Source organism: the organism of the source record quoted next, unplaced genomic scaffold (genome assembly GCF_019419815.1).
Source record: "Pyrus x bretschneideri cultivar Hongxiangsu unplaced genomic scaffold, Pyrus_bretschneideri_v1 Contig20, whole genome shotgun sequence".
NCBI classification, from domain to species: Eukaryota; Viridiplantae; Streptophyta; class Magnoliopsida; order Rosales; family Rosaceae; genus Pyrus; species Pyrus x bretschneideri.
Genome location: NW_025999502.1, coordinates 1624273 through 1685220, shown reverse-complemented (window position 1 = coordinate 1685220; position 60948 = coordinate 1624273). Strand labels below are relative to the sequence as shown.

The 60948-nt window shown below is 37.6% G+C and overlaps 7 protein-coding genes, 1 long non-coding RNA gene and 1 other non-coding gene across 11 annotated transcripts; 5 read left to right on the top strand and 4 right to left on the bottom strand.

Annotated features, from left to right (window-relative positions):
- Window positions 1-2486: 2486 nt before the first annotated feature.
- LOC125477011 lies at window positions 2487-4752 on the top strand. The gene is made up of 3 exons (XM_048583749.1): window positions 2487-3403; window positions 3584-3769; window positions 4135-4752. The coding sequence occupies exons 1-3, from the start codon at window positions 2933-2935 to the stop codon at window positions 4417-4419; spliced, it is 942 nt and encodes a 313-aa protein (XP_048439706.1). The 5' UTR covers window positions 2487-2932; the 3' UTR covers window positions 4420-4752.
- Window positions 4753-8846: 4094 nt separating this feature from the next.
- Window positions 8847-9856, bottom strand: LOC125477168. The gene is made up of 2 exons (XR_007258340.1): window positions 9777-9856; window positions 8847-9273 (listed from the first exon to the last, which is right to left on the bottom strand). It is a non-coding gene; the product is annotated as an uncharacterized LOC125477168 (long non-coding RNA).
- Window positions 9857-10630: 774 nt separating this feature from the next.
- On the top strand, window positions 10631-17485 carry LOC103930424 (protein disulfide isomerase-like 1-6). Its single transcript, XM_009339760.3, has 12 exons — window positions 10631-11269; window positions 11593-11722; window positions 11879-12044; window positions 12302-12420; window positions 12584-12664; window positions 12750-12839; window positions 12944-13015; window positions 13097-13165; window positions 13448-13528; window positions 16464-16598; window positions 16978-17031; window positions 17119-17485. Exons 1-12 carry the CDS (start codon window positions 10746-10748, stop codon window positions 17212-17214), a joined length of 1617 nt encoding a protein of 538 aa, XP_009338035.2. The 5' UTR covers window positions 10631-10745; the 3' UTR covers window positions 17215-17485.
- On the bottom strand, window positions 13540-16457 carry LOC125477150 (beta-glucosidase 24-like). The gene has a single exon (XM_048584092.1). The coding sequence runs from the start codon at window positions 15727-15729 to the stop codon at window positions 14164-14166; it is 1566 nt and encodes a 521-aa protein (XP_048440049.1). The 5' UTR covers window positions 15730-16457; the 3' UTR covers window positions 13540-14163.
- Window positions 17486-17919: 434 nt separating the features above from the next.
- On the bottom strand, window positions 17920-20467 carry LOC103930449 (glyoxylate/hydroxypyruvate/pyruvate reductase 2KGR-like). Its single transcript, XM_009339797.3, has 2 exons — window positions 19805-20467; window positions 17920-18643 (listed from the first exon to the last, which is right to left on the bottom strand). Exons 1-2 carry the CDS (start codon window positions 20225-20227, stop codon window positions 18125-18127), a joined length of 942 nt encoding a protein of 313 aa, XP_009338072.2. The 5' UTR covers window positions 20228-20467; the 3' UTR covers window positions 17920-18124.
- Window positions 20468-22916: 2449 nt separating this feature from the next.
- On the top strand, window positions 22917-25117 carry LOC103930448 (probable E3 ubiquitin-protein ligase RHC1A). 3 transcript variants are annotated; one of them, XM_009339792.3, is made up of 2 exons: window positions 22917-23046; window positions 23835-25117. In XM_009339792.3, exon 2 carries the CDS (start codon window positions 23951-23953, stop codon window positions 24902-24904), a length of 954 nt encoding a protein of 317 aa, XP_009338067.2. In that variant the 5' UTR covers window positions 22917-23046; window positions 23835-23950; the 3' UTR covers window positions 24905-25117. The 3 variants fall into 3 exon arrangements, with proteins under 3 accessions (XP_009338067.2, XP_048439768.1, XP_048439767.1); XM_048583811.1 differs by having other exon boundaries at window positions 23006-23025; XM_048583810.1 differs by lacking the exon at window positions 22917-23046 and adding an exon at window positions 23049-23164.
- A 151-nt stretch (window positions 25118-25268) lies between these two features.
- LOC103930428 (rop guanine nucleotide exchange factor 12-like) lies at window positions 25269-29046 on the top strand. The gene is made up of 7 exons (XM_009339768.3): window positions 25269-26809; window positions 26919-27035; window positions 27145-27299; window positions 27389-27463; window positions 27548-27820; window positions 27905-28225; window positions 28367-29046. Exons 1-7 carry the CDS (start codon window positions 26563-26565, stop codon window positions 28781-28783), a joined length of 1605 nt encoding a protein of 534 aa, XP_009338043.2. The 5' UTR covers window positions 25269-26562; the 3' UTR covers window positions 28784-29046.
- Window positions 29047-29252: 206 nt separating this feature from the next.
- LOC103930446 (photosystem I reaction center subunit VI-2, chloroplastic) lies at window positions 29253-30741 on the bottom strand. The gene is made up of 3 exons (XM_009339790.2): window positions 30515-30741; window positions 30278-30404; window positions 29253-29578 (listed from the first exon to the last, which is right to left on the bottom strand). The coding sequence occupies exons 1-3, from the start codon at window positions 30640-30642 to the stop codon at window positions 29399-29401; spliced, it is 435 nt and encodes a 144-aa protein (XP_009338065.1). The 5' UTR covers window positions 30643-30741; the 3' UTR covers window positions 29253-29398.
- TRNAT-AGU lies at window positions 30132-30205 on the top strand. The gene has a single exon. It is a non-coding gene; the product is annotated as a tRNA-Thr (tRNA).
- Window positions 30742-60948: the final 30207 nt, after the last annotated feature.

Here is a 60948-nt window from a genome sequence, read left to right as displayed (position 1 = left end):
AATCCGGGCCCTTGACTGCCAAAAGCATAGGCCCACTTTAAAAGTTATGATAACTTTAACCGTTAGATCAAATTTTAAGGGTCCGGATTGTTTGATGAAGAGGATTAGGTGGAAGGGATCCGAAGAGGATCCCTTTCAATTTTCTCTCTCCCATTCCACGTGACAAAGAAACTTTTTCTCTTCTTAATTAGTAAAGGTATCCAATGAGGTTCCGCCACCTATCATCTTAATAAAGGCTTCTGAATTAGGAAGTGGTACTTTTGATAAAAAAAATAATAAAAAATTAGGAAGTGGTACTACGTATTGGGAGATGTGTTGCCTCCATAAGTCTAGGTGACTTTTCATATATCTCCATCACCACTCATCCAAAAATTCTACATTTTTAACACTATTACTTTCAAAAAATATTATATAAATTCATAAAAAATATTTTGTAAGTAATCACTCAATTTTTTTATCTTACACCATAAAATCACTAAGATACTAAAGGAAAATTTCTTATATTTTATAAATATATATGTTGTATGTTGAATGATAAACTTAATTAAAATAATAAACTTATATTAGGCCACTAGTTTGAAAACATCTTCACCACAGAGATTCCTAGCTGGAACATTTATTAACCCTATCCTTCTTCCCTTTAAAGCTTATGGCTCGGACCCCCCCTGTACCACCAAGGTAGACAAATACGTACGAGAATTGGTAGAGACCGTTCCTTTACTTATGTCAAAAATGCAAGTTGCACCATTGAATAGCAACCCTAATTCCACCTCCTGGTCAAATACAGGTTCGTGCTGCATAGCTCAAAAGGAACTTTAATCACATGTCGATGCTCTCACTTAGTGGAATTTCATTGAGGTAGTTTTGACCCCTGATGAGGTAACATTTTTAGGTGCCATAGTTTGTTGCAATTGAACCCTTGACCTGGTTGCTAATGAAAAAAAAATAATAGTTGGAGATATTATTTGCGCGATAGCTGAGATCTCACCAAGCATAGCCTATTTAGTTCTAGCATTGGAAGAGCAAGGAAGACTCAAAATATGATGAAAGATATATTCAAGGAGAATAGAGCACTCATGTTAGTTGAAGGAGTAGGAAGCGCCTTTTAACTGTAAATAGACACTTATTTATATAATATATAATATTTTTTTCTTAAATCCGTCTAGTCTGCCTAGGCGCTAGGCCCTTGCACGCCACCCGACTAGCGCCTAGCGTTTTTTAGAATCTTGTGTCAAGGCATGCAGGGTGATCTGGGTAATGGGCTTGGCAGGAGCATGTGCGGTCGCGACAAGAAAGGCATAGGCACTGTGTTAGGTTGATTTTAAGCTTTATAGGAGAGGAACCATGAGCGAAGATCCAGTAACTCCAAAATAAGAAGAAACTTAAGAAAACTATCACAAACATAAAATATTCACTCCCAAGACCTTTGAGCACAGATGTAACTAAATCAAAATTAGAGACAAGTTGGTTAATAACAAAACGAGAATCAATAATTGACTTAGCATGTTAAAGATAATCAGAGATGGGACGAGTCCCTTTGGTGAGAGCAAGCAACTGAAAGCAGAGATTGGTGGCATTGGCAAGAGAAGCTTGAGAAAAGTGCTCATAAAGGCAGTCCCATAGAGCCTTGGAAGATGATTTGCCGATGATAAGAGACAAAGTAGCTTCAAGAGAGTGGAGGCAAGGTAACTCACAACTAGTTGATCGACTTGAAACCAGGTAACAAACTCCGGATTAGGCTTATCGAGTTTGTCAGCAATAGTAGGGATGGTATCGGTAGTGGCCTTAGCAAAACCATCAACATAGCGAAAAAGATTGTGCCCAAGAAGTAAGAGCTTCATTTGACTGAGCCATATGATTAATTGGAATTGGTCTACTTCAGAAAATGAGTGATGTTAAGGCTAGAGATAGAAGCACCAATTGTTGAAAAGGTAGCAACAAGAGCGGTAGCCATGATAGAAGAGAGAGGGAGATCAACAAGAAAGTTTGGGAAGAAGCGGGCTAGGGTTTCACGATCATGAAAACAAAAAACCTTAACTCGTTGATATCACGTAGAATTATGTAAGTTGTGTAGTACTATTGTTATCACAAGGTGCATATATATACAATTCTTTGACTTGGGTCTCAAGAAATACAAAGTTCACAGGGATTCCAAAACTTAGACTAATAGAATCTTAACCCAATTCTCCTACACTGAATAAATAAATAAAAATAAATAAACACAAGCACTAGCCTCCAAATCAAAATTAGGTAGTTTGTAAAATACGAAAAACCCATCAAACGAATAATGTTATTAGCTTGAGGAGCATCGTTATCGCATGCCAACATATAATATTGTAATATTTACAATTAAGATTAAATAATTACACAATTATATGTAAATAATATAGAGCAATAATAATGGTACGTGTATTGCCGACACTTTTTTTGGTCAATTTACAACTAGTTTTGGCAAAAGAACAAGGTGTGGTACAAAATCATTGGCTCTGCAAATCAAGTGGGGGCACTGCTTCTCGTTGGTCCTTAACAAAAGCTTCACTTACACTCTGCATTCCTTACATACACACAGAGAAACACACTGCTTTGTGGCAGCTTTCGAAATTTTATCAGCATCTCATCTGTTTAACTAGTTTTTTGGTGAAATTTTCTGAAAGGATTTTTCATTCTGTTCCTCTTTTCTCTCTCTAGAACTGAATTCTAGTGGTCAATTTGTTCAGTTCCTCACTCTAGTATAGAAACCAGTTCATATCTATCAAAACCCTTTTCTGGGTACCCAAGAATTTGCTAGAAGTTTCAATCTTTGGTAAATTTCCACTCAAATTGTGTGTGTTTCACTTGGGTGATTTCCAAATTTGTGGAGGAAGTTCCTGGCAGAACGCCTTGACTTGTAAGTTCGTAATTCAAAACCTGCTTTGTTATTACTGATTAGGCAATGATGCATTCAACAAAATCAGAGTCTGATATCACAAGCTTAGCTGGATCTTCACCGTCGAGGTCCCCAAAGGCACCTGTGTACTATGTCCAGAGCCCTTCAAGGGACTCGCACGATGGGGACAAGTCCTCGTCAATGCACGCCACTCCAATCTACAACAACAGCCCCATGGAGTCACCCTCACACCCCTCCTTCGGCCGCCACTCGAGGAACTCCTCCTCGAGCAAATTCTCGGGGATTTTCAGGTCCTCTTCAGGTAGGAAAGGCGGTAGTAAGCAGAGGAATGACAAGGGGTGGCCGGAGTGCAAGGTGATTATGGAGGACGGGGCTTATGATGATTTCAACGATAAGTCGCTTTCGCGGCGAGTGCAGGTCTTGATTGCTCTACTTAGCTTTGTGTTGTTGTTCACTGTCTTCTGCTTGATCATATGGGGCGCAAGCAGGCCTTACAAAGCGGAAGTAGTAGTTAAGGTAAGCTAAAAATTTGATGCTGAATTTTGTCTTACTTCTTGGTGTGATGATTTAATTTGGAAATACTGAAAAGGGTGTGGGGTTCTTCAATTCAAGGAATGTAGTGGGAAAATGGGAATTATGCAGTTGCTAATAGGATGAAATTGTTTCGGTCTAACGGAGCACTTACGATTCTTGCAGAGCTTGGAAATCAGTAACTTCTACATTGGTGAGGGTTCGGACTTCAGTGGAGTTCCATCAAAGATGGTGACAGTGAATGGCTCATTAAGATTGAGTGTGCGCAACTCTGCTTCAATCTTTGGCATTCATGTTACCTCCTCACCTATCGGTCTCCTTTATTCGGAGATTGCGGTAGCAATTGGTCAGGTTGGATTCTCTACCATGACTACCATATTTATCTCTAAGCAAATTTTTGAATAGTATGTAGGATAAGGGTAAATTTACTATTTTGGTTTCTTTGTTCTCACGCTTTGGTGCCTCGAGTTTTAATCTTTCATAGCTCTGTCCAAGTTTTTTTCCGTTTACAATTCAAGTGCCATTGGCAACTTCCAGGGACCGAAATTAATTTCAGGTCAAAACACAGGAACCAAAATCCTAACTGGACTAGGATATTACATTACCAAACTAGGAAAGTTTGGTCTTGATTCGTAGTCTGGCAACATAATACGTATGTAGGATACCGTTTGGAATCGCTTGATAAGTGTTAAATTTTCTGAACTTTGTCTTTGCAGTTGAAGAAATATTATCAGCCTAGAAAGAGCCTCCGAACGATATCAGTGAACTTGCATGGTACTAAGGTCCCTTTATATGGAGCTGGATCAAGTTTGATGTACACAAAAACTGGTGCATTGGTTCCGATTCCATTGACCTTAAACTTTGAAATCTGGTCTCGAGCGTATGTTGTAGGGAAGCTAGTGAAAACAAAGCATCGAAAGCGAATCTCATGCCATTTGATTTTGGATCCCACTGTCACCAAACCCATCAAGTTCAAAAAGAGCTCATGCACTTATGACTAATGATATCCTTCTGTGAATGCTTGTGAAAATCCAGTGCAGAATTTACTGCAATTTGAGTGTACTTTTTGGCCAGGGACTGCAATCCGAGTTGAGTTGTTCATTCTGCATATGAAATCCTTTCTCAAGAAATTAAAATACCAAGTTTATTTTTTGGCCTGAGTAAATCTTTTACTTTAAAAATTCCTGTAATTCGTTTTTTATTTTGTTTTTGTTAAATTCATGTCACTATTTTAGTTATGATCTTATGTGAAATAAATGTAAATAGCTTGGTTTGAAATTATGTGATGCATATCGTATGTATGTTTATAAAGACAAGGGAGTTTTTGACGTGCAGCACAATGTTATGAGCTTATACCATTTGGGAGTTTCAAAGCTTTTGCTATCCTTTTCTATGCGGATATCATAGACCCGCTGACCTTTTGTTGTATCACAAAGCGAACAAGTTACAAGGGGACTACATACTGATTTTTTTAATTGTAGATCCTTGTACTATCTCTACACGCTTAATCCTAGTATGAGATGAAGCAACTGAGATTTTGACATCAGTAGATGACCGGGAGAATCCCTCTAGTAAACAGACATTATCCTCCCAATTATTGCCAACATTATGTTCATCGAAGCAAAGAATCATTTCTCGCAAGCCTCTTCCATGTTTAACCAAAAACCTTGCAAACATAGTCACACTCTCATCAATCAAATAATGAATGTTCACCTTTAAGTGACATAGGAAGTCTCTCAAATTCTGCACTTGACTTTCCCAGTATTGCTCATCAGTGCAACCCACATTGTTCAACAGAATGTTGTGCCATGTACCTTCTCTTCCTCCGAGGGTGCTGCTAGCTACGTAAATACTAAAAGTACGGATTATAGGAGCGCTCTTGAATTGGCATGCTATACCTGGGAGAACAGGTTTATTCAAACAGCCGATATGAATTTGCAAGGTCTCAAGTTCCATAAACGAGTACGGTAGACTGCCATCAAAACAAATGGATGATAAAAACAGGAGATAGCCAAAGCTTATTGCAAAGGGTTTGAACATGCAATGATCCGCAAAGAAAATTAATTGCATTAATCTTATTCTTCACAGGCAAGAAATGTACCCAAATCAGAGACAATGTGAGAAGTGAGGGGAGACCAAAGGAAAAAGGTGAAAGCTTAAACCCTCGTCATTTGTAGTTGGAATGTATTTGCAAGGCCTAAGCGAGACTCCTCAATGAATCACAATTAAACAAACAGCTAGGCAGAACAAAATCATCACGCAAAGAGACATGAAGTGCAAGTTCTTCAACCCTATTGCGCTTCATCACCTGATCAATACAATCATGCAAACATGAAGAACTCAAATAGCCTTTAAACCTAAATACCGTTATATACAGAGTTTTCATGGCGGCGATTCAGAACTCCGCTTAAAATTTCTACTTTTCCGCGTTTTGATGAACGAATTACGTGAAAGAAATCGAGGATAGGAAAGGAATCCCATATACAACTCAATCTTCGAGATAAAACACTCGTTTGAGCAATGGATCCGATCAGTAAAAAAGAGAATATGTAGTACAATATATCATCCGGAAGACTAGCGATTCAGTCGATACTACTTCGCTAGTCATCAGCGCGTTTCTTTTCTTGCTTTGCAAGCCTTCGCTTCCTGCTGGAAATCCTCTCTTTTGATCGGACTGCAACTGCAAGCCTCCTCCTCTTTGCAGCGCTTGTTTCCATAGAGTTTAGAGTAATCAATTTTCTTCTTTGTATGCTTGGTTGATATATGAGATTTTCCATCTGATTTAACCAAAAAACAAAAATCACTGTCAATTGTTTATATTCTATATAAAAGATGAAATAATCTTTCATCGGTGCATTTAACCCCTTAAGACCATCTCCAATGGTTAGGCTAAAAGTTAAATTTTTTAGCCCGAAAAATTTAGCTTTTAACCCAAAAATAGCTTTTCTACTTCAACCATTCTACTCTAAAATTTTAGCCCAGGATTATTAAAGAATAAATTTAAGTTATTTTTTTTGTTAAATTAAATTTAAAAAAAAAAATATGTAGACTATCGTAAATTAATTTTATGAACATTTTAATCTAAAAAAAATTTAAATTCCGATAAATATTAGGTAGAGTCCACCCCAATTTCTGAGCTAAATTTCGGGAGGAATTTGGCATTGGTTTAGCATTTAGCATTTAACTCAAAATGTCCCCTTGGGTTGGAGTGCGTTTGGGGGGAAATTTTGGGAGGTAATTTAGCTTTTAGCCCACCATTAGAGTTGGTCTAATACTAATAAGAATTTTGATCCTTTAAGATTTTTAATTTATTTATATTTTTTTATCGAAAAAGATGTTTTATTAAATATTAGATAAAAGCAAAGGATAGGAAAAACTACCTAAAACTCAAGTGTAAATATCGAAAACTACAATTACGTCTTGAAGGACACATTGCCTGATTAAACCCCACATCGTCCAGGGGTGATCCTTAAATGTATATTCTCATCCCTACCTAGCACGAGGCCTTTTGGGAGCTCACTGGCTTCGGGTTCCATGGGAACTCCGAAGTTAAGCGAGTAGCGCGCGAGAGCACTCCCAGGATGGGTGACCCTCTGGGAAGTTGCTCGTGAGTTCCCAAAAACAAAACCGTGAGGGAATAGTAAGCCCAAAGCGGACAATATCGTGCTACGGTGGTAGAGCGGGCCCGGGAAGTGGTTCCGCCCCGAGCCGGGATGTGACATTGGTATTAGAGCCTAACCCTGGCCGCGTGTGTGTCGACGAGGACGTCGGGCCCCTAAGGGAGGTGGATTGTGACATCCCACATCGCCCAGGGGTGATCCTTAAATGTATATTCCTATCTCTACCTAGCACGAGGCCTTTTGGGAGCTCACTGGCTTCGGGTTCCATGGGAGCTCCGAAGTTAAGCGAGTAGCGCGCGAGAGCACTCTCAGGATGGGTGACCCTCTGGGAAGTTGCTCGTGAGTTCCCAAAAACAAAACCGTGAGGGAATGGTAAGCCCAAAGCGGACAATATCGTGCTACGGTGGTAGAGCAGGCCCGGGAAGTGGTTCCGCCCCGGGCCGAGATGTGACAAAGTACCTCCAAAACTCAGTCATATATTAAAACTATAACAAAAAACAAAAAGAAAAGAAATTAACAAGCGAAATAACTAAACATAAAATAACACTTAAAAAAAACTTAGACAAATACGAGAAAGCGAAACAAAGAGCCAAAAGAATAACCCTTAAAAGATTTTACTAAAACATATTAGTATATGCCACACACAACTGTGTGAAATTTTTTATTTTTGTTTTTAAAATTGAAGGACAGAGGAAGAGAATGAGAGAGAACATGGGAGTGGAGAGCAAGGAAGAGAGGTTTATTTTTTTAGATTAAAGAAAAAGCAACAAAATTTTATTTTGTAAAATTAAGTTACTGTCCTCAACTTTTTTGTTATGATAGAAAACAAATATGTCTTTTCACATTCTTTTAGTTGACAAAGAAAATTTTATTAATATGTAATTTAAATTAAGACAAAAGCATGAAGTAGACCTATAAAACCAACTTCCTACAAACAAACTAGGAAACCAAACTCCAAACTCCAAACTCTAAATCCAATCCCAACCCCAAAAGACCTTAAACCTGATTTCAAACCCTTATGAACCATTTAATAAAATACCCTCTCTCTCATTTAAACAATCGTGATATGTTAAACTTAATTATAACAAATTAAAGAAATATCATCAGTCCTCACATCTCTATTTCTCACATCAATGTAAGAGTCAATCTTACATGTAGTATTGTATTATACATTTAAGTTTATTTTACGATGTATGTTTATTGAATACATGAATACAACGATATTATCTACTTTAGATTAGACATAATAATTTGGTTTGAATTGATCGAGAATCAAATCTAATACCTCTCACTTATAAATGAAAAATAATACTAAATGATATCTTAATCTGTATTTTATTAATACTAAATCATTATCTCCAAACGTGTTAGGCATAAGTACATGTACCCTAACCACAACCACTATGGTCCGCTCTACCATTCATATTTTGGCAATGAACCTCAACGGTTCCAAACCGACTTTGACATGGTCAGACTTAGAGCTGGTTCAGTAAGCGATACCAAATTGAAACTAATATCCTGAATTTCAAACCAAAATTTTTCGGGACGGGAATTTGAAGACCAATCCCAAACCAAAATTTCGGGAATCACTAAATATTTTCGGTATTTCAGGAAAAATCGAGATTAAATTTTGATTTTGGGCAATTGGGTTGAAACTTAACATATTGGGCCTTTGGGCTGAAATTTAGCCTTTTAGATTGAAATTATCAGCCCAATTTCATAAATACCAATATGTCATACATACAAATATGTCATATATGCGTTTGTGCAATCTATTTTGAGCATTTTACTTCATACATACCAATCTGTGCAATCATAGATTTATAGCCCTAATTGAAATATGAAATTATGAATTGTTCTTCAAATATATTCTACCATCAAACTATTTAAATTCAACATTCCACATGCATGCAACAAAAATAAATTAAGTTAAGTAACAAATCCAAAAGCAAAAAGAAAAGCTTAAAGTTCATGAAGATTGTTGGCCCCTTCGGCCCTTGATCTTGTTGATGGTTGTGGTTGCTCTCTTACCATGTTTATTGTTGTTGATTGGTATGTATAAAGTATTAAAGCATTAAAGACAAATTAGAAAGTTGAAAAGTATATATAAAGAAGCAAAAAATTATGGAGAAAACAGGACTTAAAATCTACACCTTTATAATTCCTATTGTTGCTGCTGCATTCCATTGTGTGTTGAAGTTTCTGAGTTTTGACATAGAAGAGTAACCTACAAATCTGTGTAAATTAAAGCACATACTTCAACCATGGTGCTCCTAACAAGAGGACAACACAAACTTTAAAATCATACTGATAATATGCAAGTTAATTGTGACTTCTTCGTGGAATGGAAGTAAACAAAAATGGAGAAACACAACACATTTGAGAGGAGCAGAGCATTACCAAATGCAGGTTTGCCTGCACAACAAATATACCTAGCAGGAACCTACGGGCAAGAAAATTATTCACATCTCTGCATTTACTTCAGTTTAACATCAGAAAATTCCAGAACAACCAGAAAGTATAGTCACCAATTGAAATTTTCAAAAGACATAAATCATAGCCAAACTCCTAAAATGAAAAAAAAAAAAAAAATTTCATAAACCCGTAAACATAAATATAGAAATTAAATTAGGGCTGGAATCATGAACATCCAATCCAAAACATAAATTTCACAAACCTTAATCTAGAATTCGAACCCTAAATTACATTTCAAACCCTAAATTAATTCCAAAATTTACCTTATTTGGGGGAGGATCGGTGCACAGTGCACTGGATGAAGAAGACTCTTAGACTTTGAGTGTCTGATAGTGAGAATCGCATGAGAATCGAGAGAGAGAGAGAGAGAGCGGTTCCTTTTCCTATATATATATATATATATATATAATAATAATAATAAATTAATAATATATATTTTTGGTACGGTATGTGATTCCCGAAATATTGAAAAGACAATCCTGTATCCCGTATCGAAATTTCAGAATCGGTTCAGGATAGCATCCCGAAAATTTTGGAAATTTTGGTTTGGGACATTTTTGGTTTGGTATTGAGATTTTTTTCGGTTCGTTTTTAGGATTTTCGGGAATTTTTTTCCACCCCTTACACAACTAATTTCAATTTTATACCTCTTGGTTCTTAGTGGTTACCACGACAATGAATATATTCACGGATGAACCTAAAAATGCAAAGTGACTAAAATTCCAAACATAAAACGTTATACAACTCCATATTTCAAGCAGAACGTTTTGGATCAAATTTCTGGCGCTAGTTAATCGCACAGTGATGGCTAGAGAGGTTAAAATACCATTGTAAGTCTTCCTCGCCCCCGGGAGGATGGGTTGCTATAATTCAATGTATGCACGAGCGGAACAAACAATGATCATATTCATACATGATTCTAAAAATGAAGAACAACATTAATAAATAACAATTTTAGACATAAGACGTTACATAACTCCATAGTTTACATAAAGTCCAACTATTACTCGGTAATAAAATGCCCACGTTTCTATCATTTTTATGAGTTATTGCCGCCAATCAGGGCAGTGAAGGCAAATAGTATCAATCAAGCCCAAATTCTCACTCCCTACATTCAGTCCTCAGTAAAAACTTCCCAGTTCTCACGGAATACCCTGTCTTTTCATTCCATAGATCTCACTCACCAAAGATCCACAAGAAACCCACTTCCCTCTGCAAAATCCTCCAAAACCATGTCCAGACCAAAACCCACCTCCAGATTCATCCTCTTCACCCTCACCCTCCTCCTCCTACTCCATTTCCCAACCCCCATCAAATCCTCCGAACCCCAAAACCCCGCCGCCGACGAAACCGAAGACGGCGAACTGGAAGAGCTCCTGGCATTGGATGAACAAGTAGAACAAGAAGAAGACCAAGACGGGGGGCCCGCCACAAGGTCTTCGGAGGCCGAGCTTTTATCCAAAGCACAGAGGATTGTTCTGGAGCTTAATCATGACAATACAAAGAGGGTGATTGAAAACAATGAGTATGTTCTGGTTCTCGGGTACGCTCCCTGGTGTGCCAGGAGTGCCGAGCTGATGCCTCAGTTTGCTGAGGCTGCCACTGCGCTGAAGGAATTGGGGAGCCCTCTTTTGATGGCCAAGCTTGATGCCGAGCGGCACGCGAAAACTGCGTCGTCTCTCGAGATCAAAGGGTTCCCTACTCTGCTTCTGTTTGTCAATGGCACCTCCCAAGCCTACACTGGTGGATTTTCTGCGTGAGTGGCTCTTAAACTTTGTCAACCTGTCTAATTGGGAATATTTTATGTTAATTTCATTTGGATTAGCTAAGTGAATCATATATTTGGCCAGTTACTTATAAGTTATAATTCAGATTGTGTTTTGTCATTTATGTTATCTGTATGCTTATATGCTTGTTATTGTTCCGTCCTTTGTCATTGCCATAATTCGTATAGTCAAGTTGTGTTATTTCACTTAATTTAAGTAAATTTTTATAGAAGGTGTAATACCAGTGATTCTGGGGGAAATTTTGAGTTGTGCATTTCCATTAATGTGTTTATGGGGGCAAATTTTGATTCAGGGAAGAAATAGTGATATGGGCGAGGAAGAAAACCGGTGAACCTGTTATTCGGATAAGCTCGGTGACAGAGGCAGCAGAATTTCTCAAGAAGTCCGACATATTTGTTCTTGGCCTGTTTGAAAATTTTGAGGTACATGCGTATTTGTTGTTTTCAAATTTTTCTTAAAATGCTAGACCTGGGAAATACTGAAAACCTGGAGTTAGAATTAGACAGTGCTTTGATTATATATTTGTTTGTACATTATGGGTTTTTTGGGCTTATTCTGTTTGTTATAAAACCATTCAGGGGCCCGAGCACAAAGAATTTGTAAAAGCAGCGGCAGCTGACAGTGCCATCCAGTTCGTAGAAGTAAGCAACATCGAGGTTGCTAATGTTCTCTTTCCAAATGTAAAACCAACTAATGTTTTCCTTGGAATTGTGAAAAGTGAGCCAGAAAGATACACTGCATATGGTGAGTTGCTTAATTTTTTTACTGAAGGTGATGAAATTTTTTGTTTTCTTGCTTGCTTGTGCAACTTAGCGAGTGTATAAATTTCAATGATTTCTCTCAGTTAAATCAAAGTTTAGATCTGCAAACCAATAAGGAGACTTATGTTTGAGTGCCAACTTGCATATTTGACTGTGATTGTCATTGGTTACATTCCACAAAAAAATTTCCACTCAGTAAGAATTACTAACGTAGTTATTCATAAATGTTTGGGTTTGCAGAAGGGACCTTTAGAGTGGATGAAATACTGCAGTTTCTGGACTATAACAAGTTTCCATTAGTTAACAGACTTACTGAAGCAAATTCTGCAAAAGTGTACTCCAGTCCTATTCAACTTCAGGTTTCTGATTCCGCTGCCGTTTAATGCAACTCAGATATCAGATAATATTTCCGGAATTACATTACCCCTTAAGAATTTCTTAAGCTTGAGTCATATATAAAGAATTGGAATTGGCATGATAATAAGTTCTGCCATTTAATGACTCACTTTTATTCTTGCGCAGGTTCATGTTTTTGCAGACGCAGATGACTTCAAGAAACTTCTTGAGCCCCTTCAAGATGTTGCTAGACAGTTCAAGTCAAAGGTACTCAAATGGACTATATGTCGAAGCTATTAGGTGAATTGGTTAAATCTACTAATGTTTTCCCTTTTTCATTCTCTTGATCCAGATACTGTTCATATATATAGACATTACAGATGAAAATCTTGCTAAGCCTTACTTAACGGTATATGGGCTTGAAGAATCAAACAGTGCTGTGGTCAGTTTCCCACTTGTGAACTACACATTGACTCTGAATTCTTTCTATCAAGGAATCTTTTGCTAAGGCTATAACTAATCAGGTTTTATCTGTGTTCGGCACAGGTCACTGCTTTTGATATTAGAGGGAACTCTAAATATCTATTAGAATCAAATCCATCACCAAGCAATCTTGAAGTAATAATTTCTCATGTTTTGAAATTTCCTCATCAAGAGTATCTACCTAGACTACTAAAATTTCTGAATTGGATTTTGTAGGAGTTCTGCTCAGGCCTATTACGTGGTACTGTATCTCCGCACTTCAAATCGCAACCAATACCTGATAACGTGAGTCATTTTCCCTTTAAAAGATTTTTGGATCAATTAATCTTGGAATCATATCTTAGTTTTTTTCTTCTATAACTTAAGACAATAGTTGCTTGTTTTGATTCCCCGTGTTACAAAATCCTTAAGCCAAATTTTTTTGTTAGCTGGTGAACAACCAAAACTGTGCTGCGGTGTGCTAATTTCAACATAGCTTTGAAGTAGTAAATATGAAAGCACTTCCTGTAATGTTATAGTTCTATCACATTAAATGTAGTTCTAAATCAGCTCACGTTAAAATTGCAGAAGAATGTAACCGTCCAGAGCATTGTAGGAAAGACATTTGATGACTTGGTTTTAAATAGTCACAAGAATGTGGTACTAGAGGTATGTGTGTCTTTCTCTCCTACATCTATTTTAATTCTGCTCACATGATCACATCCAAGTTGAAGTTCCTGAAGTTTGAAAACAAAATAAAGTTTCTGTTGTCTTGCTTATCAACAGAACAAAAAAGTGAATGAGCTGTATCATGCTTGTATTCTTTGATATGCCTTCTATATGAGTATGTACATTGTTCATAATATATATATATATCGCATGTGTGTGTGTGTGTGTTAGAGAAAAAATTTGGCATCGCAGGAAACTGATAAGAAACTACTACTCAAAAGAGCTGTAAAAGTCATCAAGTAGGTACTAAGAGTTCTAAGATATGCTCCAAAAACCAAGGCCTTTCAAAATAGTACATCAACAACAACAAGAAAACCTTATCCCAATAAGTGGGGTCGGCTATATGAATCCTAGAATGCCATTGTGCTCGGTTTTGTGCCGTGTCTTCCATTAGATCCAAGTAGTCCAAGTCTTTTCTTACTGTCTCTTTCCAAGTCTTCCTAGGTCTTTTCTTACATATATAAGTGTGCGTACTACTCTTTCTTTTATACGTCACGTTTGTAGAAAACCTGCCGTCAAGAACTTGGGGTTGATATACCATGTACAGCTTATGCCTTAGCTTGAGCGTTGTGTTTTTAAACTTCACCCTTGAGGAATTTAGGGAGCCACTTAGCAGAATCCTTGGGAATGCGCTTGAGATTGTCTTTGTAATCAATGTAATAAAGCCCAAATCTTGTGGTATAGCCATCAACCCATTCAAAGTCATCAAACAGCGCCCAATAGAAATATCCTTTTACATTCGCACCATTCTTGATTGCCTTGTTGAGCCAGTACAAATGCCGAAGAGTATTTTTAACTCTATGTGGATCCTTGAGTGCCTTATCAAGTCTGCGACTATTGTCCTTTGCCTCGTTGATTCCATTTTCAGTAATGTAGATTTTAGGACTTTGATAGTTTTCCTTCATGAAGTCCATCAGTTTCTGCAGACCTTTTGGATAAATGGAAATGAAACTACTTCCTTCAGCCTTAGGACCAATAGGCTCTCCATGTTTATTTTTTTTGGGTAATTCAGCTAAAGAATCAGTAGAATAGCAAATTGGTTTCTGTGGACTTGGTGGGGAGTTTTTAGCATATATTGAGGTGTAATAATTGATGCCAATAAAGTCAAAGGACCCTTTGATCAAATTCTTCTCATCCTTGGTAAAACTAGGTAGTCTGTCCCTGACCAAATCTCGCATACTCTTTGGATAATCTCCATAGACTAATGGCTCCACGTACCATCCCAGATTGAAGTCCAGAACTCTCTTCGCTGCAGCTCTGTCTTCTTCCGAATCTGAATAGGGTTCAACATATTGTCCTACAAGACTGATTCCAATTTGTCCTCCTTGGTTTGCTTGGAACTTCTCTTTGTATAGCTTAACAACAGTAGCATGGGCGAGGAGAAGGTTGTGGCTCACAATGTAAGGCTCAGTAGACGAATTACCAGATGTACATACGAATTTTGTATGCAAAGAACATCTGCCTGGTGCAGCAAATCCAAGTTCATACCCTATCTTGGCAATGATAAATGGCTCGTTGATTGTAATCCAGTTTTTGACCCTATCTCCAAATGTTTTGAAACATATTTCGCTATAATCCTTAAAATCGTTCACAAAGGAACGATTCAAAGGGCCGCCATACTTGTCTTGCAAGGTTTGGGGCGAGTCAAAATGTAAAATGGTCACATAGGGTTTGATGCCGTTCTTGATTAGCTCGTCAATTAGGTTGTTGTAATGGTCAATAGCTTCTCGGTTTATTCCACCACTCAATGTTCCAGTAGGAAGAATCCTCGTCCAGGGGATGGAAAATCTGTAAGAATCGACACCAAGGTTGTTTATAAGCTTCACATCTTCCTTGTATCGATTATACGAGTCGATGGCAGTGAACATGTTTGAGTGGTCAGAAATTCTCTCTGGGAATTTCACAACAAAGTTGTCCCAAACACTTAGTCCTTTCCCAGAATTTTTCGCTGATCCTTCTATTTGAGCAGCAGCAGTAGAGACCCCAAACACAAAATCAGTAGGGAAGTCAACCCTCTTGACTCCCAATTCTTCTGGGTTTGGATTTGATGCATTGTGATGCAATTTCTCCAAGTCAGCGGCATTCACAACAATCTGTGACGTAAATATTAAACAAGCAATTAAAAATTCGGAACACTCCATCACCTCTCTTCGTCTAAAGTTCTCTCTCTCTCTCTCTCTCTCTCTCTCTCAAAATAAAATTTAATTAAGTGAAGGATTTTCTTTGTTTATGAACCAACTTTGAGGTTGAAGCCTATCTTATGCAGGAATAGGCCGTCGATTTATATAGACATGCACACAAAATGAACTAACTAACAAGAAAGAACAAACTAACAAAAGGGTGATAGTCTGTTAACCACAAATTAGCACATTTAGTTCCAACTGAATCCATAACACTCTTTGCTGTAATTTTTCACTTCTGTTTTTCAACAACTCAAACAAAAGAATGGAACATTCAAAATTAAAGAATCTAGAAAAGGTAACACAAACTAAATATTGAACTAGTCAAGAATCTAGAAACCTCAATTGCGAACCCACATTGCACTTCATATGAAAATCACACTAGTAAATCAATAGTAATAGCAACTGCATAAAAAAACGTACTGAAAATTTAAGTTAAAAGTCGTTTATTCAGTTCATCAATATTCCAAAACATATGAAATCAACAAATGAAGAAGAAATGACATGTATCTACATGTAAATATATAAAATAATTACATTATTGGTACTAAAACTGGCCTATAAGTTGTTGTGTTGCGTTCGATATTCAAGGTACAACTACTATTGTATAGCAAGTTGTCATGGTTTTAGAATTTTTATATGGAGTGATTATTTTGATTATGCGTATAAAAAATATCATCCTTGCTATGGAACAGGTATACACACCATGGTGCATCACCTGTGAGACCACTGCCAAGCATGTAGAGAAGTTGGCTAAGCACTTTAAAAGTGTGGATAATCTACTCTTCGCAAGAATAGATGCATCTGCAAATGAACATCCAAAACTGCAAGTGAGTGTTATTTTCGGCATCATAATTTTGTTTCATGATGTTGGGATGAAAACCTAGCTTTCATGTAATCCACGAACATAGGATAAGCTAGAGCATTTACGTTAAGCTCTGCAGGAACACTTTGAAGATCCGCTGGTTGTCTTTTTTGTTTCAAATAGCTTGACGAATCATACACTTCAATCCTTGATGCGATCCTCTGAAAATGACCCGATACATCTAAATGAAAGAAGAGGGTGTGAATTGCAACCAATTTAACAACCCAGAAACATTATCAATGAAAACCATCTCTGCCCATGAAAATTTCAGTTGATGAGATGCTATCTCAGTTATTATTGTTTGTTATTCATTTATTTATTTGTTTGGTTACTTGTTACTGCAGGTAAGCGACTATCCAACACTCTTGCTGTACACAGCCAACGATAAAGGCAATCCGGTAATTAGTCATTACAACAAATCTTCTTCTGTTATGATTCATCTGTGCGCTGTAACCATCTTACGCAAGAAATTGTTCACTGTGCAGATCAAACTTTCTACAAAATCGAGCTTGAAGGACGTGGCTACAACTATCAACAAACATTTGAAGGCCAAGGATAATGCCGCTAAAGATGAATTATAGAAATATATACTGAATGGTATAGTTTCGAGTTCGAGATAGGATCTGATACTGAATACCGAGTGATTTATAACTAGAATACTGAGGAAAACGATAGGCCCAAGGAGTTGGTATATAGATCATCTTTGGTTAAGGTTTCTAGCTTTCTGAAGCATTATATGAAGGATGACATTGATCGACCCAAAATTTATGAGTTTTGTAACCCGAGAACTAGTTGTGATGAAAACTCATTATTTATGGATAATACTTGAGCACTCACCACTCAGTACCTAAATATTACTGACCACTTACATAGACTAATAAAATGAAAGACACATGTAACTCTTGTGAATGAAAGACACAAGTAACTCATGTGATTTCATAAACTACAGTATAATGGTATTCTTGTGCTTACAAGTGTGTTGTCAAAGGTTTGACTTCATTGGTAATGAGTTCAAAACCATATAAGTTTTGATTGTCCTTTGTATAGTTTAACCAAAATTTCTCATCCATGGAGACGGGGTGGGGCCGGTACCTCAGAGGAATACAGCATGTGGCTACGAATCACGATGTCGGGGATTTGAATCCCTCCTCGCCCACAACCGGCCGAAAAGGGAACAAATATGTCGTTATAGTAAAATTATAAGATCCCTTAAAAACTTAAAACTGAAGAATTTTACGAGTACATTCGGCATAAAAATGAAATTAAAAATAACAAGAAGCCGAGGATTTCCAATAAAAATGTAGTGATTTCCACTTCAACAACTAACGAGGAATATCATCAATCAACTGTTTCAAAAAGGAGTCTCATTTCCTCAATTCTAGAATCAACGATCCTTTTTCAGATTGACAGAAACAATTATTGTAGGCATTTGTGGCAGTAGATCATCAAGCTATACATCCAATGGTGGTCATGTCCAGATGCTAAAAGCTATTAGACCACTGGTGTCAACAGTGGTTTCTTCAAGAAGTGAGCTTCAAGATTCCCAATCACAAGGTCTGCCATGGCACTGCGAGTTTCTACCGTGCCACTTCCGACATGAGGCAAGAGGACCACATTCTCGAGCGCAAACAGCTCTTCAGGTACTTCTGGTTCCTTCTCATAAACGTCGAGCCCTGCCCCACCTAACCGCCCTTCTACCAGAGCAGATACCAGCTCAGGTTCGTCAACATGAGAGCCTCTCCCAATGTTGATGAGAACACCCTTTGGCCCCAAAGCATTAATGACTTGACGATTGATAATGTGGCGGGTCTCTTCAGTTAAGGGGCACGCAACAACTAGAACATCACAGTTGGCGGCCAACTCCACAACACTTGGGTAGTATTTGAACTTCAAATCTGGCTTTTCTGTCCTGGAAAAGTAAGCAATTGGGCAGCTAAAAGCCTCGGCTCTCTTTGCAACTGCTTTGCCAATTCTTCCGAGACCAATGATTCCAACAGTTTTCCCAGTGAACTGAAAATGAAAGGGAAACTAGTACAAAAGAGGAGAAAAAGAGGTGCTATATGGATGAAATTAAATCAATAAATAAAGGTTTTAGACAGACATTTACCTTGCGTGTAGTAAACGACTACACATTTAACTCTATTTCAGGATGAAAAACAGGGAAAGAAAAAGAGAAAAAAAGCTAGTTCTCCTATGAATTCAGGAACCTCACATTTCATACAAACTTCATCAACTTTTAAAAGTTCTAATATCAAATAATCAAAGGAGGTAAAGAAACGAAAAATATCAATGTATCACACGAACATGTCGCAAAATTATTACACTCAAACTGCCCTATAACACACATGTTGACTTGTGAATCTTCGTTTCATACATAGCACATAAGCAGCTACTGTAAGGTGCCTAAACTCCTTGAAAAGTATCTTATGTTGGTTAAAGAATTTTGCAACCGGTGAAAATATTATGCATTCTCTTTTATTAGATACCCATACAATGCAGAATGAACACACTAGTTCTTCGTAAACCAATTTTCTGGCAAAGTATTGATAAATTCGAAATTCAGGCGCATCTGCCAGCAGTACAGACAATATTAAGAAACAAACAATTAAAAACACCAGAAAGGATGCCTCAGTGCATTTTCAGAAGAACCTATTTAATCAAACAATAGGAACAAACAATCAACACCGACTACCATCTCACCCCCTTTCGATTTTCTGGATTGATGCTATCATAAATACAGCACAGCAACAGAGTTGCTTTCGATGAACTCAACCACGATTGAAGACACTTATCATTGAGAAATGTACTTTGACCGACTCCAAAATTTCTTAAGAACTAGTCCATGCCCTTGTAGACGAAATTGAACAAAGAACATCGATCCAGCCAGGCCTTTAACAACAACCTTTATCATGAATCACCAATTCAACCATTCAATGTAAGTATCATTTTGCTCATTATTTTCCTCCAGCATGGTAAATAACAACACAGCAACACTTAAGAAAATTTTACCATAAACGCACTTCAAAAATTACCCATCAACTCACACTCAAATCACAAGCAGCATAATCAAGATCCATTCATACCAATATAAATAAGAAATTCAAACAAAACCCAATAGCAAGTAAGTGAAAATAATAATATCCAATGCAAATTAAGCAAAAAAAACCGAACCTTGGTGGTCAACTTGTACTCGCCCTCCTTCCACTGCCCACTCCTCACATACCGATCACTCTCACACAGCCGTCTCAGCACCGCCAGCGTCAGCCCAATAGCAAGGTCCGCCACGTCGTCGGTCAAAACGTCGGGGGTGTTGGTGACCCGAATACCCTTTTCCTTACACGTCTTCAAATCGACCTTATCCATCCCAACGCTGGAACTGGAAACAATCTCCAGCTTAGGCAAAGCGGCGATGAGCTCGGCGTCGGCTCCGGCGGTGGCGTTGCCGACGATGGCACGGATGGACGCGGAGTGGTCCTTGATGAACTGGGTTTTATTGGGGACGGTCCAGAGTTTGAGGAGGTTGAAGCGCTTCTCGAGCTCCTGCTCCAAATAGGAGGACATTGGAATCGGCATGAGGACGGCGATGGACTCCATTGTTATGGGATTCGGAGAAATTAGGTTTGTTTGGTTCCGGGGTTTGTGTCGTCTCGAAGGGATTGGAGAGCTTGGGATTTGTGAAGGTGACAGAATGACTGGTAGTGATGTGTGGCTTGTTATTTCTGTGGTGAACAAGGGACGACTACCAGTGGAAGAGAAACGAAGGTCAGGCGAAACCACGACGGTTGGTTACTCAAATGACAAAACGGCAAATAGGGATAAAAAATAAAAGAAATTGTTCCTTAGTTTTATGATCTAATAGTATTTTTATTTACTTGTGTCACTTTGAGCTTTCATTTAGTTACTTGTTCAACTTCAACATGCACTCTAAATACTAAATCCTAAATCCAATACATTCCAAACTCTCAAACTTAAAATGACACTACTGTTTAAAGTAAACTCTAAATGTAGCCAAGTTGGTTTCAGATTACGTTAAAATATTTTTTTTCTTAAAAGAAAAAGAAAGTCGTAGTTGTAAATAAAAGACAAGCACATAATCGAAAAGGAGATAAAGTATAAGCGCCAAAACACATGTATGTGTATTATGTTACATAGAGATGTGGGTTGATACATTTAGGCGTTTCTAAGGTTTGCAGCTTGCGTGTGGATGGTTATCTAATGGTTGTGAGCTGACAAGCCCTGTGTCGCAAGGTCCGCCACATCGCCGGTCAAAACGTCAGGCGTGTTGGTGCCTCGAATACCCTTTTCCTTGCACATCTTTAAATCGACCTTAACGATTTCGACGCTGAAGCTGGCGACGATCTCCGGCTTCAGCAGCGACCCGACGAGCCCTGTGTCGTCTCCGTTCCCCTGCATTGCCGATGACGGCTCGGATGGCGCTGGAAAAGTCTTTCAGGAACTCTGATTTTTCAGGGGCGGTCCAGAGCTTGAGGAGGTTAAAGCGCCTCTCGAGTTCTTGCTCTAAGTACGGGGATATTGGGGCTGGCATCAGCAGGCCAATGGACTCCATTGATGGATTTTGAGAAATGGGGTTTGATTGGTTGTAGGTTTTGTGGGTACCCCAGATATCAAAACGGTTGGAGAGGTTGGTTATATAGTGACTAGTCTGAGTGGCAGTGGCCGGTGGGTGGCGCGTCTCTGACTCTCTGGTGGTCAGCAGGAGGACAAGTAAGATGGTGATGTTTGGTTGGATGGAGGTAAATTGCAAAATGAGACATGATAAAAGTCAAATTACGAAGTGCAACATAATAAAATTTAAATTACATTTATCGCACCCACCATTTTTTGAGACTTTTACTTTCCTCCATCTAGCATAAAGTTTTTAGAATATTTCTTTGTTGCTAAATGCAATTGTATGCACATAGTGCTATTGATCCAAGCCGTGGAATTCACTATTTCAACTAATTTTAAGAGAGATTCTTTAGTAGGAGAGTTATCTCACAAATCATATGGTTTGATATTTTAGCAAATTAGATATTGGGTTTCTATGTCACATCCCGGTCTGGGGCGGACCACTTCCCCTGCCTGACTCCACCATCGTAGCACGATATTGTCCGCTTTGGGTTTACCATTCCCTCGCGGTTTTGTTTTTAGGAACTCACGAGCAACTTCCCAGTGGGTCACCCATCATGGGATTGCTCAAGCCCCCTTCTCGCTTAACTTCGGAGTTCCTACGGAACCCGAAGCCAGTGAGCTCCCAAAAGGCCTCGTGCTAGGTAGGGATGAGAATATATATTTAAGGATCACTCCCCTGGGCGATGTGGGATGTCACATTCTATCTATACGTTTCGAGTTTGAAACTCTTTTCTCCTTTAAATTATATAAAATTCTCTCATTTTCTTTAATAATAATAATATTTTTTAAAAGAAAAAGTTATCTCACAACACACCCCTATATGAGACGTGTTATACAAAGGCAACTCTATTCAACAATTTGTACTTCATGTGAGGAGTATATAATGCTTCCGATTCTCGTACTTAGTTTGGAATACGCTTAAAATTAAGATTCATTTGAGAGTTGAAAGGATTATCAAAATCATCCTGCAAGATATATGCCTGCGGGTAAAATGAGCTCAACCATTCAATCCAGCTAAACCAAGCACTATTTGAGCAGTGTTTTTTTTCTTGTAAATATATGCAAGCAATTTAGTTCAAGTTTTACACTTGAAGTGTGAATTTAGACCAACTAGAAACAAGTTACAACTACTTCGATTCATATAGTTGTATTATCGAACCAAATCGTCTTTATCTACGTTTCATATTTGGAAATTTTATTCTTTGTTATCATAATTTAGTATAACATTTAGTAATATAAACTGCTTTAAACCTATTCCCCCTTCCAATTTGACACTATATCTCAATCAAATTTCTTCGTCTTTAAAAGTAAAAGCTTCCTCAACCATTGTTTATTTATTTGTTTTTAACAATCGATATTATCTAGGTTAAGAAAGAGAAAATAAGTTTAGTCTCACAATAGCTTAGAAATATTGTGGTTCAAATTCACCTTGACGATAATCCATCCTAAGACCTTTTATTATAAGTAAAAAAAAAATAAAATCACTAGACCGTAATACCAAGTTACGATAAAATGGGTAACTCAACATATGGCTTTGTCAGTTTTATAAGAGTAATTTGACATAAGGTGAGAAAAGGACAAAAAGCTCTAATAAAGTTGAGTGAATACAGGCGCTCATTTCCAGCCGTAGGATCAAAAAAACAAAGGCCTATCTAAAGGAAGATACTAGACAACGACAGAGGGAGAGAGATAACAGAGCGGGGTCTCTCACTCATTTATTTTGTCGCACCATCGATGTGGATACAATCTCAGAAATTTCGGTATATCTTCGCCTTCTTAAGGTTAGGGTTTGCCTTTACACTATATAATTATACACATGTATATTTATTGATTTTTATGAATCTGAAGTCGCAGTGTTGTTTTTGTTGTTCAAGTGCTGAATTTCCTGCTGCAAATGAGGCTAGTTATATATTTTTTTAATTTTAAATTATTGATTTTTTAGCTGATTAAGGCCTGATCCTGGATATAATTTTGTTAACTATTTTGGTATTTTTAATATGGAATTACTGATTGTTTAGATTCAACCAATGATCATCCTGAAATGGATGGATTGGATTCGACTCGAATTCGTTTTTGGAGTATTTGAATTGGGTGATTGGAGCATTTAGGGAATAAATTGGTTTGAAAAAATCGATTATCCAAATATATTTATTTTGTTTTACAAAAGGATTATTATCTGAGTGAGACTATTTGTTGACCTGATTGTTTCTGATCTTGGTTATTAATTTGTTTATCTTTTTGGTATTTTAATCATTGAATTACTCAACCAATGATCAACCTGAAATAGATGGATGCAATTCGAATCGAATTGGGATTTTGGAGTATCTGAATTGGGTAATTGTAATTGTTTAGGAAATAAATTGGATTTTATTTATTGGTTTCAGAAATACATTGGATTTACGAAAGCACTTTACATAAAGATTCTAATAAATATCTTTGCAATCTGATTTTTATTTTTTTATTCCTGTGTATGTAGTGTGGATAGCAGTTTCAATTCCTTTATGCGAACTGTCAAATTCAAACTTGTTTGTGTCCAGACTGTATCTTAATGACTTTGAATTTGAAATAGGTGGCTTGACCTTAATTTGCCATCTCCGTGTGTCACTGTGCTCAGATGATTAAATATTGAGGCATTCGGGGGCGAGACTTGTTGTATGTACTCATAAGTTTTTGGAAGAGGAGAGGATGTCAAGTGGCCGAAACACCCACTGGTGTTACAATTGCAGGCAGCCAGTTCAGCTGAGAGGGCGAGATGCAGTTTGCCCAGGCTGCGATGGAGGATTTGTTCAAGAACTTGATGATATGGTTCATATCAGCCCAATGGATTTCTTTGGACTGGACAATGATGATGATCCTGACAGGAGGTTTGGGATCATGGAAGCTTTCTCAGCGTTGCACCAATTGACAGACAGAAGGCCTAATGATAGCATTAGGGGAAGACCAGATTTAGTTCCAGAGCGTAACCCGGCGTTTGCCCCTCTATTGATTTTTGGTGGCCAAATTCCTTTTCGACTGTCTGGAAATGGTGCTTTTGAAGCTCTTTTCAATGGGTCGCCTGGAATTGGTGTGACACGGGGTAATGTTGGGGATTATTTTGTAGGTCCTGGCTTAGAAGAACTATTTGAGCAGCTTTCAGCTAATGACCGGCGAGGCCCTGCCCCAGCCTCCAGAGGTTCAATTGATGCAATGCCTACTGTTAAGATCACAAATAGGCATCTCCGTTCTGATGCGCACTGTCCTGTTTGCAAGGACAAATTCGAGCTGGGATCTGAAGCAAAGCAAATGCCTTGTGACCATCTGTACCACACTGATTGTATCGTACCATGGCTAGTCCAACACAATTCATGCCCTGTTTGCCGCCAAGAACTGCCTCCACAAGGTCCGCAAGGAGCGGGAAGCAGTCGTAGCTCAAATAGTCGAAGTAGAAGCAGTAGTTTTGGTAGTAATACCAGTGCAAGGGAGAGTGGTAGAGAAAACCAAGGGAGGCGAAACCGTTTCTCATCTCTGTGGCCGTTTCGCTCATCTAGTTCCAGCTCTAGTTCAAGCACTAGTCATAACCCAACAACTGAAAGTAGCCCATCAACTATGCGGGAACATAATAACGAGATGGATTATTCAGGATGGCCATTCGACTACTAGGGTTATGGTGTTCACGTAATTGCTAGCTTTCTTTCGCTGGGATCAGAATCTGGAGCTGTCAGTTGAACTAAGCAAATTGCTAGTGGTGAGTATGGGTTTGAGACCCTTTATCTGTATTACTGTATGTCGTTAAAGGGTGCTTTTGGTGTTTAATATGCCTCTTTCCATGTAAATGACTGTTTCCCTTCTATGTTGGATTATTATTTGTGCTTCTATGTTGTTCTTGACTTCCATTTTATTATTTGTGCTCCATTGAGATAATTACACGTTTTTGTGTAGGTAATTGGATATTAAGTTTGATTAAGTATTGAATGGTATGTTAAGCATGATTAAGTGGCTCAAGACTTGTTATGAATCCGAAGTAATTTCTGCACACCACTGTTTATTTTTGGTGTTCATGTTAAATAATTTCAAGGAAAATCAACATGCATGCACAAATAAACAGGTGCGCGCGGAAGGAGAAGTTCGGAATTGGAATTTTTCCACTGTTTCAACGAAAATCAAATTACATCATTCCTTTTTATTTTTATATGAATTTTGTTCGATATTTTTGGACTCTGTGTGAAAAATTAGGAAATTGTTGATCAATTTTGATGGGAATCAAAATTTGCAATCCACTTCTATTGTAATGCCCGAAGGTCTGAGTGTGTTGCATCGTGAGCAAACAACACCGTCAAATACTAATCACGATTCACGAACAAACAATACTTTTTGTAAGTTATAAAGTAGAGAGAAATACTGTTAGACAATCGTCGTGATTAGCATAAAAACTGATAATGAAGTTCTTATAAAGAAGTTGGAGTAGAGAAGTTGTTGGAACTACACACACACTCTCTCTCTCACATTTACATATAATGAAATTGAATGTTCTAGGGAGGAGCTGGAGCTGCTGCCTGTTTTGGTGCGTTGGTTGGGATAGATTGTGATCAATTAAAAGACTTAAGTCCAATTCGTTGTTTATTATGTCAAAATATGAGATGAACATGACTTAACATGATGGGTTATAAATCCTCAATAGACGGGTTATTTAACATATCCTTATACATGAGTACAATATTATTCTTAAGGTCCAATCTCATTTGGAGAGAGAGGTGGTAAATTAGAAAAGCACCTCTGTCTTTCCCGGGATTTTAGCTGCTCTGTGACCTCGACCATCAAAACCTCAACCATCCAGTTCATTCATTCCTCAAAAAAGCCAAAAACCAAAACCTCCCCAAAACAACAACATTAACAAAACAAAAACCACAAGGAAAAAAAATTATCAAAAAACATTTGTGTTTGCATGCTAATTTCTCAAAACATGCACCCCACGTTCCTCCAACCCAACCGAAAAATATCAAAAAAAGAAAACAAAATTAACTAACCCATCAAATCTTCCCAATCATTCCCCTCCACATTTTTGTCAAAACTTACCATTTCCTCAGAAAAAGGAAGAAGAAGAAGAAACAACAAGAACAGCAACAAAAAAACAACAAGAACAAGTCTTGTTTCTTAAGTCATTTGGATTTGGAAGCTCTCTTCCCTCTCCCGCAAGAAATCGCGTAACCGACAAAATAGATCCCTCTCGCCCTCCTCTCCCTTCTCCCAATAGGTTGAACAGCAGTCATGCCTTGTTCTCCGTTGTTCATTCTATAAAAGTCTTCCTCAAAAAGCTGAGAATGGTTCGGGCGCTCGAAGAAGAAGAAGAGGATTACAAGTCTAGATTGTATCATTTCAAAGGAATGCATGAGAATGCCGGAAGGCATACAAAGAGCTTGAGCATCGAGAGTGCTACCGTGTTAGAGTTTCAGGACGATGATAAGAAGGCTTCATCGAGAAGTAGTAATGGAGCTCAAGGCTCTAAATCGCAGTTGAGCAAAGAGGAAGCTGCTGCTAGAGAAGCGAGGGAAAAGCAACAGCAAACAGGTGATGATTTGTCTGCCATATATAACTCGTAATGTGCTTAAATTCTGTAATATATACATTTTTTTTTTGTGAGTTATGAATTATTTATCGCTTGTTGGGTTTGATTCAGATATGGAACAGATGAAGGAGAGGTTCGCGAAATTGCTTCTGGGTGAAGATATGTCCGGTGGAGGTAAGGGTGTTTCGTCAGCGTTGGCATTGTCGAATGCCATTACAAATCTTGCCGGTATGTATACAATCAACATGGTTTGTATTAGTGCAAAGGCTAGCCTTTTTTTTTTTTTTTAATTTCTGGATTGCATTTCACTCACCATTGCTTTCCGAATGCAATGCAGCTTCTGTTTTTGGGGAACAAACTCGCCTAGAACCCATGTCCACCGAGAGGAAAAAGAGGTGGAGAAAAGAAATAGATTGGTTCTTGTGTGTCAGTGATTACATAGTTGAATTTGTTGCTTCGCAACAGAAGGGCAAGGATGGAACTAACATGGAGGTACAATCTCCTCTTTTGTTCCTTGTCACATACGCGTTTGCATTCGCATTTCACATTCTGTTAAGAATTTGTGTGTTTTGATCTAACAGATAATGGTGACTCAGCAACGAACAGATCTTCACATGAACATCCCTGCCTTGCGTAAGCTCGATGCAATGCTTATCGTAAGTCTTTTTAACATTTTTTTTTAAGAAAACTCGGATTAATGGATTATTTTTCTGTAACAAAACTTCTAACGGATTATGCAGGATTGTCTAGATAACTTCCAAGAAAAGCAAGAGTTCTATTATGTATCCAAAGATGCTGATGAGAACGAGAAAGGATCTGCAAAGAGAAAAGATGACAAATGGTGGCTACCTACTCCTAAAGTTCCACCAAATGGTTTATCAGACGCGGCACGAAAGTTCATACAATATCAAAAGGATTGCGTCAACCAAGTGCTTAAAGCAGCTATGGCCATCAATGCTCAAGTTTTAACAGAAATGGAGATCCCCGAAAACTACATTGAATCCCTCCCCAAGGTAAAGAAAGCCTTACATTACATGAGGCTTGATGAGTTCTATAACCGCGTTCTGATATTGGGTTTGGTTTGTCGATTTTTGCAGAATGGGAGGGCAAGTCTTGGTGACACAATCTACCGAAGCATTACAGTTGAATTCTTTGATCCTGACCAATTTCTTTGCAGCATGGACTTATCATCAGAGCACAAAATTCTAGACCTTAAGAACAAAATGGAGGCTTCCATGGTGATATGGAAGCGAAAGATGAACCAAAAAGATGGGAAATCGGGTTGGGGCTCTGCAGTGAGCTTGGAGAAAAGAGAACTTTTTGAAGAGAGAGCAGAGACAATCTTACTCCTCCTCAAGCAGAGGTTCCCTGGAATCCCTCAATCGTCACTCGATGTTAGTAAAATCGAATACAATGCGGTAAGAACATAATTTATCCCTAGATTTTGAGTACTAGTGCACATTTTCACACAAAAAATACTGCAGAAAAAAGTAAATCACTTATAAAGTATTTGATCGTGTTTATGAACTTATGCACATGCTTGTTCTTTGGTTTTACAGGATGTTGGACAGGCTATTCTGGAAAGCTATTCAAGAATACTAGAAAGCTTGGCCTTCACAGTTTTGTCGCGGATCGAAGATGTGCTTTATGCTGATTTTGTTACTCAGAATCCATCACATGTAGCCTGTAAACGGCCCTATTTAGAAGACAATACAATTGCAACTTCTCCGGATAGGTCTTCTAAAGAAGAAAATGCCGGTGGGGAGACACCCTGTTCAATGACACTGTCGGATTTCATGGGTTGGGGCGCAGATCAATCTGGGACCGAGCCAAAAAAGGACCCGGATGCTGCGGATGAGGACAATTGTGCGGTTAAGCATCCACATATGCAGAAGATTGCAAACATAGTGACCAACAAGAAGATTTCCTACCTAGAGAACTTAGGTGGATTGAGAAGTCCAACGGCACGCCACTAACAGTGTCAACAGGGGAAAATCGGAGAAGAAGGAGCGAAAAAATGAGGAACTAAACGAGACGGATACAGAAATGTAAAGGAGCAAGAAAGCCTAAGACTTCAAACGTAAATTTCACAGCACTCATTGGCATCCTTGGAGTTGTGTGATGTTCATTCTATTCCTTCCTTTCGTGTACATAGGGAAGAAGGAGGAGGAAAACAAAAGAGGGTTTGTAGACCGACTGAAAAATATAATTTTGATGACTTCTCTTAGACGTATCTTAATTTTGTTCCCCCACTATTTGTACTCCAGATTCTTCCTACTGTCTGCAATATTTTTTCGCCGATTTTCGTCATGATATGAAGATTTCAAACTTAACCAAAAGCACGAGGACAAACGTCCATCCGTATCCACTTTGTTGAAAGAGGTTCTAAGTTGAAATCTTACGGACGAACAGTAACATATTAAAACATGAATGGCAGTTCCCAAATTGCACCAGAAAAAATACCTTTGACGTATTGCCAAACTTAGGGGTTTTAATTCTGCATTACACGTGCTTTACAAGTACAAAATAGAGAAACAATTACACACATGATGAAAAGCTTGAGAAAATGAGGATTAAATCCCAAATAAAATTTAGATCTTGCCACGTGGGCCCAACTTGGGTGGAAGTTGTGGGCCCTTCTTGATTGGCAGAACGTCGTCGGAAGCAGTGGCACTAAGGTAGGCAATGGTGGAAGCTCCTCCCAATATCAAGAACTTGAGGAGTAAGCCTCTCTTGGTGAATGGAGCGGCAAATGTCTCAAAGAACTTGCTCTGCACTCAGATTCAACAACTTAATTAACTCAAACAATGCTTGGATAAAGTTCAACAAGTCAAATTTCCCTCAATCAGTATAGAATGTAGGAAAAGTTTTAGCAATGCCTCATGAACTGAGTGTCTCTAGACTTGGCTCTTGAATTTTTAATTCGGTATCAAACACCTAATCGTTTAAAAAGTCTCAATTTGTCCGTTATCATCACATTTGTTAAATTGAGGGTTATTTTCTTCTGTTCAAGTAGAGTAAATGAACATTAAATGTGAAAATTTGACGGTGAAGGCAAACTAGCACATTCTAAATATTAGAAGGTGGTTCCATAACTGATTATAAACCAAAAAAAGATCTTAAGTTCAAGAAACATCGATACAAATTTCTCCCTGAAAAGCTAATGCGAGATTATTATTCCAAAGCCATCATTAGCAAGATTAAATCAGATGAGAAAACTAGATATTAATTAATGATTAATTTATTAACTATGGAGGGAACTTTTGGAACAACATTTTTCTAGAGTGTCATAAGTAATGTAATATCTGAGATTTTCCAGCAAAGGCTTTCATAGCTCAGTTGGTTAGAGCACCCGTTTAGTAAGCGGGAGGTCTTGAGTTCAACTCTCAATGAAAGCATTTTGTGTGTCTTTTTTTGCATTTTTTTTAATTGATAAACACATGAAAGAAATTCTAATTTAGTCTCAGAACCTGAAGAGGGTTGTAAGGTGAGGGGGCATCTGAACCGTACAAGTCCCACTTCCCGGTGGTGTTGCCCAGATCCTCAAGGTCAAAGTAGACGCTCTTGTCTCCGTACTTGGCCACCACAGCACCACTCCTAAACCACCGGAGACCACACCAGTAATATTACTCAACACACCCCTCACAATTCATAAAGAACAAGAAACAACAAGCATTTGCTATTTTTAAATATTTATGTTGCAGTACCTGATGTTTTTTGTTCTGATGCTCTGGCGAGTGGGCTTCACAACGAGCTTTGTTCCGGTGAGGGAGCTTCCCCCGAGGCCGTTAATGGTGGCCGGTTGAACGGCTGCTAGGGTTGCCAGAGATGCCATGGCCTTACAATACACTGGTCTACTGCTACTCTTTCAGTATCTGGACTTACCTTTCTTTTTCTCTTCTTCTGTTTTTCGGTTGCATTAAGGGGCGTGGGGAACTCAGCGTGATTGGGTTTTTGATCTTTTGCATGGATCTTAGCTTGACACGTGGCGAGATGGGTTTTGTTTAGAGGATATGAACTTCACTTAAGGCTGCCACCTGGAGTGGAAGCTGGATAAGCCTATCCTTGTTGGATCGTATTCACAACTCTACTCCATATTTTATTAGTTATGATCTATGACTTTCTTTTTGTAAAGTAAATGAGAGTATGATAAAATTGTGGTTATATTTGGAAAGCTATTTCATAACAGTATAATGATGATCAAATCGTATGTTTACTTTAAAAAAAAAAATATATATATCAAATCGGGGATTTTTTAGCTATTCGTTCATATGGTGTTTGTACAATCCTATCTATAAATTCAAATTATTGCCTGAAACGAAAAATTATGTTTTAGATAAAATTTAAAATTTGTCTGAAAGATTCTCTAAATTCTCTCTGTGTTGCTGCACAAACTCAACCCTAGACATGGGTTTTAGCCGTCACTCCATTTTCTTACTCGGGGTCAACATCAACTCCATTACTGCCTCTCTTTTTTCCTCCTCCCTGCCTCCCTTCTCCATTGTCCTTCCCTCATTTCCTCCGCTCTCATCTCCTCTACCCCTTCCCTACACAACGTCCCACGCTCTCTTTCTTCCCTCTTTCAAGTCTTCTTCCTTCACTACTACAATATAGGCTATCACCGGCGAACCAAAAATCAACAAGAAGTCCAATTTATGTCAGAAATTTGGCACAAATCCGACATAAAACAATGTAATGTCGGATTGGAATAGCGACATCAATGCCAACATCACGAAAGGGCTTCAGTGTCGGTTTGTTCTCTTAATCCGCCACTACTCAGCGTCGGTTAAAAGCGACACTAATGTTGACGTCGGATTAAAGCGATGTATACTTCAACATTACGTCGGTTTAAAGCGACGTGCACTAGCAATTTAACTATAAAATATCCAACCTACTGTCAGTTTTAACCGACATCATGATAAAATTAAACAAATAAAATATCCCTTAACCGATGTTAAATAACAATTAAATAAATAAAATATACAAACTGGTAACGGTCTTAACTGACACCACCTTTGTTAATAATAAAAAAAAAAAGTGAAAATATGTCTCTGCATTTGTTTTCAATTAATTGTAACTAAAAAACATTATATAACCTCCTCCCCCCCAACCCCCCCCCCCACCCCACCCAAAAAAAAAAAAAAAACCATTATATAACCAAAATAATAAATTTCAAGTATAGACCAAAACAAACATTAATAAAAATAATTAACAATAAAAATAATGCCAAAATATACAAATATTTTACATCTAACATTCCACATAATATACAAATAACATATATATAGGAGCTATTAGAGAACCAGTTACAAGATGAAGATAAAAAAACTAACAATTACATATAATACTAATCAGAGCTCCATGCTTGCATTTAATACTAGCAGTTGCCATGATGCTTTCCCATGCTTGCCCTTGTCGAAGACCACAGATTCTGTAGCTCCATGTTTTCCAGTGTCCTTACTCTTCAGATCCAAAATGAACATACATGAATTTTTATATGGATTTTCGAATTGTTGATCTTACTGAACAAGAACATAAAAGAGGAGCTCAGTGGAGATTATACCTTTAAATGACAGATCTAGAACGGAGACAACTATGTGGTGGTTTTTCCTTAAGATGCGATTTGGGGCTGTACCAGTGGTTGCATCGTGTTTTTATTTTTATTCTTATTTTTTTATACAAATCTCAGGTCCCTGCAAAAGAAACAACACAAGCATGAGGGGTTGAAGATTTTTTTCTTGTATGGTATATTTTAATCGATGAACTTAAGTGCATGAATCGGCAAGGGAGGGTGAGAAGTATACCTCTGAGTGCGTCAGCACCAAGATCGGTGCTGCTACCCTTCTGGTGATGCAGTAAATCCATGGATGTGAGATCTTATGGGTTGATGATGGAAGATTAAGGTTTGGTTTGTGGAAACAGAGGTTAGGATTTGAGAAAATGTGGAGAGATAAGCTGCGGTTTTAGGGTGTGCTTGGAAGAAGGGAGAGATAAATTAGGGAGGTTAGCCTCTGAGCTTGAGGTGAAGCCTCTTGAAATGAACCAGTGAACTTTCTGACACTCTTTATTGGAAATCACAGTGTCAGTTTAAATTAATGTTGGTGTCGGTCTTAACCGACACCAAACTTTGACACACTTTTTGAAATTCACGTAGCATCGGTTTAATGAAACTCGCATCGAATTAAAAGATGATAGCGTCAGTTAAAACCGACACCAACTTCTGACACACTTTTTGAAATTCACGTAGCGTCGGGTTAATGAAACTCGCGTCGAATTAAAAGATGATAGCGTCGGTTAAAACCGACACCAACTTTTGACACACTTTTGAATTCACGTAGCGTCGGTTTAATGAAACTCGTGTCAAATTAAAAAATGATAGCATCGGTTAAAACGAACACTAAGTCTCTCCATCCATTTCCTCATGCAGAACAAAGGAGAGATTTCCTGCCTAACATTTCAAATTATCTGACCAATGTCGTCGGTTAAAAGCGACAGCATACCAATTTAAAAAAACAAAATGTTTAACCCAAAGACAAAACATAACTAGCTCTTTTTTTTTATTTTTTTTGTTATCTCATATAACATTTTAAGATTTTAATAAATAAAATACGTAATAAAAAATAGAAATATAATTTTATTATAAAATATCATCACATTATAATTGAAACATAGTCTAATTAATACTTAAAATACATAAAATAATTAATATACTTTAACTCCGATTTTGATTATTTTTTATAGCTACACTGCTTGTCCTATATGAATATAATGAATGAATTTGATCTTTAATTTAAAATATTTACACTAGTAGATACGACAAAATCTTATGTTATACTTAATGAAAGTATAAATAAACTCTAAGTGTTTGTAAATCTATCGTTTTGATGGGATACGCACCCTACGAAACTAATTTCAACAATCCAACCATTAAACTTATTTGTATATGCATCGAGATCGCAAACACCAAAAATTGGAAAAAACAAACATTCATAGATCAAGTAACGGGACAAAATGTTTCGACGATTATAAACAAAAAATCATGATTTAACGGTTATTTTAACTTCGATTTTGATGATTTTTTATTGCTACACTCCTTGACCCTATATGAATACAATTAATGAATTTGATCTTCAATTTAAAATATTTACACTAGTGGATACTGCAAAATTTTATGTTATACTTAATGAAATTATAAATAAACTCTAAGGGTGCGTTTGTTGCACCGGACTAAATCGGACTGGATTATTTAGGGATTAAGCTGGACTGGCTTAAACTAGACTAAGCTGGACTAACTTAGTAAAGCGTTTGGTGTAATATCGGATTAAGAACTAAAATAATAAAAATAATAATATTTAATTCTATCTTTTACATTTTTTTTCTTTTTCTTTTTTCTTTTACCTTTCTAGAGCACCCTTTCTCTCTAGAATGCTCTCCATTTTTTCCTCCTTCCCGTCCAACTGCCTTTGTGTCTCTCTTTTTACTTTCTCCCTCATCACCATTCTTTTTCACCACTTTCTCCCTCATCTTCAAATTCCATTTTTTTTTTCATTAATTCTCAACAAAAGCTTCTGATTTGTCATATGGGTTTTGTTTTTTTTTCCTAAACTTTTCACAAGCTTTTGAATTTCATTTGGGTTTTGGCAGATTGGTATTTTTTGTCTTCTGGGTTTTGGCTGGCATCGTGGAGTTTGACGACGATGTCCCGGCGAATGAAGGTGATGGTCGAGAACGATATTGGGAGTTGACGAAGTCGAGGATCTGAACAGAGGAGAAGCACTGCCTTTTGACAGCGAGCTCGACGATAAACTAGAGATGTGACGGGAAAAGCAGATATGAGGTCTCATAATTCTGGGTTCTGGGCAAGGAGAGAGGGAGAGAGTAGGAGAGAGTGAAACAAAGAGCGGAGAAAGGAGGACGAGCAGGAAGTCACCCTCGCGATTTTCTCTGGGCTTACGAGTCCGCCCAATTTCGGGGATCCTGGTTAAGACCTCGTAAGGAGGTGTTTAATCCGAGCGAATCCCACCTAATCTCATTAAACCAAATCCTGCAGCAGACCAAACAAGGGATTATAGTCCAGTCCAGTCCAGTCCTCCTTAATCCTATCAAACAAACGGGCCCTAAGTGTTAGTGAATCTATCGTTTTGATGGGATACGCATCCTACGAAACTAATTTCAACAATGCAACCGTCAAACTTGTTTGTATATGCTTCGAGACCGCATACACCAAAAATCGCAAAAAAAAAAACATTCAGAGATCAAGTAACGGGACAAAACTTTTTGACGGTTATAAACAAAAAATCACGATTTAACAGTTATTTTAACTATGATTTTGATGATTTTTTACAGCTATACTCCTTGACCTTATATGAATACAATGAATAAATTCGATCTTCAATTTAAAATATTTACACTAGTGGATACCACAAAATCTTATGTTATACTTAATGAAAGTATAAATAAACTCTAATTGTTAGTGAATCTATTGTTTTGATGGGATACACATTCTACGAAACTAATTTCAACGATCCAACTGTCAAACTTGTTTATATATGCTTCAAGATCGCATACGCCAAAAATCACAAAAAACAAACATTCAGAGATCAAGTAACAGGACAAAACTTTTTTACAGTTATCAACAAAAAATCATGATTTAATAGTGATTTTAACTCCGATTTTGATGATTTTTTATAGCTACACTCCTAGACCCTATATGAATACAATGAATGAACTCGATCTTCAATTTAAAATATTTACACTAGTGGATACCACAAAATCTTATGTTATACTTAATGAAAGTACAAATAAACTCTTAGGTGTTAGTGAATTTATTGTTTTGATGGGATACACATTCTACTAAACTAGTTTCAACGATCCAACCGTCAAACATGTTTGTATATACTTCGAGATTGCATGTGCCAAAAATCACAAAAAACAAACATTCAGAGATCAAGTAATGAGACAAAACTTTTCGACTGTTATCATAGAAAAATCACGATTTCGGCCACACTCTTTGATCCTATATGAATACAATGAACTAATTTGATCATTAATTTAAAATATTTACAGAAGTTGATATCACAAAATCTTCTGTAATGATGATCGCTGAAAATTGAGGATTCTGTAAAATGAATAACATGCAAGCTTTGAGTTTCATTGGCAAGGTTTAAACTTTTGAGAAAGGTTTCACAACCTTGAAAACAAAAACTCTTTCATTTTACATATCCTTGCACATTTAACATTTTGTAAAAGACTAGTAGTGTATGGATGTGTGTTTATTCGGCTCTTATTTTCAAGTGTAGATGTAGTACTTAAACGACAAATTTATTTTAATGTTTTGAAGTAATATTTATGTGGCAATGTATGGTATGTGCAAATTTAAGAAAAATTTTTTTTTTTCTTAATGGGTGTTACACGAAAACGACAGACACGACACATTTGCCAAGCCTAGTTGCGTGCCACATCATAAACTCATCCTTAAGAAAGATGCAAGAGATGAAGAAGAAAACACGGGGGAGAGTACCATCAATTTGTCGCTTACAACCAACACTGGGTTTCAAAATATTAAAAAAAAAGAGTAATGTTATTCATACCATGTTTTTATACCACATTTCTATATCACCTTAGGTGACATCTGATGTGGACAGCCACATCATTTGAAAAAATTGCAAAACCCAAGAAAAGGAAAGAGAAAGATTCCTCGTATACCACAATCACCATTTAATTAACTAGTTTTTCTTAATTAATAGTTTATTAAATAATGAATTAAATTTAAAAATCTGATTAATTCAAATGATGTGGTTGTTCACATCAAATGCCACATAAGGTGGTATGAAAATGTGGTATAAAAACATGGTATGAATAGCATTACTCTAAAAAAAACTAAAATCTGTGTCGCTCAGAACCAACGCAGGCTTTAAAATATTTAAAAACAATAATTAGTGTCAGCTAGAAGCTACACTAATACTTTATGTCGCTTAAAAGCGACATTATTTTTTTTTTAAGCGATACCATTATTTAAAAATTATTAAAATTTATGTCGGTTATAAGCGACATTAAATGTTTACGTCAGTTAAAAGTGACATAGACAGTTTATGATGCTTACAAGTGATAGTAAATCCGACATCATGTTCAATAGGTGTCGCAAATGTCTTGTCCGGCACTATATTATATTAAACCGACATTACCCACTGACACTATAAGGCCTTTTTGTAGTAGTGCTTCTTCTTTTATTTTGGTTCTTCTCTGAGTTTTATCTTAGTTTTCTCTGAGTTTGGTCTTAATTATCCCTGAGTATATCTCATATTTGGGCTTCATGCCCCTTATCTAGCGTTTTTCGCCTGCATTTAGTGTTTTCTATTATTTATTTTTCCTTCCCCCTCCTCCTTAGTCTTGATATTCCGTCCCCACCCCATCATATGCTTAGATATGTGGACTTCAGTCCGAGATTGGATATCAGATCTACTTCCCTCCCTTACTTCCCCTTCCCTAACTGAGTCTGATCCTCATCGAGGCCAAGTGTTTTGCAAGCTCGGCCACAATATGGGTATTTTATATACTCCCTTAGCCTCACTTTCTATCCATAAGCTACTTTGGTTGTATATATTTGCAAGGGGTCGTGAAGGAGATATGGATATGGTGTCTACTTTTTCGGTTCGGAGGTTGGCGTCCTCTGAGAATGTGACGATGATGTGGGTTTGGTTTATGCTGTTTGAGATTAGTTTTTTTGTTGTCTGTTTTTGCTGCCTTTGGGCCTAAGTTTATGTTAGCCTCTCGTTATATCTTAGGTTGCAGCTTTCCTTTTATTTGGGCCATTTATTTTTACTAATGTTGTTAAGATAATTTTTTTAGTTTTCTTTGGCCTTATACTAATTTTTGATGGAAGTAATATTGTTTGACAAAAAAAAAAAGTTTAAAACGAAAATATGTATGAGTCAAGGGCTTGACAATTACTTGTTTAGCCAATTGGTGGCATGTCTTCCTGTCCTTTTTGTTTCATAAAAATGGCTCAATATTGAAACCTAAAAACTAAACGATTTTGACACTAAAAGTTATGTTTTTCTTTCCTTTTTGTTCCAAAGAAGGACATCCTTACTATAAAATGTCCCTTGATTACTAAAGTCTCATGCCATCATTTAGTCAGTGATATCTAGTTTTACTTTTCATTTTGTGGACCTTTTCTTATACATTTCTTCTACATTTATCCTAATATCGTTCCTTTACTCTTCTGTGTAACTCCTTTCTCACGTGTTTCTTCCTTATTTCTAACACAAAAATTAAAATAAAAACTAGATGGTTATCAAACCTAACTTAGAATTTTACTAGAATTTGTAATTATTATCCAGTTAATATGAGGAAGGTGTTATTGCCACCCATAAAAGCCACAAGGTAGAGAAAAGTATTATAATGATTTTTTGGAGTGCTAATAACAATTCACAAGATTACCATGTGAAATCAATATTAATATGCAATTGGTAGTTTGGGTTAAAGAGTAAAAAATGTATAATTGAGGATTAATACCGGAAAGTGAATTCACAACATAATTTCAGTTACCATAATAAGGAATCTAGGGTGCGTTTGTTGCACCAGATTATCTCAGATTGGACTAGCTTTAAATACTAGACTGGACTGGCTTAGACTAGACTAAGCTAGACTAATTTAGTGAAGCGTTTGGGGTAGTGTTAGACAAGAAACTAAGGGGCCTAAACTAACAATAAATTATTATTATTATATCTCAATTTATTTTCTATTAAAATATTAAAATGAATATATGGAAAAATAAAAGGGCATAACCCTCTGCTTCTTCTTCCTCACGAATTGTTCGTGCTCCTTTGCAACTTGAAGAATTATTGAATTTTCAATAACAAAGCTAACCCCCAATCAAAACCTAGAAACAGAGATCCAAATTTCCAATAACAAAGAGAAAATTTTGATTATTACAAATAAAAAATACCCTAAAAAGACCCAATTAATTGCTGGTGCTTCTTTCAGGTTGAGGTCGTTCTGGGTCGTTTCAATTTACAGAGGTTCATATCATCTGTGAAGAATAGTGGGACGAATGAGGTGCAATCAGAGTTTCAGAGAGAGGGGTTAAATTTTCGCGACTAATGGAGAAGTGAGAAGAGAGAGAGAGAAATGGGGAAAAAAGATTATTCAGTAGTCCAAGCTAATCCTCTACTTCAACAGGGGACTATCTAAGGCTAGTTAAGGAGGTCTGTTGTCTAAGTGAGTCTGGGTTAATCATATTTATTATAATCCTAGATGCACCAAACGTAGGACATTAGTCCAATTTAAGCCAATCCTAGCTAACGAGTTCAATCAAACGCACCCTAAAGTTCAGTAACTAGAAAGCCAATGTAAATAACATGAAAAATCAAGCGTTATCCCAATATATATATTGATTGATCATGCTTACGAATGTGTCTATAAAAGTTTTAGGAGTATTCAATCATGATTTTAACAATTCTAATTTTTTTTTTCATGAGATGTTAAGAGAATTCACTCAAAGTTCACATAAAATCCATGAAATTTGCATTAAAATTCCATCAAACTTCATAATTTATAACTCCATTAAAAAAATTTTAAATCTCAATTAAATATGAACTCTTCGTTGATCAATAATTTGTTTATCCAAAATATGAACATGATGCCATTTAGGGCGTGTTTACGTGTCCGTAATCGGAAACAAAAGTCGGAGTGTGATTCTGATTACGGATTATTCTTGTGTTTACTAAAATTTGGAGGAATCAAAATGGGTGGGGTCCACTCAAAAGATAGGAATTGAATTCCTGACTTTGGAGGAATTGAACTCCTAGGTACTATAAAGCAATCTCGAACCAATGAGATGTAAGAATTGCTCATTTACTAATTTATAAACTAATAAGCAAAATGAGAGGAATTAAATTGAGAAAGGTCTCTTAGACAATGGTGTCACATCCCGACCCAGGCCCCCAACCATATCCCGGGCTCGACTTCACCCTAGCACGATATTGTCCGCTTTGGGTCTCGACCACGCCCTCACGATTTTGTTTTTGGGAACTCACACGAGAACTTCCCCAGTGGGTCACCCATCCTAGGATTTCTCTCTCGTGAACTCGCTTAACTTCGGAGTTCCTACGGAACCTGAAGCCAATGAGCTCCCAAAAGGCCTCGTGCTAGGTAGAGATGGGAATATAATATAAGGCTTACATGATCCACTCCCCTGGGCGATGTGGGATGTTACAATCCACCCCTCTTAGGGGCTCAACGTCCTCGTAGCACACTTCTGGCCAGGGATTCGCTTTGATACCAAGCTAACACACCCCGACCCGTCGGAATGTTAATTAGGACTCCAAATCGAGCTGTGCTGGCCGCCACCTGGAAGGTGGCGAAGCCATAAAGTGTAGTGATGTGGAAAATGTGAATAAATTTAAACCTAAAAGTGCCTAAATACAAGAGTGCACTGCGAGCGGAAATGAACCCATTTCACATGTGACGTCAAAGCATAAGTAAAGTACAGTAGAGTGGATTGAAAATCATACCATCAAAGGTAATCTCCAATACCAAGATTTGCCACGAATCCTCGTCGATACGAAAACTCTGCTACTAGAACTTGGAAGGATATAAAAAAACAAGAGTGAGTGGGCCTAAAAATAATGCTTTAATAAAGACCTTCTAAACGTTATAATTCCTCGCTATAATACCTATATAGTTTCCAGGAAATCATACTACGTATAAGTATGAAATCAAATGTAAATCAATAGTAAATCCAGGAATATTCCAAATCACTACATATCGGCAACAGTATAAAAAAAAATCAGGTGCTCATCAATCTATGATAACACACGAGTCGGAGTTGCCTAGCGCAACCTATATGACTTATAAATCAATCTATGAAAACACATGAGTCGAAGTTGTCTAATGCAACCTGTACGACAGTGTCAGAGTTGCCTAGTAGTGCAACCTGTACGACAATGTCAGAGTTGCCTACTATTGCAACCTGTACGACAATGTCGGAGTTGCCTACTATTGTAACCTGTACAACAGTGTCGGAGTTGCCTGAAGGAAAAATTTTGTCCTAGCTAAGAACATGTAAGAACATTTGAATACATATGCAAACTAATAACTCTTTAAAGTAGGCATGCATTCAAAAACAATTCATAAAACCCATGACTTTCAAAGCCTAGTATATGGTGAACCATAAGACTCTTTAACAAAATTAAAGAGAATAAGAATTTAGAGATTCTTTACCCTTGAAGCTCATCCTTGATTACACAAGGGATTCACCCAAGTGGAGGGCCTTCAAGTCACCTCCTTGCTCCTTGAATCTTCCTTGTGATTTCCTCCCTTTTAGTGCTCCTTATCTTCTTTGAGGATTTGAGGATTTGTTCTCCAAAACACCAAAAGTTTGGTGTCTCTAAATCTCCACACCAAAGATGTTGTGTGAAGATGAAATGGATGACTTAGGGAAGAAAGATTGCTAGATGTTCCTCCCCTAAGGTGAAATGAGAGAATAGGTTTCACCCAAATTCAATTAGAAAAACCCTTAGGGTGAAATGGCTATAAAGATGTCTTTATACCACCTCACAATGGAGTGGCAAACTTGCAATTAAGCCAAGTTCACTACCCTTGAAGCTTATGGCCGACCATATAATGTATTTGGGCTTAATTGCCCATTTTGTTTTAGTTGTCATACAACTTAAACATAATGGACCTTGTGGACCAAAACGTTTTTGTGCCCTGAAGCCCAAAACTAACTTAAACGCCCAATACGAACGTTTCATATAATTAATTAACTATTTAATTAATCTTGACCATTCTTCAATTAAACCATTTAATTGCTTATCCATTTCATATAATTTCTTCACTTATATCTTTACTCGGTGTACGATCCATTAGGTTCCAATTAGCGAGGTAGTGGGCGATGTTACTCTTAACGATCGATTGTGAATTGAAACCACATTTCAATTCTCCCTTAAATTAGTGTTTGCTAATCTTTAGGGCTTCCACAAACCATGGGTGACGCCTAGCAGCATGTCATGGTTACCCAAGCTAAGTAGAAGTGGTTGAAGAACCTATCCAGTTACAACTACAATGCAATACGGTCATTCTCTAATACAATACTCTTAATCACATTGTTTAAGTGATAGTTTGTTTCATGTCTACTATCCAATGTGATGCTTCTCTATATGATTCAATTGAATAAGATTTGGAACATCTTCCTTAGTCATATTCATATGCTTTGGCCAAAGACTCTCGAATCATATCTTAGAGTATTCTCCTTCCATCATGGAAGGTTAGAGATCCCTTGTTGTACATTCATATGCCTACATGACTAGATAGCTTGACCCCAACAATGTCGTGGACACTCCAATGGAATGCCGTTGACATAATCAAAGATCAAGGACCTAACCATTAGACATCAATGATGCCTCAGGTCAAAGGACTACTTTGCATATTGCAACTATTGAGTTCTCACATGACATGTATGTTTGAACTCTTGTTTGATCGTTGTTCAGTGTACTCGATTACTCTTTCGAGCACCTATGTGTTTGCCTTAGTGTCCAACACCAAATGACTTGAGACTAGTTCATACTCACGCTTGAGTCGACATAACACATACTAACCTTAGCGGATTGTCAATGCCCAATTGGCAATCCTATGGCTAGGAACGTTTTAGGAATGAACATAAGAGAAAGGTCTCATTAATTTAACTAACTTAAATCACTTGTCTCTTAGATCAAATACATTCCTTGGATTCCCTTATTGCTTAAACACAAGATACTATAAATAGTGATTAACAATAAGCTTTGCCCTTCTATTAAACATATAAAAGTTTAACACAATAAGTATTCCAAAAAGCTATTACATCAAATGAGTGGCTTTGTGGGCATACTTCCAACAATCTCCCACTTGCACTCAAAGCCATCCTCCCATGTATCTAATACCCATCTTTTCCATATGGCGGTCAAGTTGGATTTGAGACATTGGCTTCGTTAGTGGATCTGCTACGTTATCGGCTGAAGCAACTTTGAGGATGTTGACTTTCCCCTCGGCAGCATATCTTCTAATGATATTAAAGCGCCTATCAAAATGCTTGTTCTTTTGATGTGCCCTGGGTTCCTTGGCTTGAGTTATCGCCCCATTATTATCACAGTACAAAGTTACTGGTGAAGTAATGGTTGGAACCACTCCAAGTTCAGTGATGAACTTCTGCATCCAGAACGCTTCTTTGCCGGCTTCAGCTGCAGCGACATATTCAGCCTCTGTCGTGGAATCAGCAATTACACTTTGTTTCCTGCTTTTCCAGCTGACAGCCCCACCATTCAGAGTGAATACATATCTGGAGTTGGAACTTCTATCATCGACGTCAGATTGGAAATCTGCGTCTGTATAGCCTTCCACTCGCAACTCTGATGCTCCTCCATAAACGAGGAACATGTCCTTAGTTCTTCTTAAGTACTTAAGGACCGTCTTGACAGCTGCCCAGTGTTCTGATCCTGGGTTAGATTGATATCGACTAGTAATGCTCACAGCATATGCGATATCAGGCCTTGTGCATATCATGGCATACATGAGACTTCCTATGGCGGAAGCATAAGGAATAGTATTCATTTGCTGTATCTCTTCAGGAGTCTTAGGTCCCATGGACTTAGAAAGGTGAATTCCATGTCTCACAGGAAGAAAACCTTTCTTAGATTGTTCCATCTGGAACCTACTTAGCACCTTATCAATGTACATAGATTGGGATAATCCAATTAATTTTCTGGATCTATCACGATAGAGCTTTATCCCAAGTACATAAGATGCATCTCCTAAATCTTTCATGTGGAAGGTTTTGGACAACCACACTTTTACAGAAGAAAGTACTGCAGTGTCATTCCCGAATAGTAATATGTCATCTACATATAACACTAGGAATACAACTGCTTCCCCAACGACCTTTTGATAAACACAATTGTCGTCTTCGTTTTGAGCAAAACCAAACGATTTGATTTCAGTATCAAAACGAATGTTCCAGCTCCTGGAGGCTTGCTTAAGTCCATAAATGGACCTCTGAAGTTTGCATACCTTAGTCTTTTCAAACTTGGACACGAAACCTTCGGGTTGAGCCATATAAAGCTCTTCCTCTAGGTAGCCGTTCAAAGAGGCTGTCTTCACGTCCATTTGCCAGATTTCATAATCATGGTACGCAGCTATAGCAAGCAAAATCCGAATGGACTTAATCATGGCTACAGGAGAGAAAGTTTCTTCATAGTCAATCCCTTCTCGTTGCCTGTAACCCTTGGCTACTAGTCTAGCATTATAAGTCTCCACGTTCCCATCAACGCCTATCTTCCTCTTGAATACCCATTTATTTCCAACAGGTACTATACCTTCTGGAGGGTCTACAAGAGTCCAGACTTGATTTTGATACATGGAATCCATCTCGGATTTCATGGCCTCATGCCATCTCTTTGAATCAATGTCGGACATTGCTTCATTGTAGTCTCTAGGGTCCTCCTTTGTGTCTTTGTCACCTAGAAGGTGCAATTCCGCAAAGTCATTGTCTAAGCCATACCTCCTAGGTTGCTTACTAACCCGTTCAGATCTACGTGGAGCTAGGGGTTCAGGAACAGGGTTGTCAACTTGTCGAGTGCTTGTTTGTGGTTCATCATTAATCTCATTAATTTCCTTCAATTCTATCTTGCTAGTTCCTTTAAGAACTAATTCATCCTCCATGAATATAGCAGTTCTGGCGACAAAGACTTTCTGGTCGTCAGGGTGATAGAATTCGTATCCATAGGTTTGTTTAGGATACCCCACAAAATAGCATTTAACGGATCTCGCTTCAAGCTTTCCAGCATCTTGTTTCTTAACGTATGCTGGACAACCCCAAATCTTAAGATGTTTAAGACTTGGCTTCTTTCCATACCATATCTCATATGGTGTTTGTAGAACAGATTTAGAAGGCACTGCATTTAGCAAATAAGCTGCTGTGTGTAGTGCATATCCCCAGAATGATATTGGTAGATCAGCAGAACTCATCATAGAACGAACCATGTTCATCAAGGTTCGGTTTCTCCTCTCAAAAACTCCGTTATGTTGAGGAGTTCCTGGTGGAGTCCACTGTGATACAATTCCACACTCTTTGAGATAATCTAGGAACTCGTCACTCAGATATTCACCCCCTCGATCCGATCTTAGGGTCTTTATCTGTTTCCCAGTTTGCTTCTCAACTTCATTCTTGAATTCTTTGAACCTTTCAAAGGACTCTGACTTGTACTTCATAAGATACAAATAGCCAAACCGAGAGTGATCGTCGGTGAATGTGATATAGTAGGAGAAGCCTCCTCTCGACGTAGTAGACATAGGTCCACATACGTCAGTGTGGATTAACCCTAGAATTTCAGTGGCACGCTCTCCTTTCCCAGTGAATGGAGATTTGGTCATCTTCCCCAGTAGACAAGGTTCACAAGTTCCCATGAGGTCATTACCTAATGGGCTAAGATATCCATCTTTCGACATTTTGCGAATCTTATCCTGGTTTACATGTCCAAGTTTAAGATGCCAAAGTCTAACTTGGTTAACTTCTTCTCTAGCCCTTTTGGGTTTTGAGGTATTCCCGCTTTCAATACAGTGCATCCCACTATTCGTCTCTAGGTGAAAAAGTCCCTCTATCATATTACCATGAGAGATAATACGACCGTTCAAGTATAAAGTGCAACTCATTTTGTCAAACAAAACTGAGTGCCCATCTCGTAAAAGCTTAGAGATAGAAATCAAATTCTTTATACATGAAGGAAAATATAAACAATTTTTAAGTTCCAGGACTTCCCCAGAGGGTAGGTTAAGCATGTAGGTGCCTATTGCTTTTGCAGAGATTTTGGCGCCGTTCCCAACTCGCACAACTATCTCCCCATTGCGCAGTGTCTTGCTCCCTACTAGTCCCTGCATCGTATTACAGATATGTTGACTAGCGCCTGAATCAAATATACAGGAATTGGAGCTCACTGTAAAAGCACTTTCTATGACCGAAATAGTCTCTTCAAAAGTTCGTGTCATAAGGCTCGCAATGCGCACCCTGTATTTCTTCTTCCAACGTTCATCCCTTCCACAATGAAAGCATGTTCCTTTGGATTTCTTTGCCTTCTTCTTAAGAAACCTTTTCCTTGTTTTTGCATTCTCACTCCCACTGTCCCTTTTGAAACATCTTTCAAATTTACAGCACATGTCAATCATCTCGTTAAAAGTATGATCGAATCTATTCACTTTATAGTTTACAATAAACTTAGTGAAATCATCCGAGAGATATGCAAGGAAAAAGTCTTGGGCCATTTTGTCAAGTATAATGGTGGGTAGTATTTTAGGCATGTCGTTAACTACATAACATAACAGAAATCGTATTAGATTGTTGATTAACTACTTGATTGGGTCTTGAATCAAATAGTACCACCCACTATTTTTGGCAAACTCCACATCCCTCAATGGAATTCGAGAGTTATATTAAACTCTTAGCGGGGTATGGGAGACTCACCATTACCAAGCCCACCTCAGAATTATATCATGTTGGTTAGCAAAAATAATGATGAGAGAATAACACTTTAGTCATTTACAACGTTTGTAATTACCCATCTAGTTTGGCCTCTAGAGAATGAATGCCTCAGAATTATATCATGTTGGCACCATTGCACTTAGTTAAGTTATTCCCACCATGCTTAGTTTATGTAGAGGTTCAAGCACAATCTCAGAATTATATCATGTTGGTCATACTCGTTGTCTACACTCACCTCATCATATGTTTATGGACTCCTCCTGAATGTAAGCCCATACTTTGTACCTCCCCATTATAGGGTGAAGCCGGTGCATGAGTCACAAATGATTGGAGCCCACCACGGTGGAAGGCCTACGAAGAAATGTTCAAAACATCTCTCGTTTATCAACTTAATATTCGTTTGAGGGAGTAGTTTTGGGCTACATCAAAACATTTTAATCATATTAAAAGAACATGGCCCTATCATAACTATTGGTCCAAGTTAATATGATTTAGTAGCATATAATACTCCCACTGTTTTGTTGAAACAAGCGAGACTATATGGAACTACTAACGAACGCATTGCATCCTCATATGGACTATATAGTCATATTAGGTTTTAGGATGATTATGAACCGTTTGATTTGATCCAACACGAGCCTTGTGTTGGACCTTGGGTTTAAGGTAGATAGTTGTTGATTTTAGTTACGCGTTTAATCCAATTAAATCGTTATTTCCTATTGGGCGTTGGACCCAACTATTCCAATTTGCATACATATAAACAAAGAGGAATAATAATGGGCTTATGCCCTTTACAACAACTTGAACTAATCAAATTACATTCAAATCTACATTACTTAAAACCCAAGCATTCATAATGTAAATCGGCCAATCACATAGCTCAATTATCGAGGCCTTTGGTTCATAATCACCCTTTTTTTAATTAACTAAATTAACTAAGAAAGCAACTTTAAACAATTGGTTTTTGGATCCATAGAATTGATTTAAATGGAACTAAATATAATGAAAATCCAATTCTCATTAAAGAGACAAAACAATTTTTGTTCTCATTTTATTTGGGCCATTTTGCAAAAACACAAACTTTTGGGCCAAAATACAAATACACAAAAGTATCAAAACTTTATTTAATTGCATAAAAGCACCCCACTAGAGGGGTGGCCGGCCATGGATAGAAATATTGAGTTTTTTGATACAATAAAATTTTGTAAGTGGATTTTGGTGGGTGAGATTAAAGATGGTGGGGATGGTTTGAAAAGAAAATATATCTTTGATATAATTAAAACCATTTAATCATTTCTTACCAACAATCATCATCCATTAACCAATATTCAAAAATATATCTTTGACATAATCATCACCCATCAACTAATAATCAAAACTTTATGTAAAACATAAAACTTTTGAATCAAAACTTCAAAACTTTTTGTTCTTGATAAGAACTTCAAGAAATATGAAGAACATACATGAAAACTCATAATAGCTCCATGGATGTTTTCTTTCATCAAAAACTCAAATTTTCACAACTCAAAAGAGGGTTAATATCCTAGGGTACTTAGGGGTTCCAAAAAGCACTTTAAAACCATTTTAACAAGCCTAACATGAACCCAAAAAATCACCCTTTGGATTTGGCCGAAAATCCCAAAACACTTGGCACCAACTTTTAGTTCCATTATTCATGCTTTAATGAAATACATCTACAACATTTGAGATGCTAAATTTTCAAGTAAAATTTATATTCAAAGCAAGAACAAAGCTTGTAACATTTACAACACTTAAATCACAAAATATGGAAAAATCACAAAACCCAAAAGGATCCACCATAAACTAGGCCTAGGCTCTTGATACCACTTGAAGGAAAAATTTTGTCCTAGCTAAGAACATGTAAGAACATTTGAATACATATGCAAACTAATAACTCTTTAAAGTAGGCATGCATTCAAAAACAATTCATAAAACCCATGACTTTCAAAGCCTAGTATATGGTGAACCATAAGACTCTTTAACAAAATTAAAGAGAATAAGAATTTAGAGATTCTTTACCCTTGAAGCTCATCCTTGATTACACAAGGGATTCACCCAAGTGGAGGGCCTTCAAGTCACCTCCTTGCTCCTTGAATCTTCCTTGTGATTTCCTCCCTTTTAGTGCTCCTTATCTTCTTTGAGGATTTGAGGATTTGTTCTCCAAAACACCAAAAGTTTGGTGTCTCTAAGTCTCCACACCAAAGATGTTGTGTGAAGATGAAATGGATGACTTAGGGAAGAAAGATTGCTAGATGTTCCTCCCCTAAGGTGAAATGAGAGAATAGGTTTCACCCAAATTCAATTAGAAAAACCCTTAGGGTGAAATGGCTATAAAGATGTCTTTATACCACCTCACAATGGAGTGGCAAACTTGCAATTAAGCCAAGTTCACTACCCTTGAAGCTTATTGATAGGAGTATATTCATGCGACTTAATTAGCTTGTTCTCATGCATTTATGTTGTGTTTACTTATCTATTTCAGTGTTAAAGGCCACTTTTGTGTATTTTCAGATTATAAGGCCAAAGTGTGTAAAAAGATGCAAAGTAGAGCTTTTTGGAGCGAAAGATGAATGAATAAGTTGAAGCCGCACCCTAATTCAAATTGATGCACTTTAATTCACATTTTTAATCATCCACTTTCCACTATCCCACCATCCACTATCCCATTATCTCCCAATAAATCCCATTATTGGCCGTGCACTACCATAACCTAATTCAACCATTATTCTATGTAGCTCCCATTCACACCCTAAATGATCAGCCGCACCATCCCCTAATATTCTAATCCATTCCATAACCTAAAAACATATCAAACAATTTCAGCCACTAACTTCCCATTAAGCCGTGCCTTTTCCCACACCAATCCACCCACACTAACTTTCCATTATCCCATTTGTCTTGGCCTTAAACCGTGCATTGCCATTCCACTAACCCTAAACACTAACCCATTAGTGCAATCCCCACCCACCATTCCACCTAATCATCACTACCCATTGTCCACCATTATCCAATTCAAACCGAGCACTAACTTCCCATTATCCCATTCATATCCCCCCAAAACCGTGCATTACCTTTTCCCTTCCACCATCCCTTAAACAAACATCCATATTCTCTCCATCATTCCACTAACCTATAACAAATCATCCATTTTATTCCATTGACTGAATCAATCCGTGCATTCCTATTTTTTTAAGCCACCCTTCACACATATTCAAATAGGACCCGTAGCATCCATCATTAGGACTCGAAGTTTATTCTACACACCATATTCTCTGTGTGCCATTCCCCTACCATACCAACCTTCCTCCATCACCTTACACACCTTCCTACACCACCAATCCTCCCTAAATCCATCCCCAACCCAAAATAACATCCAAACCAACACCATTTAACCAATCTGCCGCAGAAGGAGAAGAGGAAAGAGGAGCTTCGACGCGCACCAATTCACGTGGATTCGTTGGGCGTTCTAGGTGTAATCAATCCTTTGTGCTTTATGTTTAAATTCATTTGTAATTCTCTTTTTGTGAACATGAGAGGCTAAATCCCCCTAGTTAGCTAGGGGGTGATTCGAAACCATGGTTATACTTGCAATATGAATTGATTACTTTTGGTTGGGATTTCATGAATGTTGGATTCAATTTGTTTAACCGTTTGATTGATAACTTATTTATGAATGTTTATTAAGAATGCGCGCTTAATTTTCATGCATAAATATGACGCTAGAATATAAGTGAATTTCACCTAATCGTTATGAACTTATATTCACAAGTAGTGGAGGTTGCTTATAAACAATCGCGTTAAATGAATTCTTGGCACGAGTATCATGCTTTTCATAGTTACAAATGCCTTGTCGATGCTTATAATTTCCAAAGAACGTAATGATTCTAACTTGTATCTTTATCATGCTGTTCATATAGAGAACTTGTTAGGAATAATTTGTTTGCGATGCATATTCATCCAATTCAATGATTCTAGGGAAATTTGAAGGTTAATTTAAGCGAACCTAATTAACTTGGAGTGTCGAGTTTCATAATTTATCGAAAGACCAACTGAGAATCAATTTTGTATGCAAGTATAACATGTGTGGAGATGAACCCCTTGGCTATTCCATCATCCATATTTTCATCTCATTCATATTTACGTTTTGCCTTTAATTACAATTTGTCCATTTAATTTAATATCGTCCAAACACAATCCCCCCTTTACTTTATTGTCAAATTAGTTAGAAATCAATTTAGTTTGTGTTTTTAAAGAATTTTGAGTCTTTTGGTTTGTCTTAATGTTTTAACGTTTAGTTTCACATTCTTTGAGTCTAGTTTAGTGTTTTATATTGTTTTTACGTTTTTGAGTCAAAAATCCAAGTGATTAACAATCCCTCCTAATCCCCGGTCCAGAACGATCCCTACTTATACTTATACTACAATTGTCAAAAAGAGGGTTTAATTTGTGCGCATATAATTCTCGCATCAAATTTTTGGCGCCGTTGCCGGGGATTAGCAACTTTGCTAATCCCTTGGATTGTTTTATTTTCGTTTGTTTTTATTTTCCTAGATTCTTAAATTTGTTTTGTTTCTTGTTTTAGGTACTAGTTCATGACTCGGAGTTCTCATCCGATTCGTGAACATATCCTGGAGTGATTGGGTTCTTCGTCCGGCTGCAAGACGTAAAAGAAAGCGCTACTTGGGAGGCAACCCAATACAGTGAATAAAGCTTGTTTATTGATTTCCGAGTGATGAAAAAAAAAAAAAAAAAAAAACATGGCAGAAAGATGGAGTCTTCACAAAGGTTGTGTACTTGAGGCCCCACTACGTGGCAACACTCTCGGAACAGGAGGTATCGGAGCAGAAGGCATTGGAGCGGGAGGTATCGGAGCGGAAGGCATCGGAGCGGGAGGTACCAAAGATAGATCATTCAAGGCCTCAAACCTTGGTGGAACGCTGGATGACCCAGGAAAGAGGTGCCTCTGAAAGAAAGCTGCAAACCGTTGACGGTCATCAAGCTCATCAAGCTTCCTCTTCATGCCTGACGAATAATTGTTGGCAAGCACGTGCAAACTTCGGTTCTCGTACTTAAGCTGTTTGATCTCCTGCTTAAGACTCTCCACCTCCGCCATCAAGGATTCAACCTGACGGGAGCGAGCAAGAAGGCGTTGGCCCATGTTGGACACAGAGCCAGTACACTGAACGCTAAGAGCCAAGGACTCTTGAACGGCCAACTCATCGGACCGTCCAGAAAGCAGCTGACTGTCTTTGGGAGTGAGGAGGTTCCGAGCCACTATCGTAGCCGTTGTGGGATCCGTCATCACAGAGTCCTCATCTGTAAGAGGGCCATGGGAAGATAAGAAAGACGGGCACCATACCTTACCCTGACGAGACGCGACCGGATCACTGCTTAGACTCAAATCTAAGCAAAGGTTCGATGGGTTGGATGAGCTAGCCATTGTTCACGAAGTTAAAAGAGAAGGGGTGGACGGAGTAAATTTTCAAACGGGCCGGAGACGATTTCTGGGCAATTTTCAAGTGTGCATGCTAGAGGTGATCAATCACCTCTATTAAAGGAGAGGCGTTCACCAATTCAGAATGAAGAGACACCACTCTTCAAAACCGGAATTTCCGGCGTAAAGATCACCAGCTCGTCAGACGCAATCCCAGCTTTTCAGAAGACGCGTGGAAGGCGAGAAATCAGCTGCACACTTTAGCTGACAAATATGGGAGACAAAGCCGAAAGCTCCCGGCTTTCCAGAAAGCGTGTGCATATTTGTCGAAAACTCCCGGCTTTGCAGAAAACGCGTGCCACTTGTCAAAAGATCTTAGACAGAGCCGCATCCGCGCTGCTACGTGTCGTTCAGAAAGCGAAGGGCATCGTTCAGAAATCGAAGGGGCGACTGCTCAGAAATCGAAGAGGCAAATTCAAAGATCGAAGAGTCGTCACTATTTCAAAAAGCCGGATTTGCGGGATCAAAACGTTTGTCGACAACGGTAAAAGAACAGTACCACCACTTGCTATTGAATTCCCTATATATGTCGACCTTCATTTTTTGGCAAAGCAGAACTGAAGAAAAAGCCCAACTCTTTCTCACCTCTGAGGGCGCACTCCCAGCAAAGCCTTTCGAAATACTCCATTCTTTCTTCTTCCCCAAAGATGATACCAGATGCCTGGAGTACAGATGACCCAGGAGGAAACAGCACCACAAATACATGTGCTGATTCATTCACCGCTTCTTCAAAAGCAAAGGTATCTCATATCATCAAGGGCAAAAGCAAAGGTATCTCATATCATGCTCTTTCCCTGTCTTTTCCTTTGTCCTTGATATTACTTGCATGGCAAAGTGAAAGAAGCAATCAGCCGGCACTTGGAGTCTATCTGGACTCTATTCCCTGGTTGCTTACCTAGCTTTGCTGAGCTATCCTCTAACCCTCTTCAATACGAATTAGAGAGATTGAACAAAGAAACAGATAAAAGGAGGAAGCTCAGACCTTCGGGGGAGACCAAAGGAAGCCTGCTACCCAGTTCAAGAGTAGCACAAAGGAAAATCAACGATGGGAGCAGCGCATTTCAAGAGTAAGCCTGTGGAATCACTCAAGATGAAGCCTCACTGCAATCACCAAGGAGAAGATGGAATTTACACTCCATAACCAGATTTGCATCTCTAAAACTCTTCTCTTTGTTAGATACATTCTGCCATGTTTAGTATGTTTAGTTGTTGTTTTATATGTTTTCTTTTGATTGGTGTGTTTTAAGCTTAAAACATTGAGGACAATGTTTGATTTAAGTGTGGGGGGGTAACTAAGTATGTTGATGCAAATTTGTTGGATTTTATCACCCATAACTTCAAGTGTTGTTCCTTGCTGTTTTAAAATGTTTTTAAACTGTTTTAGTGTGTGTTGACTTAAAAATCCGAAAATACCATAAAAATATGAAAAATTGTTTTGAAAAACCCAAAAAGAGTTGTTTTTGTGTGTTTGTGTCGTAGGTCACCTTCCAACGCAATGATGAGGATTTGGTTTTTAATTGCATGATGGTTAAAGAAAGTTACAAACATGGAAGGACGTTTGATATACTCTTTGGTTTATGCTTGGTTGTCGTTATAGTTTACGAATTCACATGTAATCACAAATGATAAAAATTAGTTTTTGTAACATGCTTGAAGGAATGAACTTAAACAAACGCTACATCCCTGTGAGACTTGAGCTTAAACGTTTATTTGGGGAGTTAAAATCTGTGCATTCTTTGTTTTCTAAAGTCGTTGCATGATCTCATTATTCTTTGCTTGGTTGCTACTTAGAAGGCGTTTCATCACTTAGTTCCAAATGCTAGAACTCATGCCCATTTCATTCAAAGCATGTCATTGATTTGCATAACACATATTCAAGATAAAGTTGTGTAGTGAACACCATAGCCAAATTGCCATATTTGCCTTTTCATTTGTTTTGTAGGATTTAACCCCGTTGAGCCTTGTGTAGCCTATGTTATTTGTTAACCCACATTCTCCTCGCCTAGCCTAGATTAGGACCATCCGTACCCTTGTTCTTGAAGCATAGTACGCATGAATGAATTCCCTTTGATTAATGTGTTGCAGGAAATAAGTGTGGGGGAAGGATTATGGATGTGAGTTTTTGTGCCATTGGCACGGTAAAAAAAAAAAAAAAAAAAAAAAAAAAAAAAGAAAGAAAGAAAAAGAAAAGAAAAAAATGGAAAAAGAGTTGAAAATAGTTGAAAAGTATTGGTTGTTGAAGTAAGGGCCCAAAACAATGAATTAGGCCCTAAGAGTTGTTTGAATCTCCCCTATTTGTTTAAAAGTTGATTTCTGCATTCTAAGGGAATTCTAGGTATTAATTTCATTACTTTACTTATTATTGCTTAAAGAACGTTTGTTATTCCTTACCTTCCCTTGTTAGCCAAAACCCCAAGCCCCGTTACAACCCTTGACTTCTATCTTGAGTGTTGTGCATTTCAAATGTGGAGTTTGAATTTGGTATGAGCATATGGTGTCACTGGTTCTCGCATCTAAGTAGTAGCATCCCATTCATGAGATCATATCCATACACGTTTAATTACTCCCGAAATTGCTTTCTTTGTATAACGTATGTGAGTACTAGTCTTTCATGTTTACATCAATCTTCTCACATATAACTAGTGTAGGGTGTGTAGTCAGAAAATTTGAGTGAAAATTGAGTGCATAACGAGTGAGGAATTGAGGGAATTCTCTAAGGCATGTTACTACATTCAAAATATGTTTTAATTGATTAAATGCGAACTAGTGAATGGTGACTATGATTAAGTATGTGCTTAAGGGGAAGTAAGACTAAAAGCTATGTGAGTAATGATTTTTGACATGTCATGTTTCATTGGAAATCTCTGAGGCAAACGTTGGAAGGTTTAGGTTATGTTTTGTATGTTTTGTTGCGTTTTGTTTACTGTAGTTGTTTTGTTTTGCTCGAGGACTAGCAAAAGTTAAGTGTGGGGGAATTTGATAGGAGTATATTCATGCGACTTAATTAGCTTGTTCTCGTGCATTTATGTTGTGTTTACTTATCTATTTCAGTGTTAAAGGCCACTTTTGTGTATTTTCAGATTATAAGGCCAAAGTGTGTAAAAAGATGCAAAGTAGAGCTTTTTGGAGCGAAAGAGGAATGAATAAGTTGAAGCCGCACCCTAATTCAAATTGATGCACTTTAATTCACATTTTTAATCATCCACTTTCCACTATCCCACCATCCACTATCCCATTATCTCCCAATAAATCCCATTATTGGCCGTGCACTACCATAACCTAATTCAACCATTATTCTATGTAGCTCCCATTCACACCCTAAATGATCAGCCGCACCATCCCCTAATATTCTAATCCATTCCATAACCTAAAAACATATCAAACAATTTCAGCCACTAACTTCCCATTAAGCCGTGCCTTTTCCCACACCAATCCACCCACACTAACTTTCCATTATCCCATTTGTCTTGGCCTTAAACCGTGCATTGCCATTCCACTAACCCTAAACACTAACCCATTAGTGCAATCCCCACCCACCATTCCACCTAATCATCACTACCCATTGTCCACCATTATCCAATTCAAACCGAGCACTAACTTCCCATTATCCCATTCATATCCCCCCAAAACCGTGCATTACCTTTTCCCTTCCACCATCCCTTAAACAAACATCCATATTCTCTCCATCATTCCACTAACCTATAACAAATCATCCATTTTATTCCATTGACTGAATCAATCCGTGCATTCCTATTTTTTTAAGCCACCCTTCACACATATTCAAATAGGACCCGTAGCATCCATCATTAGGACTCGAAGTTTATTCTACACACCATATTCTCTGTGTGCCATTCCCCTACCATACCAACCTTCCTCCATCACCTTACACACCTTCCTACACCACCAATCCTCCCTAAATCCATCCCCAACCCAAAATAACATCCAAACCAACACCATTTAACCAATCTGCCGCAGAAGGAGAAGAGGAAAGAGGAGCTTCGACGCGCACCAATTCACGTGGATTCGTTGGGCGTTCTAGGTGTAATCAATCCTTTGTGCTTTATGTTTAAATTCATTTGTAATTCTCTTTTTGTGAACATGAGAGGCTAAATCCCCCTAGTTAGCTAGGGGGTGATTCGAAACCATGGTTATACTTGCAATATGAATTGATTACTTTTGGTTGGGATTTCATGAATGTTGGATTCAATTTGTTTAAACCGTTTGATTGATAACTTATTTATGAATGTTTATTAAGAATGCGCGCTTAATTTTCATGCATAAATATGACGCTAGAATATAAGTGAATTTCACCTAATCGTTATGAACTTATATTCACAAGTAGTGGAGGTTGCTTATAAACAATCGCGTTAAATGAATTCTTGGCACGAGTATCATGCTTTTCATAGTTACAAATGCCTTGTCGATGCTTATAATTTCCAAAGAACGTAATGATTCTAACTTGTATCTTTATCATGCTGTTCATATAGAGAACTTGTTAGGAATAATTTGTTTGCGATGCATATTCATCCAATTCAATGATTCTAGGGAAATTTGAAGGTTAATTTAAGCGAACCTAATTAACTTGGAGTGTCGAGTTTCATAATTTATCGAAAGACCAACTGAGAATCAATTTTGTATGCAAGTATAACATATGTGGAGATGAACCCTTTGGCTATTCCATCATCCATATTTTCATCTCATTCATATTTACGTTTTGCCTTTAATTACAATTTGTCCATTTAATTTAATATCGTCCAAACACAATCCCCCCTTTACTTTATTGTCAAATTAGTTAGAAATCAATTTAGTTTGTGTTTTTAAAGAATTTTGAGTCTTTTGGTTTGTCTTAATGTTTTAACGTTTAGTTTCACATTCTTTGAGTCTAGTTTAGTGTTTTATATTGTTTTTACGTTTTTGAGTCAAAAATCCAAGTGATTAACAATCCCTCCTAATCCCCGGTCCAGAACGATCCCTACTTATACTTATACTACAATTGTCAAAAAGAGGGTTTAATTTGTGCGCGTATAATTCTCGCATCACTTATGGCCGGCCATATAATGTATTTGGGCTTAATTGCCCATTTTGTTTTAGTTGTCATACAACTTAAACATAATAGGCCTTGTGGACCAAAATGTTTTTGTGCCCCGAAGCCCAAAACTAACTTAAACGCCCAATACGAACGTTTCGTATAATTAATTAACTATTTAATTAATCTTGACCATTCTTCAATTAAACCATTTAATTGCTTATCCATTTCATATAATTTCTTCACTTATATCTTTACTTGGTGTACGATCCATTAGGTTCCAATTAGCGAGGTAGTGGGCGATGTTACTCTTAACGATCGATTGTGAATTGAAACCACATTTCAATTCTCCCTTAAATTAGTGTTTGCTAATCTTTAGGGCTTCCACAAACCATGGGTGACGCCTAGCAGCATGTCATGGTTACCCAAGCTAAGTAGAAGTGGTTGAAGAACCTATCCAGTTACAACTACAATGCAATACGGTCCTTCTCTAATACAATACTCTTAATCACATTGTTTAAGTGATAGTTTGTTTCATGTCTACTATCCAATGTGATACTTCTCTATATGATTCAATTGAATAAGATTTGGAATATCTTCCTTAGTCATATTCATATGCTTTGGCCAGAGACTCTCGAATCATATCTTAGAGTATTCTCCTTCCATCATGGAAGGTTAGAGATCCCTTGTTGTACATTCATATGCCTACATGACTAGATAGCTTGACCCCAACAATGCCGTGGACACTCCAATGGAATGCCGTTGACATAATCAAAGATCAAGGACCTAACCATTAGACATCAATGATGCCTCAGGTCAAAGGACTACTTTGCATATTGCAACTATTGAGTTCTCACATGACATGTATGTTCGAACTCTTGTTTGATCGTTGTTCAGTGTACTCGATTACTCTTTCGAGCACCTATGTGTTTGCCTTAGTGTCCAACACCAAATGACTTGAGACTAGTTCATACTCACGCTTGAGTCGACATAACACATACTAACCTTAGCGGATTGTCAATGCCCAATTGGCAATCCTATGGCTAGGAACGTTTTAGGAATGAACATAAGAGAAAGGTCTCGTTAATTTAACTAACTTAAATCACTTGTCTCTTAGATCAAATACATTCCTTGGATTCCCTTATTGCTTAAACACAAGATACTATAAATAGTGATTAACAATAAGCTTTGCCCTTCTATTAAACATATAAAAGTTTAACACAATAAGTATTCCAAAAAGCTATTACATCAAATGAGTGGCTTTGTGGGCATACTTCCAACATTGCCTACTATTGCAACCCGTACAACGGTGTCGGAGTTGCCTATCGCAACTTGTATGACAGTGTCGGAGTTGTATAAAACATAAATATAGTCAAGCCATAACTCAATCATTTCAAATAACACCATAAACTCACCTATACTTACCTGCACGTCCCACGTTCACCTTAGCACTTCCAAGCATTCACAACAATTATATGCAGGTAATATGCATATGGATATGCCATGATGCAATTTAAAACTCAACCATATCATAGTATTTTAAAATATATATTAACATGGCATAAAATGCATAAATCAATTTAAAAGCATTTGTGGAACTATCAATCATATATATACTATAAAAATGAAAAGACCCACTCACCTGAGGTCCGCACAACAACTCCCTAGTACGAATATCGAGGTGTCACGAACGATCATTGCCTAGAACAAATATTCAGTCACGTCTCAGAATTATTATCGATATAACAAGTAACTTACATAAAACACATCCCCAAGGATGTTCTAGAATGATTTGAGACCTTTTGACCAAAAATCAATCGTCGGTCAAATATCAATGGTAGGGTCCACAACCCTACTTAACTTAATCTGGAAGATCTGCATCACGGATTTCTAATCCGTAACTTCTAAAGATCCACATTATACTTTTGGAACATCATACTATAGTTTCATTACGATCCAACAGTTGGATCTCCGCCAATTGCAAAATTCAAGTGGCGGTCAACGTTTTATTTTAAGAACTTACAAATCCAATTCAGGAAGATCCCTATGTCAGATTCCCAATCCGTAAGTTTCTATTATCCTCAAATATTACTTACTATAATGTATTAAGGTTTGGTGACGATCCAACGGTCGGATTGTCAATTTCACATAATGTTCAAGTCGCGGTCTTTATCAAAACTATGTTCAAACAATGGGATTTCATCAATCGGACTTGACCTATGGAATTGGTGTGTCAAACTTAGATTAGAAAGGTCAGGGGGTGACTCGGCTTATGCGCCGCCGCACAAGGCGGTCGGCCACCCCGATTCACCTGAAAATTCAACTATCTCCACAAATTCTCAAATTTTATAGAAATGAAGATCTCAAAGAGTGAGCAAGTTTTATACCTATGGCCAAGTCCAATTTGACCGGGAAAGGCTCCAATTTCACTCAAACCCATCGAAACCCTAGAATGGGTGAACTTCGATTCTCCTTCCTCGGTGTTCAAACGTCTCTATCACTAGTTGGGTCTTGTTCCTGGGTCTAAGGGAAGTTGATTAAGGGTAGTTGTGGGTGGTAGAACTCGTCGGTTGGAAGGAATCATCGTCGAGCACCTCTGTTGCTTAGGTGAGGTTTTACATAGTTTTAGACCTAAAACCCTTTGAATTTGGGTGGAGATGGTAAAGGGGAGGTTGTAGAAGAGATTCCAGGTGATGGATGGTTGAGTTTCACCTGAAAAATGGATGAGATTGGCCGGAATTCACACCAGTACGAAACTGGGTTACGGAGCATGGACAGGTCAATGGGAAACGGTGGTTCTTTCTCACCCTTCCTGATTGGTCCCTCATTCCACCCCCTTCCCCCCCCCCCCCCCACCCCCCCACCCCCCCCCCCCCCCCCCCCCCCCCCCCAAAACAATCTCTGATTGGTCCTAAAAAAATAATATGATTGGGCCAGTCCTCAACCTTGATTGTTTACAATTCCCACATGGTGGGAGTTTTAATCAATCTAAAATTCATAGCTTAGTAAAACGACTTCAAATGTTCGTAACTATAGCGTTAAAATCCAGACTCGCAAATGGCGTTCGTCTATGCTTTCGCAGCTTCGAGATCTATTCAAAGACATTAATTGTGACTTCGAACGGTCAACGAAAGTCAAGCATCTTCACCTCTAAGTGTATTTTCATAAAATCACTACTGTAAAATTTATAAAACTTAAAATTAGGGATGAGTTCTCACAAATGGCTAGTTGGTTGATTTTGGAAGAAATTATATTATTGGACCAAGAATATGTGCAATTTTGGGTGAACAAAATTTTTTTTTTTTGTTCGATTGGTGCACTCAATATATGAAAAAATATACATGTAAAGCTTATGTGGGGGCCTTATTATACAAAATATTCAATTAGAGTGAATGTGACAATCAAATGAAAACACTAGCAAACATTCATTATTTCTAGAACTGAATACGGTAATATCATTATTTCTTAAACTAAACACTGATATTAGTACTATTTCTTAAACTGAACACAAATATTACACTATTTTTGAAACTAAATATTAGTACTATCACTATTTCTTAAATTGAACACGAACTATTTCTGAAACTGAATATGGGTACTACATTATTTATGAAACAGACTATTTCTGAAACTAAACACTAGTACTATACTATTTATGAAATTGAACACGATACTACTCTATTTATGAAACAGACTATTTCTGAAACTAAACATGTATACTATAGTATTTCTGAAACTAAACACGGGTACTACAATATTTTTGAAACTAAACATGATTAGTAAACTATTTCTAAAATTAAACATGGTTACTGCACTATTTCTAAAACTAAACACGGGTAGTGCACTATTTTTGAAAATAAACATGGCTACTACACTATTTCTGAAACTAAACATTGATATTATCACTATTTCTTAAACTGGACATTGATGCAAATCTCCCTTAATAATATGATTCTTTTGAATTATAATCAACTGTTTTTTCAATTACGAACGCAATGTGCTCATATGCTAGACAAATAAGTAAATAATTTTTACTCTAATGCTAAAGTATAGGATGCGTATCTTTTACTAATTTGTTTGAATGCTCTAT

Excerpts from the sequence above, each read along its gene's own strand:
- LOC125477011 (XM_048583749.1), top strand. The coding sequence starts at position 2,933 with ATGATGCATTCAACAAAATCAGAGTCTGATATCACAAGCTTAGCTGGA. Across the intron at positions 3,404-3,583 it reads AAGCGGAAGTAGTAGTTAAG|AGCTTGGAAATCAGTAACTT; the intron begins GTAAGCTAAAAA and ends CGATTCTTGCAG. Across the intron at positions 3,770-4,134 it reads TTGCGGTAGCAATTGGTCAG|TTGAAGAAATATTATCAGCC; the intron begins GTTGGATTCTCT and ends TTGTCTTTGCAG.
- LOC103930424 (XM_009339760.3), top strand. The coding sequence starts at position 10,746 with ATGTCCAGACCAAAACCCACCTCCAGATTCATCCTCTTCACCCTCACC. Across the intron at positions 11,270-11,592 it reads TACACTGGTGGATTTTCTGC|GGAAGAAATAGTGATATGGG; the intron begins GTGAGTGGCTCT and ends ATTTTGATTCAG. Across the intron at positions 16,599-16,977 it reads ATGAACATCCAAAACTGCAA|GTAAGCGACTATCCAACACT; the intron begins GTGAGTGTTATT and ends TTGTTACTGCAG.
- LOC125477150 (XM_048584092.1), bottom strand. The coding sequence starts at position 15,729 with ATGGAGTGTTCCGAATTTTTAATTGCTTGTTTAATATTTACGTCACAG.
- LOC103930449 (XM_009339797.3), bottom strand. The coding sequence starts at position 20,227 with ATGGAGTCCATCGCCGTCCTCATGCCGATTCCAATGTCCTCCTATTTG. Across the intron at positions 18,644-19,804 it reads AGTACAAGTTGACCACCAAG|TTCACTGGGAAAACTGTTGG; the intron begins GTTCGGTTTTTT and ends TTTCATTTTCAG.
- LOC103930448 (XM_009339792.3), top strand. The coding sequence starts at position 23,951 with ATGTCAAGTGGCCGAAACACCCACTGGTGTTACAATTGCAGGCAGCCA.
- LOC103930428 (XM_009339768.3), top strand. The coding sequence starts at position 26,563 with ATGGTTCGGGCGCTCGAAGAAGAAGAAGAGGATTACAAGTCTAGATTG. Across the intron at positions 26,810-26,918 it reads GGAAAAGCAACAGCAAACAG|ATATGGAACAGATGAAGGAG; the intron begins GTGATGATTTGT and ends GGTTTGATTCAG. Across the intron at positions 27,821-27,904 it reads ACATTGAATCCCTCCCCAAG|AATGGGAGGGCAAGTCTTGG; the intron begins GTAAAGAAAGCC and ends CGATTTTTGCAG.
- LOC103930446 (XM_009339790.2), bottom strand. The coding sequence starts at position 30,642 with ATGGCATCTCTGGCAACCCTAGCAGCCGTTCAACCGGCCACCATTAAC. Across the intron at positions 30,405-30,514 it reads ATCAGAACAAAAAACATCAG|GAGTGGTGCTGTGGTGGCCA; the intron begins GTACTGCAACAT and ends CCGGTGGTTTAG. Across the intron at positions 29,579-30,277 it reads CACCTTACAACCCTCTTCAG|AGCAAGTTCTTTGAGACATT; the intron begins GTTCTGAGACTA and ends ATCTGAGTGCAG.